This window comes from Hibiscus syriacus, unplaced genomic scaffold, assembly GCF_006381635.1.
Source record: "Hibiscus syriacus cultivar Baekdansim isolate YM2019G1 unplaced genomic scaffold, ASM638163v2 tig00110831_pilon, whole genome shotgun sequence".
NCBI lineage: Eukaryota > Viridiplantae > Streptophyta > Magnoliopsida > Malvales > Malvaceae > Hibiscus > Hibiscus syriacus.
The window spans coordinates 5,545,294-5,617,382 of NW_024062882.1; the positions used below are offsets into that span (position 1 = coordinate 5,545,294).

At 34.2% G+C, this 72,089-nt stretch overlaps 3 protein-coding genes and 1 pseudogene across 3 annotated transcripts; 3 read left to right on the forward strand and 1 right to left on the reverse strand.

Annotated features, from left to right (window-relative positions):
* Window positions 1-10,234: 10,234 nt before the first annotated feature.
* On the forward strand, window positions 10,235-11,163 carry LOC120142646. The gene has a single exon (XM_039157177.1). The coding sequence runs from the start codon at window positions 10,336-10,338 to the stop codon at window positions 10,993-10,995; it is 660 nt and encodes a 219-aa protein (XP_039013108.1). The 5' UTR covers window positions 10,235-10,335; the 3' UTR covers window positions 10,996-11,163.
* Window positions 11,164-34,214: 23,051 nt separating this feature from the next.
* Window positions 34,215-38,142, forward strand: LOC120142921 (probable serine/threonine-protein kinase At1g54610). Its single transcript, XM_039157385.1, is given in 9 exon segments — window positions 34,215-35,075; window positions 35,370-35,471; window positions 35,473-35,664; window positions 35,803-36,120; window positions 36,228-36,455; window positions 36,573-36,673; window positions 36,772-36,883; window positions 37,000-37,470; window positions 37,707-38,142. Coding segments are annotated over 9 exon segments (2,187 nt in total). The 5' UTR covers window positions 34,215-34,628; the 3' UTR covers window positions 37,923-38,142.
* Window positions 38,143-39,029: 887 nt separating this feature from the next.
* Window positions 39,030-39,851, forward strand: LOC120142882 (probable L-type lectin-domain containing receptor kinase VII.2). Its single transcript, XM_039157357.1, has one exon. The coding sequence runs from the start codon at window positions 39,030-39,032 to the stop codon at window positions 39,849-39,851; it is 822 nt and encodes a 273-aa protein (XP_039013288.1).
* A 2,252-nt stretch (window positions 39,852-42,103) lies between these two features.
* Window positions 42,104-47,983, reverse strand: LOC120142883 (annotated as a pseudogene).
* Between the last annotated feature and the right edge of the window lie 24,106 nt (window positions 47,984-72,089).

Genomic DNA, 72,089 nt, shown 5'->3' on the forward strand with positions numbered 1-72,089 from the left:
TGATATATAAATGTTATGTTATGATATGTAGAGTTGGATATGTTGATATACTGATATCTTTGATAATTGAATAATATATAATAATTAATGGAAAATCCCATTGTATGTTGCATTGAGAGTCGTAAGTACACTTGGCATGCCAGGAAGTTGAGTAAAGTTCAAGTTAAGTTATGGTACATTCGTGTACATTACATATGATATCGTTGGTGCATATGATATGATTTGCACTTGGAGTGCACCATATGTTGATGATTTGGCACTGAAGTGCCTAGTGCGCACATTATGTATGATTCACGTACCTTGCATTCTCATAAATATGCATTGGACTATGAATTTGAAAATAAGCTATGAATCTGACAGTAAGCTATGAGTCTGAAAATAAGTTATGAATCTGGAAATAAGTACAAATTCAAAAAATAAATTCTGAAATGTAAAAGTATTTATTATGAACATGAAATATGAAAATGTGTATGTGAATGGATATGAAAGTGGAAAATGAGAATAAAATAAGAAAGTTCTGAAAAGTATTTGAATGAAAGAGTATGACACGATTATTATGTTTATTATTGATTATCATGGTTTTGAAAAAATCATGAGATTGCGATGCTCATGTATCTGATGAGGAAAGATAGCTTGAATAAATTGGTTTGGATATTTAATGATTTTATTTGAATTTAAGTTTAATGTTTTGAATTCTTATTATATTTTAAGTTAATTTTTATATAAAGAAATATAATGTTATGATGTTGTTAAGTTGTTTAAAATTTTATGTCACCTTAGTTTGTTTATAATGTCTCACTAAGTGAATACTTAGTGTGTGATGATTTTCACGTGTAGTTAAAGAAGGACAAGTGAAGTAAAGAGTCGAGTTGTCATCAATCAACAAATAACAACTATATGTATCAGTAATGACATCCTACTATTTTAAATTTTCTAGATGAAAATTATACGAATAAAAAATGTCTAAAATATATTATAAGAGTTATAGATATGAATATAAGTTTTATATTTTAGATAAAAATTATATTTTACGAAAACAAAAAAAATATTTTAAAAATATGTAGTTTTTAAGCAATATTGTTTACTATTGAACTACTAAACTTCTGCCTAAAATTAAGCTTAATTTATATGATAATTATCATTTTATGATTATACATGATTAAAGGAACAATGTTAATAATGGAATGTTTTATAATGGAACAAAATTTTAAGCATTTATGATCAATGAATGTTTGTAAAGTTGATGTGATATTTTTATCTCGTATATTGAGACACATACAGGTTATGGGTGTTACAAAACATGTTCAACATTTCATTATTTATTTATTTTATTCAAATTAATTTAGATTAATTTATTTTTGTTTTATTGTTTAAATTAATTTAGATTTTTTATTCAAATTAATTTATATTTTTTTATTTTGTCTATTAATATTTAATTTAAAAATATTATATTTTTCTACAAATTTGTTGAAGTATGGCAGCACAAATAATCTTTGAGACTAGATGATCAACATATTTATACTCATTTAGGAGCATTGTTATTAGTATTTAATAATATATTTTATTTGAGAATGACTTATTAAATATGAAAATTATATTTTATTATTAATTTAATGGATTTAAAATTACAAGAAGATGAGCATGAACACCTTTGTAATCAAATCAATGTTTGTGGTACACCACACAATTTTATTATCAATAATTTGAAAATGGTTGGATTTTACGATGTCACGTTTGTTCGAGACTTCAAGATGATCCCTGGTTTAATTAGTGCGTTGATTGAATGGTGGAGACCTGAAACTCATGCATTTCATCTACTTTGTGGAGAATGCACGATCACTCTTGAGGATATGGACTTACAGCTCGGGGTCCCAATAAATGGGATGGCAATGACGAGGAAAAATGAAAATGACCCGATTTTAGTTTGTCAAAAGTACCTCTGAAAGATGCCGCCACTATCAATTTTAAAAGGGTTGTGTTTGAGGCTATCATGGTTAGAGAACGAATTTAAGCTCGATTGTTATAGTACCAATGAAGAAGTTATATATGTAACTCAAGCATATATACTCAAACTAATTGGGGGAATTTTGATGCCGAATAAATCTGGTAGTCTAGTTTATATACAATATCTCATATTTTTGGGAAACCAATAAATATAGTTGGGGATCAACAATATTGGTATTATTGTACCGTCATATGTGCAAAGCGTCATTAATCACATATAATAAAGTTACAGTAGAAATCGGTGGATGTCTGATGTTGCTACAATCGTGGGCTTGACACAAACTTCCATTTTTAACACCGATGAGTTGAAATTAACTTTCCTCTTACCGAAAGGTAAAATTTTGATTTAAAATATTAGTTTGAATTTATTTATTTTCTTGAATATGGAATAATTATCTAATATTATTTTATTTGGTATACAGATGGAGGCATAAAATAGAAGAAATGGGGTTGGTACAAAATAATGTGAAGGAGTTTAGAATGGAGATCGACATTAAAAGTAAAAATGAGGTATACAATATTGTTTTACTATTTATTTATTTATTTATTTATTTGGAGTCCATAAGAAAATGGAGAAATAATTATATAATTTTGATTTAAAATATTAGTTTGAATGCATCTCGATATTTAAGGAGTAGGTTGATACGATGATTGATATTCATCATTGGCCAAATCAGCTTCACCCCCATCAAAAATAGTGTCATCGTTAACCAAATCAGGTTCCTCAGTTTCTTCATCTTCACTGGAATCATCATGTGTTTCTCCCCAACGATTTTTAACCTTAATATTAACAGTCAATTTCGAATGATGTATGTTTCTTGGACCATACTCTGCTGTTGTCGATGTCCTATCGACTTCATTTTTACTTTCCAACATCGCCATAAAATTGTTTATCACCTATATGTCGGGTCCTAAAACTCACTTCCAAAAGTCATTTGAGATGAATTTCCAACCACATTTTTTGAAAACCTAGGAACATCAAATATCTTAAGCACATCAACAAATAACTCAATAACTGAAATATTTGTTGAGTCATGTACTTCAATCATGGTTATAATATCATCATGTTTTTCAAGTGGTACTGCTACATACGTGACTGGATTGGGACTAGATTGGGACATATCATAAACATGTACCTCAACCCATCAATTGTAGCTCGTATTTTTCTTTCTATCATCTCCTTCATTTATATAAATGTGATATCTCTTTTAAACATCATATTTATAGGTCTTTTAGACTGAAAAACAACACCGACTTCATTTTCTTTACAAATTGGTTAAAATCTAAATCCAAAAATCGAGAAATTGAATAATTTTTATTAACTAAAACGTTTAGTCTTACAAAACCCACCAGAGCATATTCAATACAATTATTTTAGTGCATGCCAACTACAATTAATATATCAATATACATAGATTTCCAAATGCTTTTCTGATCTGAACTTTGTAAAGGAGATATTGACCTGTCTTGCTCTCTTAGCTTTTCTTCTAGCTTTCCAAAACCTACGTGTGAAACACTCACACGCTAAGTCGATGACTTAGTGAGGAATAAATAAACTTAAATATAACATCTCATTACTAGCTCCTACAATGCACATTTCATGCAACCATATTAACTATAACACATATTATAGATCAGAACATCAATACAGGCATACTCATATCATCCCAAAATTATTATTATTATTATTATTATTATTATTATTATTATTATTATTATTATTATTATTATTATTATTATTATTATGTATATCTTATTCACATGCTCTTGTATCTAACAATATACACATCACACACAAATATATCATTTCACCATGATTACACATAGCATCATATCAAATGGATTTATTTATTTTCTTTAAAAATCTTATTTTCATTCTTTATCTTTTAGTCCTATATTATTGTATCTATTCTTATTAACCAAGTTATATACACATCATTATATCCCATATATCACTTTACACCATAAAATTACAAATAAAACACATAATATCATACAAGGTTCCTTTCTATCATCTTATTTATTAGCCCATGTACACATGTGAGAACTATAGATATGTGAGTCTATAGAGGTTGTGCACTAATGTTGTCACCACAGCTCGTATAAATGCACCGAAGTGCCACATAGAATTGCACTGAAGTGTCGCATAGAGATGCAATGAAGTGCCATATAAGATGTCCCTAAGGACTACGTAAAAATTCCTTAAGATTCATATACATATAACAATGATCAAGTATGTGTCTCCAAAAGACCTCACACATGTTCCAAAGAATACATATATGTCCCGAATGACCGCCCTTGACTCTTGGTATGCCAACTATACCTATAGCTCTCATGACACATAAAATGGGCATTAATATTTATGTTATCGCACATTTACATATTCATATCACATATACACATAATCTCATAGTTCTTTCACATAGCTTATTGTCACATTTCCATAAAATCACACAGTCACGTAGTTCATTTTCATATCATTCACCTATAGATATACTCATATAATCAAGATCATTTCTCCTGTAATCACATAGATCACACCTCATAACAGACATCATGTACATGTAATAACTTATTCATATCATATAAATTATGGATTGTACTTTTATACTCATATAGATCAATATAATAGAATTTGGTTCACTTTTTCATGTTATCCTACTGGCATATAATCTTATATAAATCCTATAGGTAAAGCTATTTATCTTTATCTCATTTTCCTTTTGTACTAACTTACATGGTCTATTATACTAACATGTACAATAACTTATAACTCTTATAACTTATCTCATATTATTTAAATACGAGTTTATTATATCCATTTAATTTAGTTCCACATAACTCCCATAACATTCTCATAGAGTTTTATAGTTCTTCGTTTTATACCTCCTATATCATAGTTTCCTTTTAAGTACATCATTCTTTCCTATAATGCTTATCCTATAAGTTCGTATCATCGTTATATTCATATCCCCTAATTTATATACCATTTTCATAAAGTCTCTTAATTTATTATCTTCTGATTTATATTTGTTCTCTTAAATATTCTAATAGTCACATATCTCCATGATTTATTACTTATATGCAGTTTACATATCATTCTTATGTATCACAATAAACCTTGGCTTCATTATTCTATTAGTAACATATACCTACATGGCTTGTTTCTTACAAGCATATCTTTACCTATCTTATTTTATGATATTCCATTATCACATAATAATATTTTACATAAATAATGTATCGTATACAAAGCATATCAACATATAGCACATATAATCATATCAAACTATGCTCATGTTCATGATTTCATGCATTTTACTCTAGGAAATAGACTTATCGCAAGTCAAATTTCCAGTAACCATTACATATCACTAATATGCACTCACCTGGCCTTACTAGTCAGTAGTCAATACCTATCTCTTTTCCCCTTGATCGATCTTATTTGCCAAATGTTCCGGAATTGTTTTAGGCTCAAAATCTACATAAATATACATTTTAAGGAAAATATTAGATACATACACCTTGTAATTTGATACTAACTATTTAAACGAGCTTGATAAACCAATATTCACTTTTTCCTTTAGGGGATATCGGTACCCTACTGAGGGTATAGGTACCCTAATGACATTCTGTGTTTCTTTTCGTTTGAGAGGGTATCGGTACCTGTTGAATGGGTATCGATACCCTTAGCCCAGAAACTACATTTTCAGCATGAAAATTACTTCATTTCATCTCAAACACTTCATGTTTCCTCCTCCTTCATATGCTAAGCTCAAATACACTTACTTAAGCTCATTTATACTCATTCAATACATCTTTAACTTAAAAATTCTATCTTCCATATGTAATTAAAAAATTACACCAACTTTGCAACATGTACAAATTCCAATTCTAACACTTCATAACTCTTAATTTAACCCTGGATAAGTCAAATTCAACTTCAAAATCTATTAACTCCTTCTATTTCAAATATTCACCTTAAAAACTCATTTTTCTTAATTTTTCAAAACTTGTTAATCTTTGAGTTTTAAGACACCTAAAGCTTTCCTTAATCTTTCTTAATATTCCAAGAATCAAAGCAAGCTTTAAAATGAAAAAATTAACCAACTGAAGACCCACTTACCTTATACAAGGCTTCACGGTGGAGAGGAGAAAGAAGAGGACTGAAGAATGCTCTGGAGAAATATCTCCTTTCCCACATTCTTATTACCCTTTATAAAGGGAAATAAAAATCTTTCCTAAAAAATGACCATAATACCCTTATTACTTTAAAATTTTGTTATTAAATCCAACATCAACACTTTTCATTTAAATCCCTAAACTTTTAATCTTTTCTGAGATTGGTCACTAAATTACTAAAACTTATATTTTGGTCATTGACCCGACTTTTGGGATGTTACAGACGGACTATATCCAAGAAATACACAGCGTCTGGATCGATATTCAAGTTTATGGTGATTAAACAGTCTTACCAAAGGAAAACAAGCACATCCAAAAACCCTTAACACCGAGTAATCAAGAAGCTAATGATGTAATACTTCAAATGGTAATTTTCCATGTAACACCCCTGTAGCCAAACAATTTATATGGTACACGTTGAATTAAATGCATAACTCTAAGACTTCAGAGGCAAGTAAGCTTGGGAAAACAATGCAAGACCATTTCAACCACTTGACGATGTTTTCGTTTAGCTTTTCCATTTTGTTCAGACGTGCTTGGATAAGAGAGCCGATATTGAACACCATTTACCAAAAAACATCCTTTTAGAGCTTGATACTCTCCACCACCATCACTCTGCAATGTTTTTATCTTGACTCCAAATTGAACCCCGATAATCTTGTAAAAATTAAGAAAGCATTGCATAACTTTAGACTTCCTTTTAATCAAGTAAACCCATGTAAATTTGCTATACACATCAATGAAAGACACAAAGTATGCAAAGCCATTAGTAGAAACAATTGGTGTTGGCCCCTAGACATCAGAGACAACTAGTTGAAAAGGTGTAGTATATTCAGTAACAGAATTGGATACTGGCAACTTATATGTTTTACTTTGTAAACAAGCATTGCAAGCAGAAGACAAATTACTTTTATTAGAAGCAACATTGCATAATTTCATTAATGTCTTCACCACACTAACAGTCGAATGTCATAATCGCTTATGCCATAAGTCTAACAAACCACAAGACTTTGACACATTATTTAGTTGTATAGGAATCTTCTTTGTATTAAGAAGAACAATTTGATATAAACCTTCATTTGTGAGCTTCCCGTTCAACAACACGCTCCGAGTAAAAGCATCATTCACAAAACATTCAAACGGATGAAATTCAATAAAAAAACATTATTATCCCGGGTAAATTGAGAAACGGACAATAAGTTCTTATTAATGTCAGGCACATGGAGAACATTTTGTAGGACTAACGACTTTGTTTTCGATGGCAAGAAACTTTGGCCAATATGGGAGATTTTAACACCTTCACCATTTTCTATATGAAGACTATGTTTACCTATATAAGTTGTACCAGTATTGAGCAGACACATAATTTGCAACATGATGTGTTGTCCCCATATCAGGATACCACACTGGATCAACACCACCAGTTGGCAAAGCAGGACGAGATGAATGTGCAGCTGAGACAAAAGTAGCTGAAGGATTCATATACCCTTGTGAACCTTTTACCGTATCCAAAGCACCATATGTTTGCAGCGTAGAGTACTATGAACATCCTGATAGATAGATCCTGGGCTAACAGTAGGCATCATGAAAATAGGATTGGAATAAAAGAACCCATGAGGAGAAGGAAAAGAAACACTCATCGAGGGAAAAGGAGCACACATTGTATGGGTAAATGCATGAGCACTGAAAGGTGTCTGCTGATTTTCTGCAGAAATTGGCGAAGACATCCACCCTTCACTGCTTTGACTGTCAGTAGGAACACCAGTGAAGTCCCTATCAAAACGATGATAGCATTTCTGAACCGTGTGACCGTATTTCCCATAGAGTTGGCATTTAGGGCGATTTGAGTTTTCAAACCGACCTCGACCACGTCCTCGATAACCATCACTGGATTGGCCTCTCGTGGCACCACCTTGCTTTGCAGTAACATTTCCCTCCGAAAATTCAGAGTCATGCAAAACAATATCACCACTAGAACGAGAGACCAAGTTGGCCTCCTTCAGTGAGAAAAGCCTTATGTCGTGCTTCACAATCAAGCAACATTTCAGTGAGCACTTCTAAGGACACATTGTCACTTGAAGTAATTGCAATAACAGATTCAAATTCCATGGATAATCCTATAAGAATGACATTAACGTGTTCATGTTCAGTGATTGGACTTCCTGCTGCACTCAACATATCATAAATCGATTTGACCTTGACAAGAAACTCATTCACCGATTGTCTAGCCTTACGTTGAGAGTGAAGACTATGTCAAAGAGAATACACTTTAGCACTCGATCGAGTACCAAACAAACGTGAAATAGTGTTCCAAATAATATTGGCAGAGGAGAGACCGGTGAGATGTGGCAAAACCTCAATGCTTACAGTGGTAAGCAACCATGATGTTAACAATTTATCTTGTTGTTAATGAAGAACAAACGCCGGATTTTCCTCAACTTGACCAGATTTCGTCGTTATTTGGTATTCTCAGAGAGCTTGACCATAAACTGAAGCAATCCAAAACCATAAATAATGAGAGATACTTGATGTTTCCATAGTAAATAGGTATTCTCAGAGAGCTTGACCATATCCTGTTTGGGAATATATTGAACAGAGGTGATTTGCATCGTACAAAAAAGAACCAAAAAAACCCCAAAAACTCTTATTTGGTATCAAAACTGGCATGTTGGTCTTGAGACTGACATGTGTTTTTGGCTAATAACACGTGTTTTAAGATTTAAAACATTGTTTATAATTTGTGAAATTATTCAATAACACTTATTTTTAAAAATCATTTATAAAATCTTAAAATGTAAATTTTAACACCTTAAAACATTTGAAAATCATATCAAAAATCAAAAGTTAGTTCAAGTGCCCTTTCAGGTTTCACTTTAGAATGTTTTTTCAAAACGCCGTTACGAGTTTTCACTTTAGAATGTTTTTTCAAAGCGTCGTTACGAGTTTTCACTTTAATTCTTTTTTTTTCTTTTTTTTTCTTTTTTTTATAATTTGGTCATTGTGCTTGTAAAATGATGGACGAATTAGACGTAAACTTTTTAGTTTTTGACTTTTCACGCCATTTTACCTCTTCTAGTCAACACCTTATTGATCCGAAATTTTAAAGAAAATAAATGATTACCACTGGGGAAAAAGGAATTGAACTCAAACCCCTTCCTTAGGTGTTTTGCACTTAACTACTGAACTAGAATTGGAGCTTACAATAATTCCACTAAAACTTATATATTCCACCAAACACTTTATTGGAACTTATGATTAAAAAAATATCGGTTGATTTCTTAATATTATAAAAATTTTAATTGATATTTAAAATTCTTTTATTACTATATTTGAATTTACAAAACAGTTTATGTATTTAAATTATTTAAATAATACTATATTATTTTACATTTAATATTTGGTGTACCTCTTGAATGGTGATCAATTTAAAATTTAAATTATTGTTTATTAACATATTCTATAATTAATTTTTTATGTATAGTATAATATCGTATTTAATTTAATTTAAAATTATTTATTCATTTTAAAAAGATCCAACCTTATATGAACAAAGGTTTTTTTGTCCTATTAGGAGATCCGAGTTTTTTATTTAGCCTATTAAGGCACTCAAGTTTTCATTTTGAGATTTATGATATTTTTTTGTGTTTATAGAACTTGTCATATTGAGGTGACGAATTTTAAAAAATAATATTTTTTTGAATTTATCACATCAAAATAAAAAAATTGAATAAAAATATTTTTTATTTGAATTCATTACATCATCACCTCAAAGTGACGAATTCTATTCACTATAAAAATATCATATATCCCAAAATAAAAGTACTTATGCGATTTGTTTTTCAAATTTTTTGGGCTGCCCTATTGGAAAAAAAACCTTTGAACAAACCCTAGAAATTAGGCCCAATTGAGCTTTTAAATCCCCGCCAAAATCACCGAAAACCTTGAATTTTCCGAAAATTTTCTAGCTTGGGATGGCGCTAACTTTGGCCGCCATAGCTTTCCCGCTAAAATCACCCGCCTCGCTCAGCTAATGCCCTTTAAAACAACACAGCCAAAGTATCTCTCACATTCACTCATCTTCCTTTCAACATCGTCGCTCAACTGTTCGTCATAATTCCCCAAAGAGTCTCGACTACTAATCGCCAAACAATGGTGGTTCCTCTCGGCCCCGGCAAGTTCTACGGAAGCAGCCTTCCACGGCCCCGCATCTACACGGATACCAAGTTCAGCTCGGAACGTATAGACCCTCCGGTCCCGGTCCTCGATCCGCTCCTCTCATGGGCCGACGATGCACATTGGTCCATGGGTGGTCGCAGCTTCAAGCGCCTCCGTCTCCAAGGTCGTATCGAAGGCAACGTCAAAAGACTCAAGGCTCAGCGCGAGAAAATTCTCAATGACACCCCCGAAAGGAGTTCTAAGACCAAAATCGATGCATACGACGACGTTTCTCCTCCTCCCGCCCCCATGGCTGTAAAAAGAAGATTCTTGGATCTAAACGACGACGATAACGCCCTGAGTGGAAGCGAAGTCGATGAACCGCTGCTGAAGAGAGAAAAGAAGAGGGTGTTGCGGAACGGTGCGGTGCGGAAGTTGGGCAATGATTTCGAGCTAGCAGCGAAGAACGGCGGGTTGGTTAGCGAAATGAATATTAGCTTTAGCGACGGCATCGGCGGCGACGTGATGAGGATCGTCGAGGAGGTTAATCATTGGCCTGAAACTAAAGATGATAAGAAGAAAACGAAGGGTAAAACTGAGGTGACTAGTGGGAGTAGGACTTCACCCAGATTGGCAAAGCGTGGCCGTAATTAAGATAAATGTGGGATTTTTATGTTTGTTGAAGCAGGAATTATGAGCATTGTTAATCTAAATTTACAGAAATGTAATTTAATTTCTCTTCATTACCAAAGTGATTTCTTTACTAGCTTGATTAGTTCATCCATGGAGATAACATTGAAACCCTAGCTTTTACATTGTTAATGTTGTGGTTTTGTTTTGGTTATTTTAACGTTCATATCCAATGTTGGTAATTTTGTTTATATTTTAGTGATGTGACTAAAATGAAATAAAAGTATAATATTGAGTATGCTTTTAAGAAGAAAAAAAATTGAACGATTAAAATGAAAATGCAAGGATAGGTAGAATGGCCAAATATGTAGTTTACTCTTTTTAACATTAAACTAGTTTATTATCCATATTAATATAAAATGTGTGTTATTATTTTTGTATTTATCTCTAAACATATCAACATATAATCTTAAATGAATAAGATGTATCTTTAAACTATTTCATATTTATCTCAGTTAAGGACGAAGTTAAAATTAGATATTGATAGGCAGATATTGATAGGCGTTAAAATATTAGACTACTAAAGAAAAATATAAAGACTTATTAGATATTTAAATTTGAAATTCAGTATGAACAATCGATCTTAATCATTAAATAGATTGTTGTTATTTTTGAGGTCTTGATTTCAAACAGTGTGTATGTAAGGATATAAGTGTTCATTATTAAATATTTAAAAGTTTTTGTATATATATTCTATTTTATTCACCTTAAATTTATAATAAAAAAAACTTAAAATTCACAAGATAACTTTTAATTTGTTTAATATTTAAATTTATAATGACTTAAATTGTAATTAGACTAAAAATTTGAGAATACATATTTATAATTCATTAGTTTAACTGATACTTAATTAAAAATTTAATAAATTTTTTATATTTTTAAATTTAAATATTTATTTTTACATTAACTAAAATACTATTAAATCAAGATTATATCAAATATATAAATTTTAATATAAATTGACCCTTAGACTCTAAAATAGCTCTGTCCCTGATCTCAGGTTAATAAAAATAGATAAATCGAATTTGATCATAATAAAAAAAAAAGAATAGATCGAATTTGAACTTAAATTTCTTGAAACCACTCTTTGGTCCGGTCCAATTCAGAAATTAATAATTCTTAGTATGCTCAAAGCTGGAATAAAACATGATACACGTTGCCTAGAAAACTTATTATTTGAAAAGCCAACATTTTAAAATTTATATAACTATAAGACAATTTGTTTACTCCATTTGGACCATTTCCTTCTATTAAAAAGTAATAGTTAAGCAAATGTTGCCTAGAAAACTTTGATTTCTCAAATGGAACCATCCTTTTAGTATTATATTTAGCATAATGTTAAAAAATATATGTAATGTTTGATTAAATAATTATTTTGATTTATATTTCTTATAAAGTATTTTGGCTCAATTTTTTTTTATTTTGAGATATAAAGAGTCCTTTATAGATAGAAAATGTTAGTCAATAAATGGTCAACGTTACAAAATAAAAGTTTTTTTTATCTAAAATGAAGAGGTGAGATTAAAATACTAAAAAATGGGCTAGAGTGACTATTTAGTAAATCGTTAGGGATATTCTTAACATAAATAAAATAGGGTAAAGTACACAAATGATCTCTTGACTATAGGATATTGCTTTATTAAGTTTATTGGCTATTAAAAGTTATAAAATGATCCTTCAACTATAGAAGGTTGCTTTTTTAAGTTCCTCGATAATTAAAAGTAATAAAATGGTCACTTTATTATTCATTATGTCCCAAACTCGTCCTTTTTCGTTAAAAATTAACAATTGTTCAAGCTGAACGTTAATATGATGACTATGATATGGTAGTCGTTGGAGACTCTGAGATCAAATTTTATCATATCATAGTCAACAAATTAACATTCATTTCATAATACCATCCATTTTTAAAGAAAAATGAGAGTTTGAAACATAATGAATAGTTGAGTAACAATTTTGTAACTTATTTGAATAACTAAATTAACCAATGTCTATAGTTAAGGGACTATTTGTATACTTTACCTAATAAAATATTGATGCCAAAATACTAACAAAAATAAAATTAAAATAATTATCTCATCAGGCGTTATAAATATTTTTTTGACATTACACTTATTATATTTGGTATATATTACCGGCCAAACTATATTTAACAACTAGAGAGCTAGTGAAGCTACCCTCTTTGATTTGCACATGGATTTTAACCAACACTTACAAATTACATTATCAATACAGCTAAGAAAATAAATAAAGAGAAAATCGCCTCAGTGACCAAAAAAAAGTTATAATATACGATTTTAACCAACTTTTTTTGGATTTGCCAAAATGACCAACAAAATCGCAACGCGAAATAAAAATCGCAACGCGATCCCCAGAATCGCAAATCAGTTTCCAAAATCGCAACGCGATTCTTGAAAATCGCAATGCGATAGTACAAATTCGCATTGCGATTTTCCAAAATCGCAACGCGAATATGAAAATCGCAACGCGAACACATAAATCGCAACGCGTATCCGTAAATCGCAACGTGTATCCGTATATCGCAACGCGTATCCGTAAATCGCAACGATAATACATAAAATCGCAACGCGTATCCGTAAATCGCAACGCGATATTTAAAGCGCCATTATAATCGCTACGCGTATTTTATTTTCAAATTACAAAAACCAATATTAAGACAAAATCCCGTAATCGCAACTCATAACCTAAAACCTAAAATCACAACTCAGTCCCATCTCCATCTCTCACTCTCTACGGCGAAGAAATCCGTCCCCATCTCCGAAGATTTCCGTCCCCATCTCCGGCGAAATCCCTCACAACCATTCACGGTCAGAAATCCCTCACAATATTCAGAAATGGAAAATCAACCTCCGAGGGTTAGTTTTTTTAATTATTTTTATTTTGAAATGTTTGCATTATTGTAGGTTTTTCATATTGAAACTGATGATAAGTTTACTGGTCATTTCAATAATAGATTAACCATTTCACTTAGATTTCATTTCGCGTTACGATTCTGTCGTTGCGATTTTCATTTCGCGTTGCTATTCTCTCGTTGCGATTTTCAAGTTAGTATTTGTCTTTGTCTTTGTTCTGTCTTTTGGTTGAAGTAATGCAATCCATTCAAGTTTCAATTTGCAGAAGAGTCGCAACGAGATAAATGAAAATCGCAACGAGAGAATGACTGTCGCAACGAGAGAAATGAAAATCGCAACGAGAGAATCGCAACGCGAAATGAAAATCGCAACGAGAGAATCGCAACGCGAAACCAAAATCGCATTGCGATTTTAATTTCGCGTAGCGATTCTCTCGTTGCGATTTTCATTTCGCGTTGCGATTCTCTAGTTGCGATTTTCATTTCGCGTTGCGATTCTCTCGTTGCGATTTTCATTTCAACCAAAAGACAAAACAGTGTTGCAAATTTTAGTTTCAAGAATAAACTACTACTTTTTATGTTTATTGTTTTTGGTATATCTTCACAGTGTAGTTTTTGGTATATCTAACTTGGTATGTTTATTGTTTTTGTAGAAATTTTTTTCGGCTCAATTGACCTTGAGAAATAAAGTCAGCCTGGCCACTACAATTGCTTCGAAGCTTTCACCTGCTCAAAGACAATTGTTTGAGGAAACCTGCTTCGGGCCATGGCTGAGAGTACAGCATCCGGGTGGAGATGCTAATTTGACCCATTTGTGGCTTCAGACCATGACATCAAATCTACCCGACAGTATACAACGTGGTGAGGAAGAGATATGGTTTCATTTTCCACCAGCGTATACTTGTTTTGGGCGGAAGGAGTTCTGCTTAATCACTGGTCTACGATTCGGACACGATGATGTAGGCCGGTACACTCGTCATATCGCCCGCCCATCATGGTTATCCCGGGTTTTTCCGGATGAGTCAATGGAGAAGCCGAACCTACATGTCGACGACCTGAAGAAATTGTTTAATAAGAAAGCTGGTTTCACTCGGATGGATGACGTCGATGTTGTCCGAGTATGCCTTCTACTACTTGTGTATGCCGGCTTTTTAGGCAGAGAGGCCAGACAACCTATTCATCGGGAGCTAATAATATTGGTAGAGGACCTGAATGCATGGAATCTGTTTCCGTGGGGTTCGTATATATGGAAAGCTACCTGGACTAAGTTGTCGTCTGCCTTTGATGACCGCAAAAGTTTGCGGGGCGATGGGTCCAAATACACTTTGTCAGGCTTTGTTTGGGCCTTTAAGGTAAGAATTTCTATATAATGTTTCTAAAATTATAATTAATTATTTAACAATTACTAATTTTGTTATTATATGTTTGTAGATTTGGATATTCGAGGCTTTCCCCAGCATGCGTACATATGCAATAAAAACGTCAAATGATATTCCCAGGGCTATTTCCTGGAAGAGGAAAACTCTGTTGGATTGGGAAGACTTAATACCATATGCGACAATAAATAATGTAAGTTAACACAAATACTTTCATATAATATATAAACAAGTTATTAATAGTAGACGTTTAACTTTGTTTGAGTTTTTATATTTTAGGAGGCCAACATTCCATTACAAAGACTGACACCCACAGAGGAAGAGCTTGCCACTGATTGGTGGCAAGCTAGTCAGAGTTTTTTTGATGGCACGGATGATGAGCAGCATCCACTTCCTCCAATTCGAGAGCCATCACCTCACCTAGAGCCATCACCCGATCGACCCGACTATACACCTCTAGAACGAGAGCCATCACCTATCCCGTCACATCATCGAGCCTCTTCTCCACCATCACCTCATGATAGGCGACCGGCAAAGATGCCACGACTCCTATCTCCCTGTTCTCCACCTCCACCTCAACGGGATGAGTCAAGGGAGTTACGTGATGAGGTCAATGCCTTGCGTGAGGAGATCGGTACTCTACGCGATAACGATGGTGCATGGCGTGTGGAGGTGTCAACTTTACATGGTGAGGTTGCCGCTCTACGTGAGATGATAGTATCGTTGCAGAATGAGGTTCATACTCTACGCAACGAGGTAAGTTTAAGATTTTCCATATTTAACTTAATGATAAATTTACTCGTAATTTCACTTAGATTAGCCATTTCACTTAGATTGCTTAGTAAATTTATTCGGTTGCTGCCAATTCTGCTAAACTGTGTATTCTTTAACACTGTGAAATAGTATTTGTCTTTGTTTTGTCTTTTGGTTGAAAGTAAATTTGTTCGGTTGCTGCCAATTCTGCTAAACTGTGTATTCTTTAACACTGTGAAATAGTATTTGTCTTTGTTTTGTCTTTTGGTTTAAAGTAAATTTGTTCGGTTGCTGCCAATTCTGCTAAACTGTGTATTCTTTAACACTGTGAAATATTATTTGTCTTTGTTTTGTCTTTTGGTTGAAAGTAAATTTGTTTGGTTGCTGCCAATTCTGCTAAACTGTGTATTCTTTAACACTGTGAAATAGTATTTGTCTTTGTTTTGTCTTTTGGTTGAAGTAATGCAATCCATTCAAGTTTCAATTTGCAGAAGAAGAAATAGTTTACTTTCGCAACACGAACTTAAAATCGCAACGCGAAACCAAAATCGCAACGCGAAATGAAAATCGCAACGACAGAATCGCAACGCGAAACCAAAATCGCAACGACAAGATCGCAACGCGAAACCAAAATCGCATTGCGATTTTCATTTCGCGTTGCGATTCTTTCGTTGCGATTTTCATTTCGCATTGCGATTCTGTTGTTGCGATTTTCATTTCGCGTTGCGATTTTGGTTTCGCGTTGCGATTTTGGTTTCGCGTTGCGATTTTAAGTTTCGTGTTGCGAAAGTAAACTATTTCTTCTTCTGCAAATTGAAACTTGAATGGATTGCATTACTTCAACCAATAGACAAAACAAAGACAAATACTAACTTCAGGGTATTAGTTTGAAACATATTTTTCTTTGTTATCTGATGCATTTTGTGAACTATGATAGAATAATGACTTGGGTGAATACAATGCAAGTTTGAAACATATTTGTCTTTGTTTTCACTGTTTAAATATCATGTCTGTTTATTTACTGATTTTTGTATTTAATTATTTAGCGGCCCGATAGAGTGGATGCTTTACGTCGGGTTATGCTTGCACGACGGAGTTCACGCATCAGACAGCGTGCACGTGCTATTAAGTCTCCGTACACCCCAATAGTGCGAAGACACCGCAAGAAGAAGCCCGACTCGCCTGTCATCCCTCAAGAGTCCACTCCTATCGTTGAAGAGGCCCCCCCTATCATTCCTCGAGAGTCCCCTCCCACCGTTCAAGAGGCCACTGTCATCATTGAAGAGGTCCCTCCCACCATTCAAGAGCCCGATTCACATGGCGTCATATGTAGGCTTCTTGAGAAACCCTCTGACGTGCCAGACATGATGGATTCAAGTTGGCTCTCGTATGAGTTACCGGCCAGTACCATACCGGTATCTGAAGAGGAGAGGGATCAACTACCGGACACAATTCTGGATAACACCCTTTGGGCTAAGACCGCTGTTGATTTTTATCTACATGAGCAGAGCCAGGGGTGTTTCACTGACATATGCAAGCTCACCGATGATATCTATTTGTTGCTTGATCGGTCTTGGTGGGGCGTATTATTAGGGGTCGAAGACAATGGCTATTTCGATGGGGGGGTAAGTCTTATATTTTTCTTATATTTCAATTTGATTAATTTTTTTTTAAATTTATGTAAGTCACTAATATATGTCTTTTTTTGTAAAACAGCATATCGATGCGTGGGTGACACGTCTTCTAATAATAAGAAAACTTAAGAAAAATAAAAATATACGATATACAATTATGCCGATGTCTTTTCACGCCGTTCACTTGAAGAATGCACGAGATGAATCATTTGATTTGGGCAATGGTCAAGCTAAACTTTATCCTGCATGGTGGGAGGTCGATAAGGTTAGTATTTATTTTAGATTGAGTTTAAAGGTTTTATGAAATAAGTGCGCAAATGAATGAATTATTACTTATGATTGCAGGTGTTTATCCCTGTTTTGGAACGTAAACATTGGATTCTCGTCGAGCTTCAGCTCCCATCCCTTAAGACAATAGTGTATGACAGCATGATAAATTACATATCATGGCTGATTTAAGAGATGTTATTAAGGGATGGAGCTCTCATTTGGCTAAATTCTTGGATGCGATCAATTATTGGACTCGTTCTGGAAACAAGAAGCCAAAGAAGCTCAATATTACAGTTATTAGAGACGAGACCGCGCCACAACAAACGAGCGGAGCCAGAGGAGATTGTGGTCCTCTCTTATGCTTGGCGTTGGAGCGTTTGACGACGGGAAGCATCAAGTATCTACCTCCCACCGATAGAGATAGAGCTGCAGTAGGCTTGTGGTTTCGGCATTATATGGCTAAATCGATATATACGAGACGCTGCCTACCTGCATCCGCGTTATAAAAATGTCCATAAACAATTGGTAAGTTTATATACTTTTGGTTTGAAAATGTTTGGTTAAGTACCTAGAATTCAATAATTTGCTGTTTGTAGGTTTTAGATGTGTAGAAAGTGTTGTTTGAGCAAATGTTTGGTTTCTGCAGGTTAATCTCAGAAGTGAACTGCGTGAAATGATGTATGGCTGCAAAAGTTGATTCAATAGTTTAATTGATTGTTTTTTGATTGTTTAATTGATTTGTAAAAGTTGATTCAATAGTAGATGATCGGAAATAAGAATTATTGCTTATTTTTTGATTGTTTAATTGATTTGTAAAAGATGATTTGTAAAAGTTGATTTGTGTAATTGATGCGAATATAATTCTTATTTGTGCTTGTTTAATTGATTGAAATGTAATGGTTGATTTTGTTGATTTCAATCTGCATTATGTTGAAGGCAAATTGACTATCGCAATGCGAAATGAAAATCGCAATGCGAAATGAAAATCGCAACGAGAGAATCGCAATGCGAAATGAAAATCGCAATGCGGAAATGAAAATCGCAACGGGAGAATCGCAATGCGATTTTAATTTCGCATTGCGATTCTCTCGTTGCGATTTTCATTTCGCATTGCGATTTTCATTTCGCATTGCAATTCTCTCGTTGCGATTTTCATTTCGCATTGCGATTTTCATTTCGCATTGCGATTTTCATTTCCGCATTGCGATTTTCATTTCGCATTGCGATTTTCATTTCGCATTGCGATTTTCATTTCCGCATTGCGATTTTCATGTTGGGATTTTCATTTCGCATTGCGATTCTCTCGTTGCGATTGTAATTTCCGTGTTGCGATAGTCAAATGCATGCCTAATAGTGATAACAACTGAATAACAAGAGTTGGTTAAGTCAAAATGGTTGGCCTGAGTCATTAATTCAACTGAAAATGTTAAAAGTTCACACATAAAATCCACATAATACAACGTTTGCATTTAAAAATCACCTAAGTTAACAGTCCCAAAAGGTGAATCCAATTGTGATTTTGATGAGGATCCATATTTTGGTAGAGGAAAAGATGATTTTGATGGCACTGGTGATCCACATGTCAACCTTGTATGACCACTTTCCTTGCACCGACTACATGTCGATCTCTTCTTCTCTTCACCCTTAGACGGTATACGATCGTGACTTTTGGTCGGCCAGGTAGCCTTCTGTCCATGGCTGGTGGCAAAACTGTTTGTAAGTCATCTGGTATGTCCCACTCAGAAGGATGTGGAATAGGGTAGACAATCTCGGCATAAGTCTGTCGATAAACTTCTGTAGTGTAGCAATCCATAGCGTATGCGCTTGAATCATCTTGGTTTAAATGAAGAGCAACTTTTATAACATGGCCACACGGATAACCAGATGTTTGCCATTTCATACAACTACACGTCTTTGCATTTAGATCGACTAGCCCATTTAAGTTATTATCCAGTACTTGAAACAAAGTGTTTGAACATGGTTCAACTCTCCATGACGTTGACTTCACAACACGTTTCGTTATCTTTTTTCAGTCCATGGTGTAACACGATGTTCCAATGTTCCTGTAAATTTAAATAAACAATACTTAGTAAAATATATAAATATGATAAGTTACGAATTCAAAGAAATAATACCTGCATGGTTTCTTTCTTGTAGTACCACTGTTGAATAGAGGCTCGAAAAAACTCCATTAACATAGTAATGGGTAATTTCCGGGAATGACGACTTAGAGTGTTGATTGATTCTGCACTATTAGACGTCATGAAACCATATCTTACTCCAAGTTGATGTACTCTTGACCATCTTTCAAACCCGACATCTTCTAGTGTTTGAGCACACTGAGGCAAAACACGTCTTAAACAATTTATATGCTTATTGAAATCCACTTCCCGATAAGCTTTTACAGCCTTCCAGTATGTCCATTTGTGCTTTTTATACCAGCAGACCTTGATTTTAGATTTCTATACAAATGAACACCACAAAGTCCATGAAAAGCATCTGGGAAACACCTTCTAACAGCGTTGTCAATTGAGTTTGCCCTATCGGATATGATTGTCAGATTGCTAATAGGACCTATGCAATCCCTAAGATGCCCATAAACCATGTCCATGAATCAGAGGTTTCAGATTTGCCAACCCCGTAAGCTATTGGCAATATCCCATTGTTAGCATCCATGGCTACTGCTAATAAGTTTACTCCAAGGTATCGACCTTTCAAATGTGCTCCGTCAACTATAATAACTGGGCGCATGCAAGTAATAAACGAACGAATCTACAAAATAATATACACAAGAAATATAATTTAAATGTGAAATGCATGTAACTAACAAAAATGAGTCAACAAAATTATATTGATTTACTAACCGTAGCACCAATGGCGATAAACAGCAACTCAAAGCGTCCATCTCTATCTGTTTTGATATGAGTTACCGACCCAGGATTTTTCAGCTTTAAATTGTGACAATAAGCCGGCAGTTGGGCAAACGATGCTTCTGGCGACCCCCTCAACAATTCCAAGGCATAACATTTGGCTCTCCAAGCTTGAGAATATGATATACTAATCTTGAACCGAGCATTCATGTCAGTCATAATTTCATGTCCCGATATACCCTGCCATTCAAAACATTAACTCAGCCAGAAAACCACCCAACACCTTTTTGTTTGCCTGTCTATGGTGAGGAAAAACTTGGGTTCTTGAACATGTATGTTTATCAATAAAAGTCCTAACTTGAAACATTTCGCAATCTTTTATTCTCTTTGCAATCATTCGCCACATACAGTTTTTGTCAATCATACACCTTGTTTCGAAACGATCTTTGCTTGATTTGTTAACTTTTAGTTGATAGCCATCTTCCACACATTTCGTATACAAAGCTATCTTCAAGTCTTCCTTTGTATCAAAACAATCATCTTTCTTGATACGAATAACTTTTGTGTAACAATCAACTGCTTTCTTACCAACTCTTCTTCCGGTATCTAAAGTAATTCTGGCATATTCCAGTTATACGCCCGTGGCATTTTCTTTTCTTCGGGGATTTTTTCTTCTTCTTTTCTTCTTCAGGATTATATGAATTACAGAATGGATGTTCAACATGTTCATTCACAGTCGTAACTTCCTCCTCATTATCATCAACAATACATTCTTCGGCAACGGCTGTTTCATCATCAAAATTCGGGTATTGACCAATATCAAAATCATTACACGCAGGGTCTGTTTCTTCTTCTGAAACATCATCAAAATCCGTGTATTGACCAATATCAAAGTCCGGATATTGACCAAGACCAAATTTCGAATACTGACTAGTACTCACAATTTTTTCTGTTGGCTCATCATCGTCTAACTGGTCAATACGAAAACCGAAATTTGGTGCTGAAAGTTGATTGGGATTTGGATTAGAGAAAAGTTGTGGGTTTTGAGAAAAACTTAGTTGATTACTACCCGCTACTGACCCAACAATACTACTTCTAGGTTCAACAACATACAATGTAACATCATCTTGTGAAACACTAATGTAAGCAATGAATCGTTCAACATCTTCATTGTCGGTTAACAAATAAACTTTACCATTTCTCTGATAAGATAGCCTAAATCACTTAGGGGCTCTAAATTCAATTTATTTGAAAACGTAGCATTAGAGTTTCATAAGTTAACTTTTGTAAAGACAATTTTAGTTGAAGATTCATGGGTAAAGGCATATATTGTAAAACACCATGAACATTATCCCATGACCCTCCAAAACACAAATCTATCCAAACATGATCAACATTAGATGATTTCATGGTTGTAAATTAATTTACTAAACAGACGAGCTGCGAAACTAAAACTTGTTGCCGGATTGGGAAGGATGTCGTTGGATATAGGAACGGATGTCGCCGGAGAGAGTGATAGATGGAGATGGAATGAGTTGCGATTTAGGGATTTAGTTTATGATTTCAGTGTTATATACCCAAAATTTCAGTGTTGTGATTTACAGATTCTCGTTGCGATTTACGGATTATCGTTGCGATTTACAGATTCTCGTTGCGATTTACGGATTATCGTTGCGATTTACAGATTCTCGTTACGATTTACGGATTATCGTTGCGATTTACGGATACGCGTTGCGATATACGGATACGCATTGCGATTTACGGATACGCGTTGCGATATACGGATACACGTTGCGATTTATGGATACGCGTTGCGATTTATGTGTTCGCGTTGCGATTTTCATATTCGTGTTGCGATTTTGGAAAATCGCAATGCGAATTTGTACTATCGCATTGCGATTTTCAAGAATCGCGTTGCGATTTTGGAAACTGATTTGCGATTCTGGGGATCGCGTTGCGATTTTTATTTCGCGTTGCGATTATGTTGGTCATTTTGGCAAATCCAAAAAAAGTTGGTTAAAATCGTATATTATAACTTTTTTTTGGTCACTGAGGCGATTTTCTCATAAATAAATGGTTCATCTGAAACACTAATTAATGCAAGAACCTGAAACTCATGAAATGCCACATGTTTATACTTCAGATCTTTCCTTTCTTTTACGGTTAGAATTTAAACTACAATAACTCTCCTCAATTTATTTCACAATTTATTTCCAACCATTAACGTTATTGTTGGAGATTATTTTTTTTTTTTTTGCAAGTTCCAAGGCTTTGTCCCGATTAATCTGGATTGATTTGGGTCGCATACTTGATTTTAGTAGTTGAATCTTCCAGCGATAATTTTTTGCATACACAAAGACTCGAACATAATACCTGGCTTTGGTGGTATAACTGTTGGGAGTGCTAAAAAAACTCGAAAATGTTAATCGTAATAATTAACCAGTATAACCGTTATACTTAACAGGTTAATTAATCGAATCGTTAATACTAAATAGTTTCGGTTAACCGAAATTCTAAAAATGTTGGTTAACGGTTAAGGTTACAATTAATAATTTTGATAAACGGTTAACCCACGGTTAACCCTTAATAAATTAAATTTATAATTATATTTCAAATTTATTATATTTTTACAAAAATAATTTAATATAAATTTCTATTATTTATAATATATACATATTTTTAATAAAATTTGTATAAAATAATTTAATATATATTTTTATTATTTTTATTTTTCTATTTCTTTAAAAATATAGAAACATAGTTACACCAATATAATTATATGTTTATTGTTAGATACTAAGATATTGGGAGATGTACATACTTACATCTGTGTAAGTATGTATTAAGTACTAAACTTTTTTATTTTATTAACTTACACCGGTGTAGTATGTGTTAAGTGTTACACTTTTTTGTTTTATTCACTTACACTGGTGTAAGCATGTATTAAGTGATACATTTATTTATTTTATTTACTTATACCGGTATAAATATGTGTTAAGTGCTACATTTTTTATAATATGAATTATGAAAAAAATGACAAATAATTGTAAAAGGTTAACCTATAATCGAACCATTAATAACGATTAACCTGTTAACCATTTATTAATGGTTAGATTACGGTTAGAAAAAACTTTTAATCGTCCATGAACAATCTTAGTAACTATGTTAGCTTTTAATTAAAATTTTAATTAAATTGAATCAAATTTCAAACCAAAAGTTTATCTTAATAATTTGATATGATTATAATATAATATATGTTTATAATTTTTTTAATTATTGAATATGTTACAAATATAAATATTTGATAAATTAACTTTAACTATGAGGCGACTAAATGGATTCTAATTTCTTAAAAAAAAGTTAAATAAAATTAATTTAATTTTTTTAAAGACATCCACACCTTTAGGGATGGCAACGGGCCGGGTTCGGGCCGGGTATTAGTCCCCCCGTCCCCGTCCCCGTTTAAAAAACCGGTACCCGTCCCCGTTTAAAAAACCGCGGGGATTTAAACGGGGATCCCCGTCGGGTAATCGGGGAAAACCGCGGGGAAACGGGTATCCCCGTTTAGCATAAACGGTTATTTAAACGGGTATTGGGCCGGGTATTGGGTCGGGTATTGGGCCGAGAATCGGGTCGGGTATATATATATATATATTTAAATTAAATATATAAATATATATTTTTTATTTAAATTAAATTTATTAATATTATATATATATATAAATAATTATTTTTAATATTTATCGGGTCGGGTATCGGGGCGGGTAATCGGGGCGGGTAATCGGGTAATCGGGGCGGGGATTACCAAACCCGTCCCCGTCCCCGTCCCCGTCCCCGTTTAAAATAAATGGATTTTCCCCGTCCCCGTCCCCGTTTATCATCCCCGAACCCGACCCGTTTAATTCGGTTTTCAGTTTTTCCCGTCGAGTTCGGATTTTTTTGCCATCCCTACACACCTTCCTGAACAAAAAGTTGATGTTATTATCATTATTATAAATGCATGCTTTATGCTTAGCTGCCTGTTTCATTAATTGGCTTAGCATTCAAGTCTTGCATCTACTTAGGTACACTGACACCAATAAAGAAGGGGAAACTTTGTACTAATTCTAACTTTTTAAATAAATTATGTTCTTCGAGACATCACAAAACCATTCATGGCCATTGCCTTGTATTTGACGCATTATTTATTTAGTTTCAAGATAATTTACACCGATGGTCATTAAATTATTAATTCTTCTTTAAACATCGAATTATCATTTTTATTAAAACTATTATTAATAACATTTTTTGGGTTAATTACATTATTAATTAATTTCGTTTATGATTTTTTTTATTTTTTTCATTGAATTTAAAAAAAATATAATGTTTGATCACTTTCGTTTTTATTTAATTAAGATGTTGTCACTTTTGTTTTTATTTAATTAAGATATAGTCACTATAAGTTAACTGTCTTTAGATTTTAACATATTGTTGATGTGTCAAAAAATATATATAAAATTAAAAAGGGTAAACTACATAAATGATCATTAATGTTTGAGTACTTTTTTTATTTCCCCACCAAAATTTTAAAATTAACAAATTGATCACTAAATCAAATAGTTTCTTATGATTCTTCTATTATCTCTCTCCGTCATCTATTAACCAGAAAAGTGGACTACATAAATTCGATGAAATATTTCATACTGATGAAGACAAGAATTCAAGGGTACGAAAGTTCGAGGAATTTTCAATCCAAAGATGTATTTTTTTTCTTTTGCATGGCTTTTATTTTTTCTGGGCATTCTTCGACTCTTTTACTTAATCTGATATTGTATCTTTAAGCATAAATTATTGACTGTGTTTTTTTGGTTGTTTAATGTGAAATTTGTTTGCTTCATCTCACATTATTGTCCTTTTTAATATGTTTCGATTTAGAGACTGACGATGAGTTGGAATTAACATGCTTAGCTTATTAATGAGTTTAATTTTTGGTTCGATTTTCAACTTTTTAACTGAACTTTTTGTTTCGGGTTTTGCATGCATTGAAAGACTCAGAGCTTAAAAAGATATTTTTCAATTTGATGCAACTTCAATTTTTTCAAATGATTGATTTGGAATGGGTTTTGACCATTTTAATCTGGGTTTTCATTAGATGTTAGACTCGGGTAAGAGAAAAAGGAGTCAGGTTTAACTATAAAGGAAAGTTCAAGAGAAAAGAATAAAGTAGTTAGTGAAATTTTGTTGGATCCCAAACAAAGAGTGAATTGACGTAGGAAAAGTGAAGAAAGAAACTTTAATGGGCGGTGTGGAGTAAGGGATGAACAAACTACTTAGGGTAGGGGTGTTAAAAAAAAACTCCGAAATCGTAAATATAAGTTAACTAGTATAATCTTTATACTTAACAGGTTAATTAATCAAAACATTAATACTAAATAATTTTGGTTAACTGAATCGCTAAAAATAATGATTAACGGTTAAAGTTACTGTTACGAATTTTGATAAACGATTAACTTTAATAAATTAAATTTATAATTATATTTCTAATTTATTATATTTTTTACATAAATAACTTAATATAAGTTTATATTATTTATAATTTATACATATTTTAATAAAATTTGTATAAAAATAACTTAACATATATATTTTATTATTTTTAATTTTTATTTCTTTGGAAATATAGAAACATACTTACACCAATATAATTATATGTTTATTATTAGGTACTAAGATATTGAGAGATGTACATACTTACATCGGTGTAAGTATGTGTTAAGTGCTACATCTTTTTTATTTTATTTACTTACACCGTTGTAAGTATGTGTTAATTGCTACACTTGTTTATTTTATTCACTTACACGGGTGTAAATATGTGTTAAGTGTTACATTTTTGTAGTATGAATTATGAAAAAAAATTGATAAATAATTGTAATAGGTTAACCTGTAACCGAACTGTTAATAACGGTTAACTATTTCTTAATGGTTAGGTTACGATTAGAAAAATCTCATAACCGTCCATGAACAACCCACTTAGGAGGATGTATATCACAAAATGGTATCGATCATTTTTTTAAAAAAATCAGTGGAAGAATACAAATTTATTCAAATATTAGTGACCATTTGTGTAATTTACCTTTTTAATTTTATATATTTACTATACCACATCAACAATCCATTAAAAATGTAATACCGACTAATCTTCAGTGACTATATCTTAATTAAATAAACATAAAAGTGATTATGTATTATGTTTTTTTAAAATCAATAAAGAAAAATGGATAAAACATAAATGAAAGTGATTAATAATGTAATTACCTCTTATTAATTATTTTAACAATCATGAGAAATCAAATTGGAAATGGTTGATGTGTCCACCTCAATTCTGTTGGAAGTAATGGTCAAAGTGAAGCATGATAAGATTCAAAACTAAGCTATATGAATGAAGAATAGAGAAGATAAGAGAGAAGAGGCTCTCTAAATCTTATTATTGAAAACATACTAAGTCTTTACAAGTCATGACTACTTATAGCAGCTTAGAGTACAAAGAACTAACCATAACTGAATGCATAATAGTAAAACTACATAACAGAAAACCTTAACAAACTCATAACCTCATAACTGTTTGCATAACAAAAACATATTACATTCATCAAACTTCTACACATTCTCACAAACACTCAACATTCTCTGTGCTTTACCAAACTTTTATACATCAGTTTGAGTGCAAAGTTGTGTGACCAGAAGTTTTTGACGATGTTTCACAAACATAGATGACGAAAGCGGTTTATTTAGGACATCAACTTCTTATTCATATGCTGGAATTTCATGCACCTGCAACTTACTAGCAATAACTATATCACGGACAAAAAACATATCAAGCTCAACATGCTTAAATTTTGAGTGAAACACATGATTAGCATAAACACCTACAGTATTACTGTTATCACACTATAAGTTTGTTCGGTCGTGCACAACCACATGAAGCTCCTTGAGAAAAGATATAACCCACACTAGATCAGCAGCAGCAGAGGCAACACTCCGATATTTAGCCTCGGTAGTAGAACGTGCAACGACCTGCTGCTTATGAGAGCTCCAAGAAATAAGATTGCCTCCAAAATAAAGACAATATCCCGAGGTTGATCGCCTATCATCGACATCAGAGGCCCAGTTAGCATTAGCAAACCCAGTTAAAGATAACCTCGACGATGAAGTGAAACGTAATCTATAATCGATTATTCCTTGAAGATAACCCAAAATCCTTTTGAAAGCCTGAAAATGCATGTCAAGTGGTGTCTGCATGAATTGGCGAACTCTATTAACTGAGTAAGCAATGTCAAGATAATTTACTACAACATATTAAAGAACACCTACTATACTTCGATACTCTGCAATATTAGTTATGAAATCACCATTACGCGCTGACAACTTGCATGTAGAAACCATAGGAGTTTGAAGTCCTTTTACATCATCAAAACCATATATCTGCAACAAGTCATGAATTTACTTTTGTTGACTCAATATTAATCCTTTTGAAAGCCTGAAAATGCATGTCAAGTGGTGTCTGCATGAATTGGCGAACTCTATTAACTGAGTAAGCAATGTCAAGATAATTTACTACAACATATTAAAGAACACCTACTATACTTCGATACTCTGCAATATTAGTTATGAAATCACCATTACGCGCTGACAACTTGCATGTAGAAACCATAGGAGTTTGAAGTCCTTTTACATCATCAAAACCATATATCTGCAACAAGTCATGAATTTACTTTTGTTGACTCAATATTAATCCATCAGAATCATAACATACTTCAATACCCAAAAAAAACTAAGAGGACAAAGATCCTTCAAGGAAAATTGTTTATTCAGTTTATCAATTACATTTTGAACTTCACCAGCATTGCTCCCTGTTAGAATTATGTCATCAACATAATCTAACATATACACCACACTACCTTTAGTCTTTCTAACAAAAAGAGACAAATCCAAACGTGCCAAAACAAAACCAACTGAAACCAAATAAACTCGAAGACTATCAAACCAAGCTCAAAGAGTTTGCTTTAGCCCATTGATAGCTTTGTTGAGCTTACATACCAAACCTTCATTCCCCTGTTCATATCCAGGTGATTGAGTCATGTAAACCTCTTCGGACAAAATCTCATTCAGGAACACATTATTAATGTCATCCTTTAGACAATGCAAGCGAAATAATTACACGAACAGTGGTCGGTTTAACCACTGGACTAAAAACTTCATGAAAATCAACTACAGGCTGTTGAAAAACCCCCTTTGCCATAAGTCGAGCCTTGTAGCGAGACACAGTACCATCTGGATTTCGTTTTATCTTAAAAATCCACTTACAATGAACATCATGTCGATCATTATGAAGAGGGACTAGGGACCAACTATCATTCTTCATCAAGGCCTTATATTTCTATTGCACCTCCTTAGCCCAATGAAAACTTAGCATAATTTCCTTAATAGAACAATGCTCATTATCCAGACAAGCAACCTGAAGAGCCTTAGGCTTTTGAATCCCATTTTTCCCTCTCGTGACCATGGGATGAACATTCTGAGAAATAACTAATAATCACAAGCAGTAGCATGAGTAGGTACACTGCCATCTAGATTACATAAAGAAAAAACAACATGCCCAACAAAAGAATGGAAAAACTCATGCACAACACCTAATTACTCAACACGTTTTGAAATCACAGAAACTGAGAAATGAGAACCCTGAAAAACAGGGCAGCATTCCCTAGAAGCTGTAAGAATATTTGTAATAGGTGAACCCATATCAGTATAAAGAACCATTTCCACATTATTAGGTGAAACAAATGCCTCCTCACTATTGCAACCAACACCTATAGCACCATGGGGAGAACCAATACTTACACCAGGTACAATAATTGGCAAAACCTCATTAGTTACACCAGAACTTCAAGTGTGAGAATAATCAACACGACCTCTAAAAAAAACAATCACCTTACCTGAATCATCCAAACATTTATAACCTTTATGAAAAAACAATAACCAAGAAACACACACCTCTGAGAATGAAATTATAACTTATGCTGATTAAAAGAGTGAAGACAAGGAAAACATGCGCAACCAAAACACGAACAAGAGAGTAATTTGGAGATTGATGATAAAGTACTTCAAACGGAGATCGACCACCCAATACACCCGTAGGAAGCCTATTTATTAGATAAACTACCAAAAAAAGGCATAACTTCATAATTTTATCGATAACAAAGCATGCGACAATATAGCAAAACCCATTTTAACAACATGTTTGTCTATGGTTTCTCTCAGCTTTACCATTTTGCTTAGATGTCCCTGGACAGGAGATACGATACAAAACTTCATTCGAATAAAACAAGAACTTGAGAGCCTAATACTCTACACCTTCATCAGATTGTAGCATCTTAACTTTATACCCAAATTGAACTTCAACCATCTTAACAAAATTAAGAAAGTATTACATTACTGTAGATTTACGTTTAAGTAAATAAACCCACGAATAACGACTAAAAATATCAATAAATGAGACATAGTAAACAAAACTATCTGAAGAAATAGCCGGTGCAGGTCCTCATACATAGGAAACAACCAATTGAAAATGTTCACTATATTTAGTCAAAGACTTACAAAAGGGTAATTTATGTGCTTTACTTTACATACAGATAATACAAACATGAGTCAACTTGGTTTTATTAGAAGAAATATTACAAGACTTCATAACCGAAAGAACAACATACAAAGAGGAATGACCCTGCCTCCTGTTTATCACATGACTCCTAGCCGTCATATAGAAACAGCTGATAAAGCCCCTCATCCGTGAACTTCCCTTGAAGAAGAATAGTTATGGTATGAGCATCTTTCATAAAACACTCAGAAGCATGAAATTCAATAAAAACATCATTATCACGCTCGAACTATGAGACATACAATAATTTTATTTTAATATTATGAACGTGTAACATATTTTGTAAAACCAAGGGTTTTCTACTGGTAGATAAAAATCCTCAACCAACATGATCGATTTTAACACCCTCACCGTTACCCATGAGTAAAGTATTGGCACCAGTATAAACTGTATCTGATTAAAAAATAGACAAGTCATTGGAGACATGATGCGTAGCACCCGTATCAGGATACCAAATAGTCTCATGTGGCACTGACAAACGAGCTGAATAAGAGGAGACATCCGAGTTGAAAACTGCAGGTCCTGAGGAAGCAAACGAATGTTTCCCAGGAGGCTAGGAACGGAGCTATTCGACAAATCCCTAGAGTAAAAACCACTTGCAGGTATGGGTAACTGGGCCCAAAACAGGAGGAACAACAGTCATTCCTGATAAACCAGAATTAGTCGAATAGAAAATCGGTGGTTATGAAAAAGGAACAAACGAGTGAGGAATATATAAGATAGGATGAACCATATGAGAAAACACTTGACCTCCAGATCGTTGTTTGACAAGGTTCAGTCGATCAAACTTTTTATGCAAATCACCAGTTAGATCATCACCTCCAATCACACCAGTATAGTCTCGATCAAAATGATAATAACAATTTTGCACCACATGGCCAAACTTACCACACAATTGGCATTGAGGCCTGTTTGAACCAAAACTCCATCCTCGACCACGACCATGGTAACCACCACCTTGCTGATCTCGAGTCTGACCCGAATGCAGTTGTGATGAATTATTTTCTTTAGCATCTAACTCAACATTATTTACTTCCTTGGATAAACGAGCCAAGTTAGCCGTAATGCCTTCATTCAAAAAGACTTTCTACCGAGACTCACAGTCCAACAACGCATCAGTCAGAACTTCCAAAGACAAGTTCTCACGAGAAGAAACGACAATGATTGATTCAAACTCCATTGAGAGGCCAACATGAGCAACACTCACATGCTTCTGCTCAGTGACAACACTACCCGATGTATTAAGTAAATCACAAATAGATTTAATCTTGGCAAGATACTCACTAATAGTCAAACCATACTTCCTTTGAGAATGTAAACTATGTATGAGAGAGAAATCTTGGCAACAGATTGAGCACCAAATAACCAAGAAATAGCATACCAAATGGAAGAAGTCGTTGTAAGACCAGTAAGATGAGGAAGAACCTCAATATTGATTGTTATGAGGAGCCAAGAGGCTAACAATTTATCTTGCTGCCTATGAATAAAAAAAGCAGGATTAACCTCAAGATGACCTGATGCACTCGTGACAAACTCATCTGGCAGAATTGAATCATTGGAAAGAAAGCTTATCAACCCATAAACGACAATTATCAAAGCAACTTGATGCTTCCAAATAAGATATGTACTCTCGGTAAGTTTGACAGTATCATGCTTAGTGATATGCTGAACCGCATTAAAACCCAAAGGAACAATCACTGAGATCATATGAGAGTTATCCAGATACAGTTTTAGCACCTCGAATCGGATCTGTGGCTAGATCAACCATGATGAACAAGACACAAAACTTCGACTAGATCTAAGAACACTAACCCGATCACCAACTTACTGAAGCAATCACCACAACACATCACAAAAGGAGTAATAGCGGTAGAAGAAACGACCACCATGATTGGCGAATGATACCGTGATAAGATTCAAAACTAAGTTATATGAATGAAGAATAGAGAAGATAATAGAGAAAAGGCTCTCTGAACCTTATTATTGAAAACATACCAAGTCTTTACAAGTCATGACTATTTATAGCAGCTTAGAGTACAAAGAACTAACCATAACTGAATGCATAACAAAAAAACTACATAACATAAAAGCTTAACAAACTCATAACCTCATAACTGTTTGCACAACAGAAACCTATTACAAAGCATAGTTCATCAACAGAAATATGCATTTTTATAATTATTTATTTTATTTAAAAAATTTCTTTTGTAAATCCGTGACCAGATTTTGTATTTCATGCTAATAATACAAATACAAGATTTGGGCATGATAGTGATTTAGTCAATGTTTACACCAACTCATCCAATGTAAGGAAATGATAGTTAAAAATATATATTTTTAAAGGATTCATTCTTAGTCTTAGAGCTTATCTACACATATATTTCATTTTTCTAAGGGTTTTAGTAATTTTTTAGAAGTATTAAGGCCAATTTGGTATAACTTTTGAAAAGTGATTTTCGAGAGTACAATAAAAAATAATTTTTAAAAGTGTTGTATAAAAATATAGTTTAAAATTTATTGTTTGGGATCGTTATTAAAAAGTGAGTTTAAAAAGATAAAATATTAATTATTAATATGTTGTAAATTAAAAGTATAATATTTATATTATATTTACACTTATATATAAATTTATCAATTTAAATAATAATAAATTCAAAAAATATTATTATATATGAATTATATCAATTTAAACTATAGCAAAAACATAAATAAAAAAATAATTATAATAAAAAAATATTTTATATAACTCACTACTAATATTTAATATATAAATCATGTAAGAACTAACTTACCTAAGTCGTAAAACAATCGTTGTTGTTCTTAAAAGTCAGAGTTTGAGCACTAGCAGCTGAAACAGGGTGATTGAAAGTGTTCATTAGTAATATAGAATTAAAATTTCTTCTAAACGTAAAGTTAATAATGAAAAAACTAAAAGTCTTAGTTTTACTATTGGTTTGAAACCACCATTTTAACTATATTTTTTTTAATTTTTTACATGTTTAATATTAATTTATGGGTTAAAATATTTTTTTAACTAAAAGTGATTTTAAAAAACTTTACCGACACACTAAAAAAGAAAACATAATTTTATAGTTTATAGAAGAACACATGAGGGGTGAAATACACGAGGGATATTGGGATTTCACTGGTCAAAAATGGTTTGGAGTGTGAATGAATTAGTGGTAGGCCAAGGCCTGCCCTGAATAATTATAGTAATATTTACCAAAAATAAACGGGTAAACAACCAATTTGGTCATATATTTTTCAAAATCATATATAATAGTACGATTTAATTCTGTTTTAGTCACTTATAATTAAAATATTAACAATCATACCAACATATTAGCATGAAATAATTTTACATGATCATTGAAGAATAATAATAAAAATTAAAACAATATCATTTTTTGTTTTTTATCAGTAAATTATCAAAACATAATCAAAACGTGACGTTAACTATTAGTATATTAAAAAATAATAATTAAATGACTAAAACAAAAATTAAAGAATAAGTGAGTGACCAAATAATTAATTTACTCGAAAGGAAAAAATAATAACCCATACATACACAATGTAATTGTCAAATCGTAAACGCGTTAAATGCAGCAATACAGCATTCAAACACTCAATTCAGCAGAAAAAAAAAAAAAAAATTCTCTTCTTTCCTTTGTTTTTCCGTCTACAATCCATAATTTTACTTCCTTAACACGTTTATCAAAAAAGAAAACCCAAAGACCACCCACAGTTTCCTAGTCCATTAGTTGATTAAACATCTCTCTGTTCTTTGTTCCCAGATTTTCAGTTACTTTCCCGAACATTTCTGGGTTTTTTTAAAAATCTGTTTTTAATGGTCAATACTGACGGGACTTGTACTCCACTCACAATTTGGAAAAATTTGGGTCTTTGGGGGTGACTTTGAATTGTTCAAAACGATTCAAGATAAAGCCTTTGATTGCTCTAGACTTGTGTCGTCCAAATTCTTCAACTTTGAGGGGTGGGGGTATTTGATGGATTGGATATTGTGAATTCTTCGAATTCTTTTGGATTAGTTTGTAGATGGTGAATTAAGGGTTCTTAAAGTAGGTTTATTTGTTGTTGTCGACTGTAATTGAGTGTACATATAATACAAACATGGGTTGCATGAATTCCAAGTCCCCGGCTGTCGAAGATAGTCGTGAGAATCACAAAGAGAGGCTCAGACCAAAAGGGTCATCGTCAAGAAGAGAGGAGATCGTTGTTGGATCGAAGGATAAATTCGATGTCGGTGATGTTAAAGTATTGTTGATTGATAAGAAAACGAGTGGTTCCAATCCTTATTGTTATAATGATCAGGCTGAGAAGGAGAGGATTATTGATAAGTTTGAAGTGATTGAGACAGTCGATAAAGTCGAAAACTTTGAGGTTACTACAACAATTGCAGCCCATCATCATCATCATCCTGGTTCCGGAAGGGTGTTGAATAGCATAAAAGGCGAGCAGGTTGCAGCTGGATGGCCTTCCTGGCTTGTTGCTGTGGCAAGTGAAGCTATCAAAGGATGGATACCTCGAAGGGCCAACACCTTTGAGAAGCTGGATAAAGTATGATCCTTTACTTTGCTTGATCAATGCTCATCATATATTGAATGTTTCGAATGTCAAATGAAAAACTGAGCGAAGCTGATTTTGCTTTACATTTTCTCATTAGCTTCCCTAGTTCACTATAGGTAACCTAATCAAATGTTTATGAAGATCCTGTATTCTGTAGTAGTGTCCATGGTGATTTAGTTTGTCAGAGAAGCTCATCTTATTGTTGTATCTATAGGATTTGCATTATCCATGTTGATATTCTCATTTTTCATTTGGTTTTTGTATGATAGTATTTCATTCTCGCAGATTGGCCAAGGAACTTATAGTAGCGTGTACAAGGCATGCGATGTGGTTCATAATAAACTGGTGGCCCTAAAAAAAGTACGATTTGATAATCATGACCCTGAGAGTGTGAAAGAGTGTGAAGTTCATGGCAAGGGAGATTAATCTCTTACGAAGACTTGATCATCCGAATGTTATCAAATTGGAAGGCTTGATCACATCCCCAATGTCATGCAGCTTATACCTTGTTTTTGAATACATGGAACATGATCTCGTGGGACTTGCGTCGCTTCCTGGAATCAAGTTTTCCGAGCCTCAGGTAATAGAGAGATGCAACATGGATGCAGCAGTCACCTGCACAATTTTATTCTGCTGTTTATAGGGATGTATCTTCTTGGACATTTCTTTCATTTTTAGCGTTTTTTATTCATAAATATGTTTTTCCATTTTTGGTCAGATTAAATGCTATATGCAGCAACTTCTAGGTGGACTTGATCATTGTCACAGCCATGGTGTCCTCCATCGTGACATAAAGGGTTCAAATCTTCTCATTGACAGTAATGGAATCTTAAAGATTGCAGATTTCGGTTTAGCATGCCATTTTGATCCTCATGATAGTGTTCCAATGACGAGCCGTGTAGTGACTCTTTGGTATCGACCACCGGAACTTTTGTTGGGAGCTTCTTATTATGGGGTTGCAATAGATTTATGGAGTGCTGGTTGCATACTTGGAGAGCTATATTCTGGCAAACCTATTTTGCCCGGTAAAACAGAGGTATTAGGTTCAAGATTTACACATTTGTATAAGTTTGTTTTTATTTAACGAAATTAAATCAAGCATTCTAGTGTTAGGCTTTTTTTTTAATATTTTTGATTTTATAGGTTGAGCAGTTACACAAGATTTTTAAGCTATGTGGCTCACCATCCGAAGAATACTGGAGAAGAGCAAAATTACTTTATTCAACGGTGTTCAAGCCTCTTCACCCTTATAGACGATGCATTGCTGAAACGTTTAAAGATTTTCCTTCTCCTGCTGTAAGTCTCATGGACACCTTGCTTTCAATAGATCCTGTTCATCGCAGAACTGCAGCGTTTGCTCTGAAGAGTGAGGTATGCACAATATGTCGATCATCACCAATGAATTTCTCTTGATTAACTTATGTTAGCACTTTTCACCTGGAATTTGTAAAAGTTTCACTGATTTTTTTCTCTCTGGCCTTCTTTCAGTTCTTTACAACACAACCTTTTGCATGTGATCCTTCAAGTTTACCCAAATATCCTCCTAGCAAGGAGATCGATGCTAAGTTGCGGGACGAAGAAGCTAGAAGGTATATGTTAAATTTGATTATTATTGAATTCAAAAATCAGCATGGTGTAGATTTTATTTTGGGATCATTAAGATTAACCTCTTCTTATATTCTCTTAGGCAAAGAGCAGTTGAGAGCAGGTCAAGGGTTGACATTGAAAGGAGGGGGCAGAAGGAACTGGTTTCTACGACATCATCCAACTCTAATGCTGAGCTGACCTCGTTCTTGCAGGTATTTTTGTTTTCTTCTGAAGATTTGATGGCTATTTATTTGAATGTCAGTCATATGCAACTAGATTACACTTTTTCCTTGCTAATTGCCTTTGCCTCTTGCTCCTCGAATTACAGAGAAGACAACTGCATCCTAATTTGAAGAGCAGGAGTCAAATGTCGAACGCTCGCAACACAGATGGATTTTCTGGTTTATTGGTTGATCCCTCTAAACAAACTAATGCTGCAAAAGAAAATAGTAGAGACTTCTTGGAGTACAATAGAAAGAAAGTTTCGCATTCTGGTCCATTGGTCTATGGTGTTGCATTCGGGAAATCTGGGAAGGAACCCGATGATCTTACTAGGCTCCCATCCAGGGCTAACTTATCGAAGTTATCCGGTTTAGTAGCAACTAGAAAATTGGCTCCTGAAGATCACAGAGACAGATCTGGACCTTCGACTCCGGATGCAGTGAACCAAGCCAGTAGGTCTCGCAGATCGTTTAATGAACTAGAGCCTCCAGGAAAACACAACGTCAGACGCCATATGCCGAAGACTGCCGAATCCCCACAGAGAGGAGGTGGTAGACCATGCGTTAAGGAACCGATGGTTAGTTTCTAGACGTTATTCTTTATTTTATTCAGCGTTTGATTTCTTCGACTTTTTTCGTTGTTTTCGAATTGATATGCATGGATTAGGCTTCAATATTTCTGTGGTCCACATGATATTTTTTTTTTCCCTTTTAGCATTCTTGCCTTGCAAGGTGCAATTCTAAACCTGGCTTTCATGTGAACATATAATGTATTCTGAAACCTGCGTATTCTTATAAATGCTATAATCTACAGCATGGTCGTGGTCCGAGGGGAAACAAAATCTACGTCTCGGGTCCATTACTTGCACCATCTGAGAATGTCGATCAAGTGCTCAAGGAGCACGACCGTAAGATTCAAGAATTCGCTCGAAGAGCAAGACTCGACAAGAAAAAAACCGGGAAACTACAAGCTCAAGGTAAGCAAGGGACAGAAAATTCATTGTTCTTCACTTCTCGCGGAGCTGGATAGATGTTTCATACTATTTTCTTTTTTTCGATCTTAGTGATGAAGAAGCTGGAAAATCAGGTAATCTATTAGCAAGAGATCATTAGATTACAGGATTTACCATGTATAGTGAGTCCCCATATGGGTAGAGCTCAAGGAAAAAAATATAGTATTTGAGCAAAAGTACTCATTAAACTCCCTTTGATTTGGTTAGCCATAAATTTATCTGGAATTGTAGCTGATTGCTACTTTCTTTTATACATCAATAATAGAATGAAGAAGACGGATTACAATTTTGAAACTGTTTCTTGGTGTGACATGACCTCTGAATGATTTACTTGAATAAAATCTATTGCCACCTGACTGTATTCACCTAGTTAATTAGCATTCGAGTATTATAATCGTTCTGTGATTCACAACACTAAATATCATTACAAAATCTTTCGATCAAGATTGAGATGCAATTTTAACAAAATCATTTTATCTCGACTTTTCTTTAGTTCTTCGACATCGATAATCTTTTGATTTTTCATTTACAATAAATTTTTATTTAAATTAAAAGAATAATATGAAACTTAACTAATCTCATCAACATGATTATATCATTTGTATAAATGATTTTCAATCAACTCCATATACAATTTTCTTCGCAATAAAGTCTGACATGATCCTAAACCTTAAAAATAAGAATAAAAATTGAAAGCCTAGAAATTTACATTATTCTATTTTTTTAACGAAATGTACGAGTTTGGAACATAATAAAAAGTTGAGTTATCATTTTATAACTTTTAATAGTTGAGAAACTCAATAAAATAATATTATATAATCAAATGATTATTTTATAACTTTTAATAGTCAAAATACTTAATAAATCAATACGCTATAATCATGGGATCATTTGTAAATTTTAACCATTTAAATATTATTTTTATAATTTTATAATAATAATTATTTCGACGACGGATCGCTGTTTAAATATTATATTGATTTCAGTATACTGTTTGTGTGTTCTTTTCTACGCTTCGAACCAGAACCACAGCTGTCATAACTCTAGGACTAAAGCTGAATGCCTAGAAATCATAGAGCTTTTTGACATGCAACCCAAGCTGTGATCTCCGTTTATGGTTTCTCATGTCTCCTCTGTTGTTTTCATGTGCAATCATAACCCTCCTTTTGTTCTTCGCTTCGGTAGTTTCATCTCTTGAATTCGTTTACTACACGAACTTCCACTCTACAAATCTCTTCACATTCGGCGATGCCACCATTGATTCTTCTTCTTCTTCTTCTTCTTCAATTCTCTCCCTCACAAACGCAACTTTCTTCATGGGTCGTTCCTTGAACTCTTTGAAGATCCCTGTAATGTCAGCTAATTCATCAAAGGTGCTTCCTTTCTGCACGTCTTTCATCTTCTCCATCGTCCCTCTCAAAGGGTTTCTCCCAGGTCACGGATTCGCCTTTGCTTTCTTGCCGTCCGATGGTATATCCGGTGACAGCTCAGCTCAGAATCTTGGTCTTTTTAACTTCACCAACAATTGTGATCCCAATAGCAGCATCTTTGGTGTTGAGTTCGATGTGTTTGCGAACCAGGAATTCGATGATATCAACGACAATCATGTGGGTGTTGATGTGAACTCCCTGAAATCCGTTGCTTCAAGTCCTGCTGGGTTTTGGGGAGGGCGTAAAGATGAAAACTTTAAGGGGTTGAAGCTTAATAATGGTGTGAATTATCAAGTTTGGATTGATTATCAAGATTCTATTGTAAATGTTTCCTTGGCTAAAGTTGGGGAGATAAGGCCTAGGAGGCCATTGATTAGTACGTTTGTGAACCTTTCTGGTGTTTTCCTTAATGAAATGCATGTGGGATTTGCTGGATCAACAGGGCAACTGTTGGAGAGTCATAGGATTCTGGCTTGGAGCTTTAGTAATTCCAATTTTTCAATTGTGATGCTTTGATCACTACTAATTTGCCTTCATTTGTGTCACCATAGGATTCAGTGTTTAGATCATTAGGGTTCATAGTTGGAGTTACCATTGGGGTTGTCCTGCTTGTAATCATCATTTGGATTGTGATGTATTTTGTTTACTTTAGACACATAAGGAAAAGAAATGCCATTTAGTCTTCCATTTATCTTATGGGAAGTGGGAACTGTGCATGATTTCAACATGCTCAAGCAATTTGTAAGATTTGGGGTGTGTCAATATTCAAATGGAAACATATGCGTTTGTTAGCACATAGAGAGCTACTTAGCTTAGTAATCATGATTATATATTCACTTTGTCCTGGCTTTGCATGTTGTAAGTTGCTTTGTACCAAAGGGGCTCAAACATATAGTTTTATTAATTAATATATTCAGGCCCATTGATCAAGGAGCTCCACTGGTCTAGTGGTTACATTTAATAAAATTATATTCATAAATATTCTAAAATTATATTAAAAGTATTAACAAATAATAAGAGTGCAAGAAGTACTCAACATTTGAAAAAAAATTAAATGATAAATCTGTTAGCCAGATGATATTTTTATATTAAGAGTCCGTTTGTTTCATTGAAAATGTTTTTTTGAAAAGTGTTTTTCATAAAATAAATTACATTTTATAGAAAACATTTTATGAAAAATATTTTAAGGTGTTTGGAAGAGGTTGTATAAACCATTTTTCACTAGTTGATGAATTTTTAAAATATTAAATATAATAAATAATATTATTTATCATAAAAACTTATTATTATTATTTTTGAAATATTAGAATAATTTATTTATTATTGTTAAAATATTATTTCTATAATTTTATTAATAAAAATATTAAGAATAGCACATTCTATTCAAATAAAATATTATATATTATGTTAATTATTTATTAAAGTAATAGTATTATATTATATTTTAAAAATTATTAATTAATATATTTTAAATATCTTAATTAAAATATTATTAGATTGTTATATTAATATTAAATACATAAATAATATTATTCATTATTAATAATATTATTTTTATGAAATTAATAAATTATATAAATTTTATTAATAATATATTATATATTAATAAAATAAAAATATAATATCTTATATTATTATAATATAATTGAATATATTATGATAATATTAAAAAAATGTAATATTATATTATTATAAATATTAATAAATATTTTTGAAATATTTTAATAATTAATATTTTTATTGAAATGATATTAAAATATTATATTGAAATTAAATTCATAAAATAAAATTATTTTGAGTATTTATTATTTGAAGTGAAAAGTTTAGAAAATGACTTACGGAAAATCAGATTATAAGTCATTTTTCATAAAATAAAAACAAAAGTTTGTTGACCAGAAAATGGTTTACATTGGTCAATCAATTTTCTTCCAACCAAACACAGAAAAATGAAAAAAAAAGTTTTATAGAATATATTTTACATGAAACAAACATAACCTAAATTAAATTATGTATCTTGAAATTTTATCACTTTATTTATTTGACCAACATTAATCATTAAATTTAGTGTTTATTTGAATCAATTGATATACTTTATTGTGTCGTGGTAATGTCATCTAATATTTTAAAATGAATTTTTTGTATTCAATTAAATTCTTAAATCAAGAAATTAAATAAATTAAGTCATCGATATGAGAAATTTATTTGAATAATTTGATTGCTAAGATATTTTTGTCACGTGATACACTAATTTTATCACATGAATTTACAGATTATTAAATGAAAATTTTAAAAAATATATTAAAATTCTAAAATTAATTTTAAAAGAATATAAAAATTTATAAAAATGATTAAATTTATGTCATAAAGATCTAAAAAATAATAAAATTTAATGGATCAGTTCATATCATTATCTAAACATAAAAAAATTTAATAACAAGGGGATCAGTTCATATCATTATCTAAACATAAAAAAAATTTGTCATTAATTGGATCCACATTATTATCAATATTGAACAAGCATTTTAGCTCAATTTCATATATCAAACATGCGAATTAGATTAATTTCACAAAGATAAAATATTTTTCATGTCAATCACAGATACTAACATGTTGGGACATATCCAATTATCAAATTTTCATATCGAAACATGCATAGACATACCTCTTCAAGACACAAACTATCCATTTACTTAATTTAGGCCAATAATGAGATTTAAGCATTTTAATCATATACCACAACAAATATACATGCAAAATGAAACGTGATGTCAACTACACTCACCTAATATGACTTTAACCGATTTTGCGTCGGGTTTGACCATCTCCTTCATCGATTTGTACCCTCCGATTACCCTAGTATTGAGCAACGCAAGTGCTATATGTTGGGTTTTTGGCAAAGTCCCACATTGGTTGTGTATAAGGAGGAGAGAAAATTCTTTTGTTATAAATAGAGCCCTCCTTCTCGTTAGTTTAGTATCCCACAAATATAAGTATTCTTCACTATTAAAGGCTATTTGTACTCTTTCTTTCTTTGTAATATTTCCTCTATTAGTGAAATATTATTTTAGTAGTGTTCGAGGAGGTAGGCATAATTTTGGCCTAACCTCGTTAAATTTTGATGTTCTCTTTATGTCTATTTAATAGCTATTTTCGGGTATAGTTGTTGTTAATTATTGTCCTATTAAAATTACTTGTCTTGGTAGTTCTGTCTAAGGAAAGTGGGTTTTAAAAGGGACTATTGTGACCCCTCCTCTTTCCTGAGAATCTACCTCGGGGTGATTTTTAGTACAATCGTTTTCACACTAGTCACCTAGATAATAATTTCAAGGTGAATATGTTATTGGTAGAAATTAACCCGAATTCCACAACAATTGGTATTAGAGCTCTTGGTTTATTTTAGTATGTTCTGTGGTTGCGGCTTAGGCTGATCTTCCACATCAGAAAAAAATTTCCTTGGGATAATTGACATTCCGCATTGACAGCTATTAAATAGAATTTGTAGCAGAAATGATAGACGCTTCTTCATCTTCAATTTTGGCAAGAAATGTTGTAACAATTGTTAGATTTGCAGTGGAGATTTTTGATGGCACCGGTCATTTCGACATGTGGCAAAGTGAGGTTCTAGATGCCCTATTTCAGCAGGGTCTAGACATTGCTATTGAAGGAGAGAAACCAGATGATGTTGAGGAGAAAGAATGGAAGAGGATCAATAGAATGACATGTGGTACTATTCGATCGTGTCTTTCTAGAGAGCAGAAGTATGCATTTTCTAAGGAAACTTCTGCAAGTAAATTGTGGAAGGCACTGGAGGAGAAATTTTGAAGAAAAGCGGTCAGAACAAACTCTACATGAAAAAAAGATTGTTCCACTTCAACTATGTACCAGGTACCACTATGAATGATCACATTACTAGCTTTAATCAGCTGGTGACTGATCTGATGAATATGGACGTGACTTTTAAAGACGAAAATCTGGCTCTGATATTGATGGGATCACTTCTTGATGAGTTTGAGTATCTTGAAACTACTCTACTTCATGGGAAGGTTGATGTGTCTCTCAGTGAAGTAATTGATGCCTTGTATAGTTATGAATTGAGAAAGAAAGACAAACAAGAAAACACAAGTGTCGAAGCAGAAGCTCTAGTTGTTAGAGGCCGTTCGAAGAGTCAGAATAAAGGAAGGAGAGGGAGATCGAAGTCAAAGTCCAGATTGAGAAAAGATGAATGTGCCTTTTGTCGAGAAAAAGAGCACTAGAAGAAAGAATGTCCCAGGCTAAAGAATAAAGGAAAACCTGAAAGGGGGAAGGCTGTCTCAGAATCAAATGTGGTCGAGTATGATGATGCAGATTCAAATTTCGCATTCACTGCTACGCCATAAACCAACAGTTCCAGTTCATGGCTGTTAGATTCAGCTTGTAGCCACCATATGACCCCCAATAGAGAATGGTTCTTTGATTTTAAAGAACTAAAAGGTGGAATTGTCTACACATCAAATAATTCCCCTCTTGACACACTTGGGATTGGTTCAATTCGCTTGAGGAATCATGATGGATCAATCAGAACCTTAACAAGTGTCCATTATGTACCAGATTTAATGAGAAATCTCATCTCTGTGGGAACCTTAGAGTCAAAAGGTTTAGAAGTGAGGGCAAAAGATGGGATTATGAGGATTATCTCTGGTGCACTGGTGATAATGAAGGGAATCCGGAAAAGAAACAATGTGTATTTCTTTCTAGGTAGTACAATTGTTGGGATAGCAGCAGTGGCAGCTTCTATTGATGAACATGAGTCAGAAGCAACCAGGTTATGACATATGCGCTTAGGGCATGTTGGTGAAAAATCCTTGAAATTACTGATAGATCAAGGATTATTGAAGGGTGCTCGGGCTTGCAAATTAGCTTTTTTTGAGCATTGCATCAAAGGGAAGAAGACGAGGGTGAAATTTGGAACAACAATCCATGATACTAAAGGTATTTTGGATTATGTTCATTCAGATATATGGGGGCCTTCCAAGACAATTTCATTGGGAGGAACACACTATTATGTCACCTTTGTTGATGATTTTTCCTGGAGAGTTTGGGTGTATACAATGAAGACAAAAGATGAGGTGCTAGGATTTTTCCTTAAATGGAAAAAGATGATGGAGACTCAAACAGGCAGAAAAATCAAACGTCTCCGTACAGACAATGGTGGAGAGTACAAAAATGATCCATTTCTGAAAGTCTGTGAAGAGGAAGGTATTGTCAGGCACTTCACTGTTAGAGGTACACCACAACAGAATGGGATGGCAGAGCGTATGAACTGAACATTAGTGGAGAAGGTTCGATGTATGTTGTCTAATGCTGGGTTAGGCAAAGAATTTTGGGCTGAGGCTTTGGTCTATGCTTTTCACCTTGTCAATCGCTTACCATCGACTGCTATTGGTGGTAAAACACCATTAGAGAAATGGTTTGGAGAACCTGCTACAGATTATGATTACTTACACGTGTTTGGTTCCACTGCATACTACCATGTTAAGGAGTCAAAGCTGGATCTAAGAGCAAAGAAGGCGATCTTTATGGGGATCACCTTTGGTGTGAAAGGCTATCGTCTTTGGTGTCCAGAATCAAAGAAAATAATCTTCAGCATGGATGTTACCTTTGATGAATCTACCATGTTGAGAAAGGTGACTTCAGAAAAATTGGAGCAGACAAATGGACTCCCAAACAGGTGAAGTTTGAAGGAAACATAATTGTCCCAGCCAGTAAAGAAACTGATGTTGACTCTCCTATGGTAGAAGAAGAGTCAGATGAAGAAGAGGTTCAAACCCAAGAACCTCCACAGCAACATGAATCAATTGCACTCAGAAAGGGAAAGAGGATCATTAGACAACCTGCTCGTTATGCTGATATGGTCTCTTTTGCATCACCAATTATAATTGATGACGTTCCTGCCACTTTTAATGAAGCAGTCCAAAGTTCAGAACATAAAAAGTGTAGGATCGCCATGAATGAAGAAATGTAATCCCTTCAAAAGAATCAGACGTGAAAAAGTGTGTGGAATTTGCCAAGGTGGAGATTTGTTGGTTTTTTGGCAAAGTCCCACATTAGTTGTGTATAAGGAGGAGGGGAAATTCTTTTGTTATAAATATAACCCTCCTCCTCCTTAGTTTAGTATCCCACAAATATAAGTCTTCTTCACTATTAAAGGCTATTTGTACTCTTTTTTTCTTTGTAATATTTCCTCTATTAGTGAAATATTATTTTAGTGGTGTTCGAGGAGGTAGACATAATTTTGGCCTAACCTCTTTAAATTTTGGTGTTCTCTTTATGTCTATTTAATATCTATTGTCGGGTATAATTGTTGTTAATTATTGTCCTATTAAAATTACTTGTCTTGGTAGTTCTGTCTAAAGAAAGTGGGTTTTAAGAGAGACCATTGTGACCTCTCCTCTTTCCTAGGAATCTACCTTGAGGTGATTTTTAGTATAATCGTTTTCACACTAGTCACCTAGATAATAGTTTCAATGTGAATCTGTTATTGGTAGAAATTAACCCGAATTCCACAACACTATCGTGTGTTCATTCTTCATCTTATTGCTTCCTCCAACAGTTCCTTGCATGTATAATCGAGTCCCCAAGAATATCATCCCGTTTTCACATCGTTTATTGTCTGTTAATGAGCCCAAAAAAACAAAAACAGTACGATAAGAACAGAAAACTGGTTTTAAGGCATAAATCCCGGCACCACCTTTGTGTGAACTAAAGGATGCGGACGAATAAACATAAACGACGAAAACATAGATAAAGATATCATTTTGATTTTCCCAAGAACAAAATTGGTGGAAAACTGCAGGTTCTTAAATGCATCGTAATATTATAATATCGGTCGTTTCAAATCGATGTACAATAAGCTAGGCAGATTGAATTAAAACAATTAATGAGTTATTTAATGTGGATGTGAGATTAAGAAAACCTACCCCCCAAGCTTGGCCTTGATTTGTTTGATGTGTTCAAGAGAAAATGTCGTTGTCGAGACAACAACAGGCTTGAACTCTACCCCAGTAACCCCAGATCTTATCATGCTTTTATCATCTTCAACATAAGTGCTTTTTCAACAGGCTCCACCCAAAATCCGATACGGTGTTGAAAGCTGACCATAAAACATTCGGAATGTTCCTTATTAGGCTGTTGTTTTCGACAGAAAGTTTCGTGGTTGGGGCTGAAGTAAGCGAAGGAAATGTCAACGGAACATTGGGATTCTCGGCTCTTTGCAGACAAGAAAGAAGAGCGCCCATGAGAGAGTAGCCGTCGCCAAGTGAATGATGGAGCTTGAATATTAGATTACCGGCTGCGTTGCTTGTCGGGTACTTGATGATGTGAATGTTCCACAGTGGCCGGTTGTGTGGGAGTTGTTCCATTTAAATCTTGGACAGATAGTCGCTTAGATGAGTGTCGTAAGATTCGGGAGATAATCCGGGAGGGAAAACCGGGATATTTACATGATCTTCAAGCTTCACTTCAACCTTCATCCATTGCTTTACACCATTCTCATCAACCTGTTGTTTATCATGATAAATTAATAATCAACGGTCTGAACAGCTGCTTCTGCAAGCTATGTGCGTTGTTAAATACTTACGAACCCAAACTATTTAAAAAGAAAAACAGAATGTACATGATGGAGGAGAAGAGAGGATTGATCGGAAGGAAGACATCTCGAAGCAAAGACAACGTCGGAGAATCATCGATCGGGATTTCAAAGTCCAAAACGGCGAGAACGAAAATGGAGAGCACTGAGCTATTGAAATACTCTCCGATGGGACTCACTTATTAGAATATAAAATGCAGTTGTCTACAGCTGATTAGCTGTAACTGTTTTTGGTTAAGTTGTTGTAACTGTTCCTGGTTAGTTGGGCCGTTTCTGGTTAGTTGAGCTAGTTAGTTAAGCCTGGTCTTATATATAGTGGGCCTGTCCACTATTCATGAACTGTGTGAAGTGTTATTTTGTATTCTACTGAACCTTGTATTCGTTTTTCTACCATTCAATAAAGTTTTACAGTGTTCATCTTCTCTCTTTTTGCTTTGATTCTCCTTTTTCTTTCCAGTTCATCACTGCTACTGTTATCTTTCTCTTCTATCATGGTATCATTCGCTTAAATTCCTGCGGCCTATAGCTTTCGTTCTACGTGGTTCTCTGGCTCTCTTGTCAATTTCACTTTGGTTGCTCGCGATTTGGGATTCGTGTTTCGTCGCGTTCTCTTCTCTGTTGATCCTCTTTTCGATTATGGTGAGATTGTTCTTTTACTGCTCTCAATTGACCGTGTGTACTGCTTCTTCATTCGCCTATTTTTCTTTCGGCGTTCCTCAATTTTGTTTTTTGCTTCAATTCTGTTGTTGTGCCCTCGCTTGCCCTAATTGCTCAGATTGATGCAAAATTGGTGAATTTTTTTCAGTCTCTTGATCAATTTGACTTCCGTCTGTGCTTGTTTTCAGATTAAGTGTTTTATCGTTGGTGCCTTGTTCTCTTGCCCTAATTGTGTTCTGGTTGTTACATCGTCGGTGGTTTGTTCTTCTATTCTGACTTTGATCGCTGCTTTGCCTTCGCTCTTCGGAGGATCTTCGATACTGGTGAGACCTTTCCTATATCTTATTTGGTTAGCTTCCTGCTTCATGCTTTCTGCGTTCTGGTTGAAGACTTGTGTCTGGACTGTTATCTACTTTGTGTTTTGGATTCTGTTTGCTTTCTGCATTGTGTTTGTTTTTTGAATGGCGAATCCCGTTGATGAAAATTCTCTAAATTCCATTAGTGGCTCTGCCTCCTCTGCTCCTAATAGGTTATTCTCTACTAAGAAAATTAATGTTACCTTAGATGATCACAACTACTTGATATGGCATCAACAGGTTTTTCTCACTATTAAAACACATAGACTGCAGAAGTATATAGATCCTCATGTTTCTTGGCCTATACAGTATATTACTTCAGATGGTGTAGTTAGTTTGAACCTTGAATATGAAATGTATGAGGAACAAGATGGAGCTCTTGCCTCATGGCTGCTCTCTACTGTTAGTGATGAAGTGTTGCCTCATCTGATAGGTCTTAACACTGCAGCTGAAATTTGGAATACATTGCATAGGCTATACAGTGGCAAGACCACTTCTAGGTTAATGTCCTATAGGAGAATGCTACATTCTCAGAGGAAAGGAGAGCTGAGTATGAGAGATTACTTGATGAAAATCAAGTCTGTTTGTGATAACCTAGCTAGCTGTGGAGAGATAATTTCTGAACATGAACACATCACTGCTATATTGAATGGATTGCCACCTGAGTTTGAGTCAGTTATCACAGTTATAACTGCTACTCCCACTCCTCCAGATCTAAGGTCTGTCAGCACCATATTATTGGATGCTGACACTAGACAGTCTCAAACCTTTAGTCATGTAACAGCTTGTGCCCACATTGCAACTCAAGCTACAAGTGATCAAGTGACCTCTAATAGTGATTCACATTCTGAATATCAGTATAAGGGTGAACTTGTTAATAATACTGGTCAAAACTTCAGTAACAGTAACAACAGTAATAGGGGTAGAGGTCGAGGACGGTTTTCTTCCTCTAGACCACAGTGCCAATTGTGTGGCCGAATGGGACATCTTGTTGAAAGGTGTTATTACAGATTTGATATGAACTATAAGAATGAATCCTCTCGACCTACACAAAACAGTAATAATAAAAGCTATTCCACTGCCCAAGCCAATGTCAACTCATATAATCCCAGCAGTGGTAATTTCAGTTCTTATAGTTCAGTGTATTACACACATTCACCCTTAGTATCTGCTGTTCCACAAGTTTCTGTTCCTCAAGTTTCTGCAGCAACCTCTCATATGCCTCAAGTTTCTGTTTTTCCACCACAAGCTTATTCTGTTAATTTTCCACATCAAATTTATTCAAATTCTCACAACATGCCTTCTTTTATTTCTGGAAATACAAATCAGCTCCCTGCTGCTACTTTACCCCATCTCACATCTCAAGCTTATATAGCTACACCTGAAACAGTGGATGATAATGCTTGGTATCCAGATTCTGGAGCAACTCATCACATAACTAAAGACTTCAGTAACCTGCAGGTTAAAGAAACTCACCCTGGAACAAGTAGTGTGGTTGTAGGCAATGGTAATACTCTTCCAATACAGTGCACTAGTCAGTCCTTTTTCTGTACTAATTCCAATATATTTCGTTTAAATAAATTTTTGTATGTTCCTAACATTACTAAAAATCTGCTATCTATTTCTAAATTCACTCAGGACAATCAGGTTCTGCTTGAATTCTACCCTAATTTCTGTCAAGTTCGTGACTTTCATACTCGGAAAGTGCTGTTAAGAGGAAGTCAAGATGGAGGACTGTACAAATTCAATATTTCCATGAATAACACTGATAATAATTGCATTTTTACTGATGATGAAATGCATGTTAATAATTCTAATAATAGCTCTTTGTCTGCAATAAATTGTTACATTGTTAATACTAGAGTGTCTGTAGATATATGGCACAAGAGACTTGGCCACCCTTCTAAAGAAGTGCTACTTTCTGCATTAAAACATTACAATGTAACTCCTTCTGATGTAAATAAAGAACAAGTGTTATGCAAAGCATGTCAACTCGCTAAATCACACAAATTGCCCTTCTATGACTCACACACTGTTTATAAACAGCCACTAGAACTTATAGTATCTGATGTGTAGGGCCCTGCCCCTGTTTACTCTAATGGATTTAGATATTATGTTTCCTTTACTGATGCACACAGTAGGTACACTTGGATTTATTTTCTAAAACAAAAGTCTGAGGTTAAATCTGCCTTTCTTTAGTTTTATAAACAGGTGGAAAGGCAATTTGGTGTCAAGCTAAAGGTATTTCAGTATGATGGAGGAGGTGAGTTTGGAGCTCTTCAACCTTACATGAAGGAGCAAGGTATAATACACAGACTGTCATGCCCCCATACTTTATAACAGAATGGTTTGGTGGAAAGAAGGCATCGACAGATTGTTGAGGTAGGCCTTTCTATGCTAGCTCAGGCTTGTATACCTTTAAGTTTTTGGAATGATGCATTTTCCAGTGCTGTCTTTCTTTTTAATCGATTACCTATACGTGTGTTGTCTGGTATATCACCATATGAGAAAATTTTTCATAAAGCACCATATTATAATTTTTTAAGAATTTTTGGTTGCACATGTTACCCTTTTTTAAGACCCTATAATCAGCACAAATTTCAGTTTCGTTCTTCTGCATGTGTCTTCTTGGGGTATTTACCTGCTCATAAGGGATATAAGTGTTTAGACTCTAGTGGTCGTGTCTATGTGTCAAGACATGTTAGATTTGAAGAAAATGAGTTTCCATATCAGCAACACCAAAGTTTTCCCACTGTTTTTAGTTTGTCAGGTTTAAACAATCTAAAGCATTCAAGTGTCAACAATGTTTCTCAAAACAGTTTATTTTATCCTTCTTTTCTTTCCATTCCTACTAGCACACACAATCACAAGTCAGTCTTACCATCCACTACACCATTAACATCATCATTTTCACCAAATATATCATCTTCACCACAATAACTCATCACATCTCCATTTTCTTCTCCAAATCCGTCTCGTTTAAATTCATCATCTTCTACACCATCAACATCACCATCTTCACCATCACCACTACCTTCATCCACTACACCATTAACATTATCTTCACCATGCACCTTAGAACCGATTGAAACTACTAATTCATCACCATCATCACTACCACCTTCACCATCACCACTACCTTCACCATCACCACTACCTTCACCATCATCATCATCATCATCTCCACCTCGGCTAGTTCAGAATGTTCATCCTATGATCACTCGTGGCAAAGCTGGCGTTTTTAAGCCTAAAGTGTTGCTTGCTGAGATAAGTCCTCAAGAGCCAGTAAATGTCTATGAAGCATTGCAGCATCCTGCTTGGTGTGAGGCTGTTCAAAGTGAATATGCTGCCCTTATGAAGAATGATACGTGGGAGTTAAAGCCTCTGCCACCAGCACGAAAAGTAGTAGGCTGCAAATGGCTTTTTAAAGTCAAGAAGAAGCCTGATGGTTCAGTTGAAAGGCTTAAGGCTCGTCTAGTGGCCAAGGGGTACTCTCAAATGGTGGGAAGAGATTTTTTCGAGACGTTTAGTCCAGTGGTTCGAGCAAGTACAATAAGAATTATACTGGCAGTTGCTGCAATGAAAGATTGTCCACTTAGACAAATTGACATCAACAATGCATTCCTTAATGGGAGGCTAACCGAGGAAATATACATGTGTCAACCTCCTGGTTTTGAGCAAAAAAGTGAAGATGGGAAGGAGCTGGTATGTTGCTTGAAGAAGGCTCTTTATGGGCTTAGACAAGCGCCTAGAGCATGGTTTGAGACCTTGAGAAAGTTCATGATTGAAAGCCTGAACTTTGTTGCTTCAAAAGCTAATTCTTCTCTGTTTATCAGAAACTCAACATGTTCTCAAGTGTTGTTAATGGTATGTAATGTATAGTTATCACGGGAAGTCAGGTGATAGAAGTGGATGCCGTAGTGCAAGCGATTAACAAGGAGTTCTCTCTTAAAGATTTGAATCAGCTAGAGCTGTTTCTTGGAATGCAAGTTGAACATTCTCAAAAGGATTATTCTTGAATCAAAGAAGTATATCTCTGAACTACTAAAGAGGTCAAGTCTAGATGAGTCAACTCCCACTCCTACTCCCATGGTTGTTGCTCCTAAACTCAAGGCAAATGATGGACAGTTGTTTGGTGATGTTCATCTTTATCGTAGTATTGTAGGAGGTTTGCAGTATATATGCTTAACGAGACCTGACATAGCCTATGCTATTAATAAGGTTAGTCAGTACATGAACATTCCATGTGATACTCATTGGAGGCCAGTGAAACGTATACTGAGGTATCTCAGTGGGACACTTGAGCATGGGCTGTTTTTCTCACAAGCTAAAAATTTCAGTCTTGTCTGCTACACTGATGCAGACTGGGAAGCCTCGGTGGAAGACAGACGGTCCACAACAGGCTATTGTGTATACTTTGGAGGTAATCCAATTGCGTGGTGCTCTAAGAAGAAGCAAAGTGTTGTCTCCAGGTCTACATCAGAAGCAGAGTATAGGAGTCTTGCTAATTCTGTTTCTGAGTTGGTTTGGATTGAGCAGTTACTTGGTGAAGTAGGGATTAATGTAACTGGAAAGCCAGTTGTATGGTGTGATAACACCTCTGCAATCTCTATGGCAGCGAATCCAACACATCATGCTCGCATAAAGCATGTAGAAATTGACATTCACTTTGTGAGGGAAAGAGTTTTGGCTGAACAACTTAGTGTTAACTTTGTTCCTTATGCAGAACAGGTAGCTGATATACTCACCAAACCGTTGCCACCTACAGTGTTTGGTGACATGCGCTCTCGTCTTGGTGTAAAGTCTTTGGCTGAGATCAATAGTACCAGCCATGTCAAGCAAGTCTGAAGATGCCAAGAAAATGTTGAATTGGCAATTCAGATTAGTAGAAAACCCAGAGAATATTAGAATATAAAATGCAGTTGTCTACAGCTGATTAGCTGTAACTGTTTCTGGTTAAGTTGTTGTAACTGTTCCTGGTTAGTTGGGCCGTTTCTGGTTAGTTGGGGCCGTTTCTGGTTAGTTGAGCTAGTTAGTTAAGCCTGGTCTTATATATAGTGGGCCTATCCACTATTCATGAACTGTGTGAAGTGTTATTTTGTATTCTACTGAACCTTGTATTGTTCTATCATTCAGTAAAGTTTTACAGTGTTCATCTTCTCTCTTTTTGCTTTGATTCTCCTTTTCTTTCCATCACTGCTCCTGTATCTTTCTCTTCTATCATCACTGGCTCTGAATACTCATGTCTCTTCTACATTCAAGTCTTTCACCATGATGATTATAACTCTGAATGCTAATTTATCTATGAAACTAATAAATAATGGTCGAGTTATTTATGTGGTGTATACATTTATAAAAGGTGGCAATTCCCATGAGATTTAAGCTTGTATGATAGATACACAATGTTGGGTTGTTCGATAATTTACTTTTCAGCTTTCATTAGTTATCGCTGTGGTTGTAGACGGTCTTCATAAATATCATGTTTTCATCCGTATAGGCAGCCACAATTTATTGTTTACATGTTATTAATGGCAGTTCGGTCACGGAATGAAAATTACCTGTTCAAATTTTATATTCTATAGTCACATTACTTTAATTTTTAATTGATTACCACTTGATATTTCTTTAACCATTTAATAATAAATATTTTTTATGGTAAACTATTTGAATGATCACCTAACTATAGGGTTTCTGTCAATATGACCATCATTTTCAAAATTTCATCCATATGACTACTTAACTAATTAATTGAATTCAATATAGCCAGTTGCCGTTAACATTTGAACGGAAGTGCTTTAGTGACAACTAATACAATTGATATAATTACATATTTGATTTTTGATACTTGTAAATTCTATTAATTTGATCATAATTTTAATTTGATTCATTAAATTTAATCATCTATTCAGATGATGACACGTGTCACCATTGGGTTGGAAGATAGATAATTAAAATATATTGACACAAATTAAAATTATAATCAAATTGATAGAATTTACAAGTACTGAGGATCAAATATGTAATTATACTAATTTTATAACCAGATCTTGAATCTCACAATCAAAGTTTCTTTTATGAGGTGAATCAATTAATTTAGACAACTCCTAGATCAAATAAAACTTTAAAGATATATTTAGTGAATAATTTAAGAGATGTGATTGAATACAAATATCATCTAATTAAAAAGTTTAAAAATATTCCTAATTTCATGTAAACTCATCTTTTTGAAAGAGTTATAATCTCATTTAAATACAAAAAAAAATGAATAAATTTCTCAATATTAGTCTAGAATGAAAATTTCTATTAAACTCATACTTATTTTTTCAAAATTACAAAATGTTTATTACTTGAGTTAACAATTCATATTGTCGAAACGATTTTTTCTTAAAAAGTGAAAAAATGAGATTTTCTTAAAGAGTGAAAAAATGAGATTTTGAAAACCACATTAATTTTTAATTATCTCTTTAAAAACAAAATGTGATTTACAAGACATTTCGTTTCGAAAATTTTGGATTTCCTTTACGATCGAAAAATATAGTTCGAAGAGTTGCCACCAATCTTTGATTAGGGTGTGATTGGACACCCAAAAATGCTTGCTATTTTAAATAAAAATTAATTTTAATTAAAACAACAAATTAAGGTCTGCGTTACCAAAATCCGAGTTCGGGAGTCGGTTACGTGTGGGGAAGGATTAGCACCCCCACAACGCCCTAAATCGGTACCTAGTCGATTAATTAACGTCATTGCATTGAACTTTATAAATTCGAACTTATTTGATTTTTGATTCCATAAAACAAAGATATAAATTTAAAAGCATTCAAAAGAACTCAAAATAATTAAATTAAAATTATCAAATCGTTTTAGAAAAATAAAGAATGTTCGATTATTTACAAATATCGAGACCAGATCTTAAAAGTTATAACAACCTTTTCTCGATAAATTTAAATAAGCGAACATTTCTTTTTTTTCATTCCCATATTTTAGGTGACGAATCAATTTTTTTTGTTTCACTTTCGGGATACACTTTAAATTTAAAATCGTCAGTTAAGACAAGCCACTCAGGACAATTTTAAATTAAAAGGATATTACCCTTAATCCAATTATGTAATATGCCGAGTTATGTGCATGAGGTTGTCATACATATCATGCAAAAAATGTCATGCGATTCACAATTAAATCATTTGCATATCTGTACATGTACGAAAACATATCAATAAAGCAAAACAAATACGAGCAACTACTTAAAGAATACAATCCTAACAATGAACTAAATTAAAATAAATTCACATGACTTTACATAAATTAAATCGATAAATGTAATTTAAAGGCAAGAACACATTATATACAAACGACTCTGGCTTAATATGCAAAATACTCATATATCGTGTACATGCATGTAACTACATATTATAAATTTATTCACAAGATGCAAAATACATGTTTACGTGCCAACATTTATACATAATACACCATAATGTCTATGCCTTTAGGTAAAATAAAATATGCTTCATATGGACCAAGTTATGCATACCTATGCATGTGTATATATATACATTCATATCACAAAGGACAAAAATAGCCCATACCAAAAAAAGTTGAACATAGTGCAAAATAACATGTGAATTAAGTAAACATACTATGGGATTAAAATGTAATCTAAAAAAAATTATAGTCTAAAAATAAGAACAACAATAAATTATGACCAACATAACATAGGATTAAAAAGAAAGGAACATGAAATACAATGACAAAATTAAAATTTTTTTTGAAAGAGCTTGATTTGAGGACTAAAATGAACTGGAGTGGAAACTAACATGACCCTTACAGAAATAAACCCATTCGCACAATGGTGGGCTACTCTGACCCTAGTTGGAACGATGCCATTTCAATTAAAATCCTTGAATTTATAATTAGACTAAACCTAAAACAATTCAGTACTTTGCTAAACTAAACGTCTCCCCAGCGTTGTTCTCCTCCTCTCATACTCTTCCTCTACTTAACTAACAGAAATGGTGACCACCATGCCTAAAACCCCTTCGATTGAGAGCCACGAACGCTCGGCCAAGGTAAGCTCTCTCTCTCTCTCGTTCTTTACTGTTTTGATTCTAACATATAAAAAATACTGAAAACGAAAGATTAAAATTGATACCTTTGAAAACTTCTCTTTCCGTTGTTGTATTGCTATGCACTTTGAATGATGATTGATGATTTGTTCTTGTATTTTTGTTTTGCTGCTTGAAACCTTGTTGATTCAGATGGCCCTCGTTTTTCTAGTTTGCTGCTTCTTAACAAGTTTTCAAACCTATTTCATTTTTTTCGAATCGATAAAGATACAAATTTTTTTTTGAATGTTCTGGAGAGTTTACAATACGCCTCTTCTCCTTTTTTTTCTTGTCGTCCAAAAATTCTCTGTCCTTTTTGAATGTTCTGGAGAGAGTTTACAATCGCTCTTTCTCCTTTTTTTTCTTGTCTGTCCAAAAATTCTCTGTCCCCCTTCGTTTTTAGTTTCCAGTAGTTGATATCCTCCAAAACTGACTCTTTACAGTTTTTTTAGTTGTTCAAGTAGCGTGCTCCTCTCCACTACCGATAATGGCTCCTGATTCTTGTTAACTTCTTCTCCCCTTTGTTAACTTCTAACCACTTTGTTTTTCAGGATTCAGCGGACCGCATCTATTTCTGCTGGGTCATTGGACTTAATTTGGGCTCCCACTGCTTTGGGTATTCTTTAAACCTAACCCCGGACAAAACCGAGCATCTACACATAACATTTTTTTTTTAAATTGTTCGGCACATAACTTTAATTAAGATTGAGTTCACACTTAGAATCCTAAATTTGATACATATTAAAGCAAGTAAAATCAAATAGTTATTAAATTAAAAAATTTGACTCGACTCTACATCTAAAACATGATTAATAGCACTTAGTAATATTATTAGTATACAATTATTTATTTATTTTTGCTTTGCTACATATCGATTATTATATATTTTCTATTAAAAATTGTAAAGTATTTTTTTCGAAATCGGAATATGGGAAAAGCACTAATTTGCCAGAAGACATACAAGGCAAGATAACTGTGTTGAAATAAATTGGGTCATTAATTGGGCGGCCACGCTTTTCATTATTTCTCGTGCTCTAACCTTTTGTCGAGCGTTATAACTTACAAGATAAACTATAAGTTAATCTAAAAATGTCAAATCATCTTTGAAAAGGCAGTCTTTGGATTCCCTTAGTATAAATAGAAGGCCCTACATTTTAAAGGAGCCTTTGAAAATATGAGATAAGAGAGAGGAAAGGCAGTAGCAACAAATCCTCCATTTTCCCATTTCCTTCCTCATTTGTGTTGTCTTCCATAGCCAAGCTTCAAGGGGATAGAAAGCTAGGCCTTTCAAAGAAGCTAGCTTGCTAAGGTGGTTCGTGATTGTTTAAGGAAGTTCACGGTAGCTCACGTGTTAGGGAGTTTCTTCTTACCTTAATGCTTTCATTTTATTTTTTTTTTTGTTTATAATGAAATAAATTGTTATTTTGGATAATTTGTACCCCACCATGACTAACCTTATTTGGTGTGGGTTTACTTTGGAAGATTAAGTGTTTGTTGAAATGAATGATTTATATTTCATGTTTATATTGCTTAGCTCATTGTAGTTATTTACTTAGGATAATAAGAGCTTACGAGAGTAGCCATTTCCTATGTTGATGCCTAATATTCGAGCGAGTTAGGTGAGATCAACGTGAGCAGTGGGGCCTAGCTACTAACTAAGCCCTAATCCATCTTAGAGATAATGATAGGATTTCAACGAATAAAAGGAGTAGTACTTAGTCTATAGAATTTTGTTGCAGTTCATATTGAGAGGTATTGCCGTAGTATTTTTTCCTATCAGGTTCCTTACTAGAGATAGCCTAGGAACACTTTTAGCAAACTCTGTCTAGCAGTATAGGCATAAGAGGCTTGAACCATTCTAGAAGACAAGACTTATAGTTCCTTAGTGACTATACCAATTATCCCTATTGTAGCTTGATTGTGTGAAGTTGTCAGATTATCTTATTCATTCCCAAATTCTTAATTTAATTTGCCTTAGCATTATTGAAAGTTACTTTCCAATTTGCCACAAAATTTCATACTCTATACACACCATTTCCCATCACATTCCATCTTCATACATTACATTTTTTCACAACATTTTATCACTTGTTTAAACCATTTTACATTTTATTGTCTTTAGTTTAAGTGCATTAACTTAACTTGGAAATCCCTCGAATCCTGTGGAGACGATACTCACTCACTAATATATTACTTGTTCGATTGTGTATACTTGCATATATTTACGTGCCATAACATAGTACATCACACACGAAACAAGTTTTTGGTGCTGTTGTCGAGGATTAACAATTGGTTATTTTAAGTTTAGTTATTGCACTCTATTATTTTTTTTCTTTTTGTATAAATTTACTTGTTATTTTTGTTCATTTTTAGGCGTTCTGTTGTTGCATGACCCATAGAGGATCTGATGAACCATTGTTTTCGTTGGTACCTATAATTGAACAACTCTTTCGTCAAAGAAGACGGTTCAAAGTGTGAAAGAACCAGTGCAGAGTTCAAATCCAGTTGAGAACCCTGCATATCAAAATGCTACAGCAATCCGCATTGAAGGAGTTATAACTCATCCACGTACTATTAGAGCCACCTAGCTCCAAATTGGATGATTAACCCCTAGGATTGTATCCCAAGATTCAGGCAAACTACTTCGAGCTAAAACTGATGATGTTTGACATGTTGGCCATGATTGGAAAGTTTAGTGGTGGGCCTCACGAAGATGCAAGGCATCATATTCGTGCTTTCTTAGAGGTTTGTGACTTATTCTGGAAGCAAGATATGCATATGTGTTGAAATTGAAGTTATTCACATATTCCTTGAGAGATCGAGCTAAGGCATGGCTTAGTGGAGTTCCATCTGGTTCGATAAATCGTTGTCAGACTTGTAAAAGTTTTTTATTGCGACATAATCCACCCAACATGAACACCCAACTAAGGAATGATATTGTTTCCTTTCGTCAAGTTGATGATAAGTCTATGTACCAGTGATGGGATAAATATAACGAACTACTTCGCAAGTGCACAAACCATGGATTCTATGATTGGACATTAGTTGTTATGATTTACAATGGTGTAAATGCTTCAACACAGATGATGCTAGATTCTTCAGCAAATGGAACTTTGCTAGATAAGTCCTAAAAAGCATTTGATATCCTTGATAGGATAACAATTAATGACTATCAATTCCCTTCTTCAAGGCTAGAAATAGGGAGAAGAGCTCAATGAACGTTTAAGTTGAATGTTAAAGACTCTGTCTCAGCTCAATTATCGACCATTACCATGTTGAAATATTTTCAACATCCAGTGAGGTGAAGGAAGTCAAGGTAACAACTTCTTCTTGTGTATTTTGCTATAGCAATCATCATGCGAGCGAGTGCCCTTGAGAACCATGAGTCTACCAACTACATGGGAAAGTTCAATTGAAAAAAAAACCTTACTCTAACACTTATAACCCAGGATGGCATCAACATCCTAATATTTCTTAGGCTAATCAAGGTTTCATTCAAAAAATAATAATCAATGAGCCAATAATGTCAATAGCTCAATTCAACAACAAAATTTGACTGAACCCCCAAGTTTTCAATAGAATATGTCATGGCAAAATGCTAACAAGGGTTCAACATCTTCATTGAACACTAAATCTTTAGAATCTACTCTCCAAGACTTCATGGTGACTACGAAGACTTTATTTTAAGATCATACAACATCTATTAAGAGCCAAGAAGCATTGTTACAGAGTCATAGTTCGTCTTTGAGAGCATTGGAAACTCAAGTGGGTCAAATTGCTACAATATTGCATGCACGCCCACAAGGCAGTTTGCCTAGTGATAAAACTCAAGTGGGTCAAATTGCTACAATATTGCATGCACGCCCACAGGCAGTTTGCCTAGTGATAATGTAGTCACTAAAGCTCCAGGAAATGAGCACTGTAGTATATTCACCTTAAAGAGTTTTGATGAGTGAACCTAAGGATGAAAGGCATAATATTGCTACAGAAAAAGATAAACCCCCACTAGTAGGAGTGGATGACCAAAAGGTAACTATCAATGTATTCAACTCTCAAATATATTGATGATTCTAATAAGTATCAATCGTTTCAAAATGTAGAATATGATGGAAGATGAAGCTTTAAAAATTTTGTTCCAACATTTTTTTGTACACTGATGATTTGAAGCTCGATGAAGACGACAAATAGGTGCTCGAGGAATTCGAACAAATGTGTAGCAGTCTAGCTTACTCGTAGCTAAACCAGGTACGCAAGTCAAACCTTTGGATTTCATTGAATTTACTCCTTCCAAACCCTCACTTGAGCATGCACCCACATTAGAGTTAAAGCCTTTACCTTCAACCCTTAAGTATGTTTACTTAGGATGTAATGAAAATTTGCTTGTGATAAAAAAACCAAGTAGTTTCTCATATTTCAGGCTAGAAATTATGAAAGAATTGAGGAAAAAGTAGAAATTAAGGAGGAATTTCCTAATGAGAAAATTATTTTTCCACAACTATTTCGTGGTATGCTAACATTGTTAATTATCTCGTTAGTGGTATTTTTCTTCTTGATTTGAATAGCTAGGGAAAGAGCAAGTTCATGCACGATGTTCACTACAATCATTGGGATGACCCCTACCTCTTCAAAGAATGTGCTGACCAAATGATTAGAAGATGTGTACCCAAAGAAGAGCAAAAGAGATCATATTCCATTACCATTCAGCTTCATGTGGAGATCATTTTAGAGGAGCAATGACTGCTGCAATGGTCCAACAATTTGGTCTCTATTGACTTACACTGAAGGTGGAATTGTATATGTATAGAGCATTTTGGTTTATACTGGTGCTCCAATCGAATGTGACAAAAATGTCTTATCAATTTAGGACGTTTGAGAGTTGCCCTTCAACCCTTTCTAATATGCTATAACATTTTTTTAATTTTGTTTTGTTTGTTTTTCTTTATTTCTTTATTGTTTCTTTTCTGAGGAAGATTCAGGTGGTTGTCATGTTTGTTTGAGACGCGTGAAAATGAGGGGAAAGCTGATGATATTGTTGGAAGGAAGTTTACTGGTTTATGGTTTTGCTATAGTGATGTTAATTGTTAAATTTGGGTGTTTTGGAGGGATTGTTACGACTTCAATGTTGTTCATGTTACTGATCAGGGTGTTACGATTAGGGGGTTGATTGATGGTGCTCCTTTGACTATGTTGGTTGTTTATGGGCTTAATGATGGTGTGGGTGGAAGGTAACTATGGTGTCATCTGAGGGGTTTGGGGAATTCTTTGGATTTCTCTTGGATCATTGGGGTGATTTTAAAATTTTCACTAACTTTGATGAAAGTTCTGATTCTGTTGGATCGAATATGTATATTACTTCTAATAGCGAGGTTTGGTGAGTTGTATGAAGGATTTAAGACTTATGGATCACTCTGTTTTTGGTTTCTTTTTACTTGGTCTAACAGGCAAGAGGATAGCTTTTAGTCTAGGAATTGGATCATATTATTTAATTCTAGCTGATAGAGTGTTTTTACTATTTTATGTGGAGTTCTAGGCTCTAGAGTTTCTGATCATTGTCCTAATGTGGTGTGGTTGTCTAAGGATGCTCCTACCAACAAGATGAAACCTTTTAATTTTTTTAATTTTTGGATTTAGAAAATGAAGAGATTAAGGGCAGGTTAATGAGTTTAACCATGATCATTTTGGTGAGATTTCTATGAAGGTTAAGCTTAAGAGAAATGAGCTTATTGGGTCTACAACGAATGTTGGGATGAAGTCTATATTGTGAAGTTATTAGTTGTGCTTGAGGAAGCAGAGCTTACTTTTTTATAAAAAAAAGCTAAAGTTAGATGGTTGAATAAGGGTGATAGTTGTAACTTATTCATTCCAAGGTAGCTACTAAGATTAAAAAAAATACCATAGATTCATTGTGAATGACCATGGAGAAGATTGTCTTTAGAGGGTATGACCAGGTGATTGTTGACTTCTACACTTGTTTTATTGACGCAGTTGGATTCAAATATGTAGCTGTTAGGTTGAGACTCTTAAAGAATTATTGCGACATTCCCTGTATCTGGATGATTGTATTGAACTTGTTTGTGGGTCACTATAAGGAGATTAGGGTCTATCTTTGGCTAGGGGGATCATAAGACCTCGGGCTAGATGGTTACTCTGCCAGATTCTTAAGACAGTTTGGACGATTGTGGATAATGATTTTGTTGAGGATGTGAGATCTTTTTTCCACTGCCACTATGTTGTCTGCATTTAACGCTACTATTGTTGTTTTTAGTGCCGAAGATCCCTAATTCAGGTATGATTAAAGATTATAGGCTCTTTTTGTGTTGTTCAATGGTTTACAAGACTATCACTAAATCTTTTTGGGGAGGTTGTTAGTCACTTCCCAAGCAAGATTTCTTTAAATCAGGTAATTTTTGTTCATGGAAGGAGTATAGTTTATACACTCTTTTGACTCAAGAACTTGTCAAGGGGAACGCAAGGAATCCCTTTCTCCTCCCTAGGCCTTGAAGGTCAACTTACAGAAGGCTTTTGATTTCCTTGACTGGGGTATGTGGTGGTAGTTTTAAAGGCTTTAGCTTGATCTTTTTTACAATTAGAGTCGTGGGTGTTTTACCTGATTGCAGTTCTCAATTTCTCTTAATGATCTTTGGTGGGGGTTTTCAATGGGGTTAGGGGCGTAATCAAGGCGACCCCCTTTCGCTTACCTATTTTCAAAGCTCTTGAATATGTTGCTGAGAGAGATTTTTTATTTTCACCCTAAGTGTAAGAGGATTGGTTTAACCCACTTGTGCTTTGCGGATGATCTTCTTATCTTTTGTAAGGGGACTCCAGCTTCTGTGGTTGGGGTGCAAGCGTGACCAGTTCTATGTTATCTTGGGTCTTGGGCTTAATGCTATGAAGAGTGAATTGTTCACGGCTGGGATTTCAGGAGGTCAGAGAGGATATCAGGTCCATCACTAGATTCTAGTTAGGGAAACTTTTGTAAGACGCTTGAGTGTTCCTCTAGTTAGGAAGCTTTCTGGATTAGATTATTCCGCCCTAATTGAGAAAATTCATCCAACTGGGTAATGGGCGGACAAAGAACTTAACTACGCTGGGAGATTGTAACTCATTAAGGCTATTTTAAACGTTATGAATTATTGATGGTAGGCATTTAATGCTTCCTCGGACTTCCTACTAAGATAGGCTTTTGCAAATGGATTTAAATGCTGATAGCAATTGTGTTTTATGTGATATTATGCGTGTATAGATCATATTTTTTAATGCCCTTTCTTGAAGATTTGGGAGTATGTGCTATTACTTTGTTTTTAGGTAGGGAGGTACACTATTGGGATGTGGACTTGAGATGGTTGGTTGCTTGTTGAAGGTAACTTAAGTTGGTGAAGTACGATTGTTTACTGCGTTGAGAGGAACGTAATTTCAGACAATTCAAGAATTGCAGGTGCGATAGTGAGTTTTTGTTGAGTGAAGAAGTTTGTTCAGATTAGGCTAACAAGGAGGTCCATCGACAAGCTGACCTTATTGATTTGAATTTATGTTTGCAGGGAGATCCCTACTTAGTTTATCATTGAACATTTGGTTTGTTTGTTCTTTGTAGCAGCTCAGTCTGCTTTCTCAGTAATAAATTTGCTTATCCAAATATATATATATATATATATAGTTTGAGAGGGCAATCGAACTTAACTCGGTTAAAGTTCAGTAAAATTCGAATCGGGTTAACTCGACTCGAGCTCGACTTAAGTTCACGAGTAGCTCGTTAATTTTTTTAGTAGTGTTATCTTAAATAATTATTTTATTCAAAAAAAATAGTAAATTTACTAATGATAAAAAAAATAGGCTTAATACAAAAAAGTACCCAAACTATGTATCGAAATGTTTTAGTGCCTAAAATTGTTCGCTAAAATATGTGTCTAACGTATTGTTAGTTATATTTTTAGATTTCTACTGTTATATTTTTTATTTGTATAAATAAAATATAGATTTTTAAAAGAAAAAAATTTAAAAACTTATTTATTTATAAAACAACCCAAAGTTTTTAAAACTTACAAAATAACCCCGGTTGGGTTTTCACCGGAACTTCGAAGCTTCCTCCACAGCAACGACGAAGCTACTCGACGAGAGGACGGTTGGATTTTCCTGACGTGAGACGACGCTCCCACTGGTGAAGCGGTGACGATCATGGCTAGCCAGAGGGTGAGGAGTGAGGGGTACAAACAATTCTTATTGTTTTGTGATCGACAGTCGGGGTTGGGTTATGAGGCGCTAGCAAAGTTGCTAGCAGTGGCGGTGTACACCACCAGCTACTGGTGGTGGCGGTGGGAAGGAAGGGGAAGGAGGGGGGACGGGGTAGGGATTTTTTAAAAAGAGGTTTTTTAAAAAAATTTATTTTTTGATAAAAATATTTTTATTTTTAAAATTTTAAAAATTACAGAATGTGACACGTGTCAACTTAATGGAGATTTTTAACTACTATTAACGTCCAAACACCTAAAAGTGTAACGTTGAAACATTAGGCACCTACTTTTAACGAAAAATTCTTTAGGCACTAAAACATTTTTCGAGGCATAGTTTGGACACTTATTTTTTTTATTAAGCCTAAAAGATATGATAAATTGCTAATCTATCAATTTTGTAATAAACAATAAAAATAATAAATTATTAATTAATATTTTACTACATCTGAAAAATAAACCATATTTATTATTTTAATGTATTTGTGGATTGTTTTGGCTTTATGCCAGGCAGGTCTACCATGGAGGCGATTCATCTACTTCGACGGCTTATGGAGAAATATAGGAAAAGTCTAGAGATCTTCACATGGTGTTCATTGACCTTGAGAAGGCTTATGATAGCGTTCCCCGCGATACGATCTGGAAGACTTTGGAAACGAGACGGATCCCAACTGCTTATATCCGGCAATTCGTGATGTACTGTAGATCTACTTCTTACGTCAGGACTACAGTTGGCGACACCGAGGCATTCCCGGTGGAAATCGGACTCCACCAGGGGTCGGCTCTTAGCCCTTACATCTTCACCTTGATTATGGACGACATCTATTGTGCGACACCAGACGGTGTACCATGGTGTATGCTTTTCGCTGACGACATTGTCCTAGTTGCTGAAAAAAATCTGAGTTGAATAGTAGACTGGCTACCTGGAAGACTGCTTTGGAAGAAAAAGGTTTAAGGATCAATATTGAAAAGACAGAGTATTTAGTTCAACTTCAATGGAACCAAAACGATGAAGATGTAGAAGTATGCATAGAAGGACACATTCTCCCATCAAAGGATTGTTTCAAGTACCTAGGGTCTATGATACATAAGATGGAGTGTAGATGACGACGTTACACACCGTATAAAGGCGGGATGGCTAAAGTGGAGGGCCGCTACTGGATTTTTGTGTGACAAGAAGGTGCCTCTAAAACTTAAGGGAAAATTTTATAGAATGACAATACCAGCGCTGTTGTATGGATCAGAATGTTGGGCAACCAAGAAGGATCACGTAAGGAGGATAGAGGCCGCATAAATGAGAATGCTTCGATGGACATGTGGTAGGACTCTGTGGGATATGACGACAAACTCTGCTATTAGGATGTCCTTGGGGGTGGTGTCTGTTTCCAAAAAATTGAGGGAGGGAAGACTACGGTGGTTTGGGCATGTCCTTAGGCGACTACCGTCGGATGCGGTCAGGAGGGTAGAGTCGATTACAGTCGACGGTGCCAGAAGGAAAGGACGACCAAGGAGGAAGTGGAAGACTGCTTGAGATCTGATTTGATGGAGTTAGCCCTTACCGAAGACATGACCTCTCATAGGAAAATATGGAGGCTAAAAACTAGGGTAGTCGAGTAGTGTGGGTCACATCTATAGGGTGTATCATCTCTGTCTTCTTTTAATGCCTTTGTAGTAATTTCCATGACTTCTACTTTTTATACGTTTCTGTTATTGGTATTTATGAAGGATTGGAACTGGGCTTGATATCGTTGACGTTTGTTTATCATTCTCTTCATGTTTCCTCTTTTAAATTTAGCTGGGTCTTATGTTTCTGTCTATATGCAGATATTCTTTCGCAGGGATTATTTTACAGGGATTAATTCCCATTACAAACGCACATATGATTTTAATGACTGCATATGAATACTGTTTAGCTATGTATTTATTTATACATGCATTGCATTTTATCTATATTTTTAATTTTCTGACTGTCGGAGGTCTTTCACGGAAGCTACTCCCAACCTGGCGTTGGGGGCAGCCTACTACCCTACCTCCCCCTTACCCCATACATATGGGAATTGGGTTTTGTTGTTGTTGTTGTTGTAAAATTGATTCATACATGGACGAAGCCAATTCCAACTCAAGGTTGGCAAAGAATAATAATCATAAAAATGAGGAGGGAAAAGTACAATTAACCATATAAAATGAGAGTACAATAAAAATAAACTAAATTTAGAGTCCTAATTTAATATTTCCCATATATTTTTTAATAATAAAAAATAGGGGCAGTGGCTCCCCAGGAGCATAGGGTAGTTCAGTCCCCGGCTTCATACACTCTTTTAATATGTTTTTGGTCAAATTTATTAATTTATATTTATATTAAGTTACATATAATGTTAGTAGATTTTTCTTATAATTATAAAAATAATGTAAAAATTTGACGAGCAAATCACTCCTAAATAATACAAACACCTATTCATCGGGACAAGCTATGTAATTATTATATATTGGAAAAATAATAATATTTATACTAAATTATGATTGAAACTAATTACTAATAAAAATATAAATAAGTTTGGGAAGGATCAAACTTGAAACTCGAAAACACTCGACACTTAACCATTAGATCAAACTATGTAATTCTTATATGGTTGACAATAATAATATTTACGTTAAATTATGATTAAAATTATGTATATATTTAGGTTAATTAAAAAATATATATTAAAATAATATTCATATATTTTATATTCAATAATAAACTATTGATATAATAATTTCAAAGGTAATATTTAATGATTTGAAAAAAAATCTAAATTGAATTAATTATTTTTTTCTATAATCATTAAATGAACCATTTTTTAGTTATATTAATTTGAATTTAATAAAAATACTTTTTTTTATTTGAATTAAAATTTGATGGAGTCTTATATATTTAATGGATCTAATGTCTGAATCATATGACTTGTCCGTAATGAGGCTACTTTTAATGATAAGCAGTTTGATGACAGAAAAATTCTTGATTCGTCTCTTTTAAGGATCGGGTTCTGGTGTAATTGCTTATGGCCGGAATCCGTGCTGTCTATCTCTGATTTTACCCGCTGTTTTCAAGCGGTAACAATTCAAATCACTCCTAAACTAAGGCCGACTGCTGGCTCGTGGGAAGCTCCTCCGGATGGAAAGGTGAAGTTCAATGTTGACGCGTCTGTTCAGGGCAATAGTGGCCTAGCGGGCATAGGCGGATTGCTGCGAGATTACAAGGGAAATAGTCTTGTGCACTTCTCAAAATCCATCAGGCGCTCAGATCCTATGGAAGCGGAATTGGTTGCAGTACTGGCAACGTGCGAACTCTTCACCAAATCGAGGTGGTAAATCGGTTTAAGCTAATAATTGAATCAGATTGTTGTTCAGTAGTTGATTGGATTAAAAATCCAAGAACTGGCCCACCCTATTTAGAAGTTCTAGCTCTGAACTGCAGAGAGTATTGTATGTCTTTTTCCTGGGATATAATTTCCGCGAACAGAGAAAGGAACTTGGAAGCCCATGTGCCAGCGGAAGAAGGTGCAAGAAAAGTAAATACGTTAAATAGACATGTGGACAATTGTGAGTTTGTACGAGTTAATGTTCAGTTGACTATCAAGCATGAATGCTGGAGGAAGCAGGAGCTAAACGAATCCGATTCATAAGGTAAAATGAAAGACGAGCGTGTGATAGTCAAAGGTTCTCTAAAACTGGTCCTGTTTGGATATTTACTGTCGTATTCAGTTCTGGGTGGAAGAGGTGTGGTGTTGTTGTAACCCCTATACCTGATCTAGTCGTTACGACTAAATCTAGATGGTCACATATCAGATATAAATTTCTTTTCATATTTAAAACATCTATAAAATGCATTTCCCAGAAAGAGAAAATAACTTCAGTAATCGAAAATGCCTTATAATATACGATTTTAACCATTTTTTTTTGGATTTGCAAAATAACCAACGAATTCGCAACTCGAACTCCAATTTCGCAACACAATTTCTAAATTCCTAACGCGAATTTGGAATTTGCAACACAGTTTTTAAATTCGCAACTCGAATTTCCCAAATTCGCAACTCAGTTTTCAAATTTGCAATTTGAATTCGGATTTTTGCAACTAAATTACCGATATTGGTAAACACGGTAGAAAAATTTGTAAATCAATTTTCAAATTCGCAACTCATAAATTACCGATATAGGTAAACACCGTAGCAAAAACCCCAACTCGAATTCGCCAATTTCGCAACTCAAATTGGCGCATTCGAGTTGCGAAATTGGCGAATTCGAGTTGCGAATTTTTTCTACCGTGTTTACCTATATCGGTAATTAAGTTGCGAAATCCGAATTCGAATTGCGAATTTGAAAACTGAGTTGCGAATTTTGGAAATTTGTGTTGCGAATTTGGAAACTGTGTTTTCGAAATTGGAGTTCGTCTTGCGAATTCGTTGGTTATTTTTACAAATTCAAAAAAAGTTGGTTAAAATCGTATATTATAAGGCATTTTCGGTCACTGAAGTTATTTTCTCTTTCAGAAATTATAATCTAGATAACATAGTGGTGTAGTATAACCACCAGAAAATACATAGGGTAAATAAAGTTCAGGGTTTAAAACAAAATACTGGTGATACAATGTATCCAGCAGTAAAATAAAAGTGTGTCACAAAAATATATATCAAAGTGGCATACATAATATATGTGTAAACAAAAATAGAGAACATTCGATCCTCATGATGTTAAGTCCGCTAGCTTACTGTCGAAGAGTATCTGTAAGATTGAAAATTAATGGGTGAGCTAAAAAAACCCAGTGTGCTCTTATGGTGTAAAAACATTCAGATAAATATTTCAAAAAATATTTATGAAACATGTTTTAAAATCAAGATTGTCTACCTCATCCGAATACCGAAATGTGTAGGTTTCCCTGAACCAAACACCCAGCTGTACACCCATAAAGAACCTTATGCTATTAGCATAAGGACCTGCAGTAAGGTCTTAGCATGTGCACAAAGCAAAGGTGCCTATAGTAAGGTCTTAGTAGTTATAGACTATGCCTGAAACACTTCCTCCAATCATACCCACCCAATGATAGTGAAAACAATAGTTTAGTTTGCAAAACTTTAAATCATGCCAAAATTCAGAGTCATATATAAAAATATACTATAACCAGAGATCATATCGGAATTATACAGAAATCATATATCATAGGGCAAAGTATGTAGTAAACATATGTCATGCAGTTTGAATATCAAATATCATCAGAATTTTAAAACAGTTCAGATAGATAGTTTTAAAACAATACTTTAAAACCAATAAGAACACACTTGAATCGGTCTGAAATGATTGATACGGTAAGCCTACTACTGAGTTTGCCTATCACGATCAGCAGTAGAGTTAGATCCTATGAATAAAAAAAACTAGGTCACAAGTCTAGTAATACATAATAAACCTTAAGTAAGCAAGTTACGAAAACCTACGAGTAGCCCTCGAAGTACGTGCGTTGTGCTGATCAGTTGAACATAAAGCACATGATCTAGTCAACCCTCTATCAGGGAAACACAAGTACCTTCATGAAAAATAATCCCATATTAAATTCATAATCAAATTCTAAATAAAACACAAAAATGCTAAAATCACTATGCATTTTTAGATTATAAGGATCAATTCGGGGCTTCCGAATCAGAATTTGACGAAACATACTGCAAAATCAGACTCAGGACGTCGAAAAAGGTCAAGAGAAAGGTTTTTAAAAAAGTTAACATCGGTCAACGGTAGTGCAGTCAAACAGTGGAGGCATGATGCAGCTCTGCTCTCCTTGGGATGGTTCGAGAATTGGGTTGGGCAGAGGGGTTAGACGGGGTTCGGATCGGGCAGGTCTGCGGGTCGGGTTGATCCGCTTCAAGAAGGCTTCCAGAACAAAGACAAGCTCCACGAGCTACGGCGGTGCGTGCAGCGATTTTCGATAGTGGAAAAATTACCAAAAATAATTAAAATTTATTTTGAAGCAAATGGGGCCACTTAGCTCGGTTTACGACTATGAAACGTGGAGAGCTTGTTAAAACTTCGTCGAAAACTTACTTTCTCTCAACCCCTCACACATCGGCGACGGAGTCTACGAAACCAATACCAATGGACTCAGGATGAGGAGAGGAATATAATGACAAGGGCGGTGTTGAAAACAGAGCTACGGTCGATAGGAAATAGGGTTTTAACGTGGATGGAGAACAAGATAAAAGAGGAAAGAGAGAGAAAAAAGAAAAAAAGCGGGCTTCTAAAAAGGGGAGTTGACCAGTTTTTTATGGGAATCAATAGTAAAATAACAAAATCATGCTAGAGGTCCTTAAACTTTTGAGGTTTCCAGATTCGAGTCTGAAACTAACAGAAATTTTGCTTTGGTCCTTGATTAAAACAAAATTTAAAATTTAATCCGAAAATTAATTTAATAAATATTTTAGTCCCCACTTTGGGGTGTGACAGGATGTTTCTTCTAACGTCTTCTGTTTTTCGGTGAAGATGCAGCACTGTAGTTTTTCTGACCCAGTTCGACCGTGTCCACAAGGGCTCATTGATAGCATTTTTCAGTTTCTGCTGGAGTTTAGCAGAAGGATTTGAGTCTTGCAGCTCTTATAGTCTGGTCTATGCTGTTTTGCTCGGTTATAAGTTACCTTAGTCTGGGATTGTGTGTCCCACTATTGTGTGTTGTTTGCAGTTGTTGTTGCTGCTTTTGATGTCGACTGTTTTGATGCTGCATGTATTCAAGCTGGTCTGGTTGCTTAGTCAAGCTTGTTCGCTTCTGTTTCTTCTTCATTTTGGTCCAGGTTTGGTCTGGGTTGGTTTCTGTTTGGTTGGTTGCTCAGGTGTGCTTTGTTGCTGTGCTCCTCGGTGCTTGTATTAACTATAGTGTGTGCAATGACTGTGTATCTGTTTTGGCTAGTTTATTGTGTTCTATCGGAAGTTTTACTCTCATGCCTCGTGCGCGGGGGGTGTTGTGCTTTTGCCGTTACTTATTGTTGAATAGTGGTGTGTGTTATTTGTACTCCTCTTTTATCAGTCTGTTATGTTCATGTCAAGAACACTCTTTTTCCTCCACTTAGATCTAAGAAGATCTTTTAATGAGTCTTTTGACAATGATTCTCTTTGTATGATTCCTTTGATTAATCATACATTCACCTTTCAAAAGCATTTATTACATACATATCTAAGCTTATTTTATGTTTAATTATTTTGTTTTAGAGTCGTTTTTGTGTTATATATATTATTGAGTTTCGTTCAATATTGTGTTCATTTTTTTTTCATATTTTAAGTGTTAAGTATATTTGAATATGAATACAATAAGAGGTCTATTAATATACATCCTCACTAAAATCAATAAGATGTTACACTTTGAATGTTGGTGTTGAGACTTCTCTTGATAATGATGTTGTCCAATCATGATCTCAATATAAATTATGAATTTGTGCACAAAGCAATAAATTTGAATCATTATCTTTCCTCAAATCTTATTCGTATACATCAACTCAACTCTATTATATTATAAGTTTATCTCTTAAATTTCTGTATGAGATGAATACGAATAAAATTTAAGGCATGCACAACTAATAGAAGGTATATCTTCCCTTGAGAATTAGTATCTAAATCGAAGTATCGATATCTTTTGGGCAAAAGTCATATTAACCATCGATTTATAATAGGAAATGTGATAAGAATGATTTTGAGAGGTTAGATCCAATTCATGAGTGTACGTATGGTCCTTAAAAGGGCTGAAAAACTTATTTCCCCCATTGAACCATTTCTTCTCT

Bases quoted from the DNA above. Each gene is read 5' to 3' on its own strand.
- LOC120142882 (XM_039157357.1), top strand. From the start codon at position 39,030: ATGTCTCCTCTGTTGTTTTCATGTGCAATCATAACCCTCCTTTTGTTC.
- LOC120142646 (XM_039157177.1), top strand. From the start codon at position 10,336: ATGGTGGTTCCTCTCGGCCCCGGCAAGTTCTACGGAAGCAGCCTTCCA.